This window comes from Coptis chinensis, chromosome 2, assembly GCF_015680905.1.
Source record: "Coptis chinensis isolate HL-2020 chromosome 2, ASM1568090v1, whole genome shotgun sequence".
Classification (NCBI taxonomy): Eukaryota; Viridiplantae; Streptophyta; class Magnoliopsida; order Ranunculales; family Ranunculaceae; genus Coptis; species Coptis chinensis.
In genome coordinates, this window is record NC_141457.1 from 84,199,721 (window position 1) to 84,271,809 (window position 72,089).

At 36.4% G+C, this 72,089-nt stretch overlaps 3 protein-coding genes, 2 long non-coding RNA genes and 1 pseudogene across 13 annotated transcripts; 4 read left to right on the top strand and 2 right to left on the bottom strand.

Moving 5' to 3' along the window:
* Nucleotides 1–656: 656 nt before the first annotated feature.
* On the top strand, nucleotides 657–5,265 carry LOC147518411 (uncharacterized). Its single transcript, XM_086593910.1, has 3 exons — nucleotides 657–761; nucleotides 888–1,127; nucleotides 5,158–5,265. The coding sequence occupies exons 1-3, from the start codon at nucleotides 672–674 to the stop codon at nucleotides 5,263–5,265; spliced, it is 438 nt and encodes a 145-aa protein (XP_086450036.1). The 5' UTR covers nucleotides 657–671.
* LOC147518412 (uncharacterized) lies at nucleotides 1,180–4,067 on the top strand. The gene is made up of 2 exons (XR_015211784.1): nucleotides 1,180–2,015; nucleotides 3,094–4,067. It is a non-coding gene; the product is annotated as an uncharacterized LOC147518412 (long non-coding RNA).
* Nucleotides 5,266–6,843: 1,578 nt separating the features above from the next.
* On the bottom strand, nucleotides 6,844–15,815 carry LOC147518413 (uncharacterized). The gene is made up of 2 exons (XR_015211790.1): nucleotides 15,528–15,815; nucleotides 6,844–7,231 (listed from the first exon to the last, which is right to left on the bottom strand). It is a non-coding gene; the product is annotated as an uncharacterized LOC147518413 (long non-coding RNA).
* LOC147518414 (uncharacterized) lies at nucleotides 8,820–13,775 on the top strand. 8 transcript variants are annotated; one of them, XM_086590265.1, is made up of 8 exons: nucleotides 8,837–9,861; nucleotides 10,193–10,261; nucleotides 10,356–10,463; nucleotides 10,599–10,755; nucleotides 10,895–11,069; nucleotides 12,243–12,391; nucleotides 12,603–12,670; nucleotides 13,332–13,775. In XM_086590265.1, the coding sequence occupies exons 3-8, from the start codon at nucleotides 10,405–10,407 to the stop codon at nucleotides 13,411–13,413; spliced, it is 690 nt and encodes a 229-aa protein (XP_086446391.1). In that variant the 5' UTR covers nucleotides 8,837–9,861; nucleotides 10,193–10,261; nucleotides 10,356–10,404; the 3' UTR covers nucleotides 13,414–13,775. The 8 variants fall into 8 exon arrangements, 3 of the variants coding, with proteins under 3 accessions (XP_086446391.1, XP_086446392.1, XP_086446394.1); XR_015211788.1 differs by having other exon boundaries at nucleotides 8,820–9,861; nucleotides 10,356–10,755; nucleotides 10,840–11,069; nucleotides 12,284–12,391; XR_015211786.1 differs by lacking the exon at nucleotides 12,603–12,670 and having other exon boundaries at nucleotides 8,820–9,861; nucleotides 10,840–11,069; nucleotides 12,284–12,391.
* A 4,690-nt stretch (nucleotides 15,816–20,505) lies between the features above and the next one.
* LOC147518415 (endoribonuclease Dicer homolog 1 pseudogene) lies at nucleotides 20,506–23,259 on the bottom strand (annotated as a pseudogene).
* Nucleotides 23,260–45,276: 22,017 nt separating this feature from the next.
* Nucleotides 45,277–49,424, top strand: LOC147518416 (protein LONGIFOLIA 1-like). 2 transcript variants are annotated; one of them, XM_086590270.1, is made up of 4 exons: nucleotides 45,277–45,579; nucleotides 45,655–46,986; nucleotides 47,081–47,273; nucleotides 48,737–49,424. In XM_086590270.1, the coding sequence occupies exons 1-4, from the start codon at nucleotides 45,442–45,444 to the stop codon at nucleotides 49,315–49,317; spliced, it is 2,244 nt and encodes a 747-aa protein (XP_086446396.1). In that variant the 5' UTR covers nucleotides 45,277–45,441; the 3' UTR covers nucleotides 49,318–49,424. The 2 variants fall into 2 exon arrangements, with proteins under 2 accessions (XP_086446396.1, XP_086446395.1); XM_086590269.1 differs by having other exon boundaries at nucleotides 45,284–45,579; nucleotides 45,652–46,986.
* The last annotated feature ends 22,665 nt before the right edge of the window (nucleotides 49,425–72,089 follow it).

Sequence of the window (72,089 nt, forward strand, 5' to 3'; positions counted from 1 at the left end):
GATTAATTGTCATTCAGCAAGAAACTTCAAACATATATACTCCTTTAAATTAGTACGTATACAACATATTATCAAAAATATAATCAACAAAGAATTCAGACAATTACACTAGGTGAAAACATGATTTTTTTGACTCCTGGTCCTGATAGGAATTGACTGGTACTAATAGTCAACAATATATTTGACGGGCTTTTTATTAAATTGATGGTCCATAACCGTCAAACAAAAATTGATGGTTCACTTTCAGAAAAAAAAATTCCCGAAATCGGTCGGCCTTGAATACCTTCCCCAAAATTTTCGCACTTTTCCAATTTTATTTCTCTCTTTCGGTTTCTATTTGTTAAAACTCAAAACCAAAACTCTCCTTCGATACCTCACAAGTCGCAGCTACTTCACGACTCTATTTGCAAGCCGCTTTTCCAATTTTATTTCTCTCTTTCGGTTTTGTTTGTTAAAACTCAAAACCAAAACTCTCCTTCGATACCTCACAAGCCGCAGCTACTTACTTCGACTCTATTTGCAAGCCGGCGGGTAATTTCATTACCTTGTTCATCTCTACAACAACTTCAAACAACTTCCGCCAAAGGTAACAAATTCAGCAAGCTTCAATTTCGCCGGTTTGTTTCTTTTATTTAGAAAAGATGTTACTTTTTTTTAATTAGTATATTGGGATGATGCATCTTTCTCATGAAGTCAGTTTTCAAGTTTGTGTTCTACTCTTTGAAAGTCATAATCTAGTATATAATGATCCTGTGGCAAAGGTATATATATTTAGATAATGGTCATGTTAGAGCAGGCATCTATCTAGTATACTCTAAAACTTTTCAGTTGATGTATGTGTTAAATGTCGTCCTTTGTTGAATGTAATCATTTTGTCTTATGGTTAGGTCATTGGTCGTGATGGCAAGGGTCGCGTTCGAGGACTAGGAACTGGTGTTACAAAGACTGTTGTACATGCCTCCGCTCCTTACATCAAAATTGTTGAAGAAGAAAAGAGAAAACATGAAATTACAGATGAAAATGTCAAACTAGTGATGCAACGTCTTGATGAAGAGACGAGGGCACGTAAAATTCTTGAGGAAAAGTTAGAGGGTTATGCACCAGAGTTCGAAAATACTTCTCCACAGGTAATGAAAGATGACTTAGTGCAACATTTCTTTATACATGTAGTAATATATATCTTGCTATATAGCCTACACGATTTTAGTATAGAGTAGTTCTTGTTGAATTAGTTATACTCAGTCATGTTTTGACATCCTTCAAGTTCCTTTAACTTGTTCAGTCTATTATATCTGCTCCAAATTTAGTTAGTACTAGTTGTTTTGTGTGGAGGTATTAGTCACACATCATTAGTGATATGGCTGTGATCCGATTATTTGGAATAAACTTATCAATGGCCTATCTTGAATCCAAATTTATCAATGTTTATCTCTGGCCTGCAACTAGGCATTTTCCCAAGCCTGACATCCATCCTCCATTCTTCTGCGACCCATTTATCATGTAAGGTATTGAGTGCAGTACCTTGGGAACTGTAGGCACATACAGTGAACACACATACATTTTGAATGTCCATCTTTGAAACTTATAATATATCGTGAAAGTTTGGGGGATTTGCTCAGTCTTCGAAATTTTGTTCGCAAGGAAGTCCATTTGGCTTGAAAAGCCAAAGTGACCTGTCTGTAAATGCATTATTGTTTAGTTAAGAAAAAGTGTATGCTCCTGCCACCTCAAATGTAGAAGGTGTGAAAACCTAGAAAGCTGCATTGCCCCGTCAAAGGGAACATTTTGTGGGCCAAAATGGAATGTAGTACGTCAGACGTTACATCCATGCATAGGTGTCAATGTCCTGAGTGAATTGAAATGCGTATTATTTCCATTATCCATAGACGAAGACATACATAGACCAGGAGCTGCAGCTTCAATCCCTGATTCCACTTGTATAGAGACGGTAGAACCCAAAGCATCCTTCCTGTCTTTGTAGTCCACAAACTGATCTGAATCGTCCACATTCGAAGGCGCTGCTTCTTGTTTGATTTCTTTCTTCTGAGTGTCATGGATATCCCCGAGCCATTGAGGTTTTCTGCAGTGTAAGCAGGACCTTTGCGTTCAGTTGAATCAGTAACATTGTTTTCAACTTCAGCAACTGTAACAGCTTGGGTGGTACCCTCATGAGTACCTTCTTGACGGGTGGAGTCATCTGTGAGCTTTCCTGAACCAGATTTTTTGTTTCGTTCTCTTGGAAAGAGTTTAGTGATGCCAGAAGTGGCTACCTCAACTTCATTTAACACAGATGTTTTTATGTTCAAGTATCTTTTTTTAGCAGCTTCCCCTGTTGGGTCTGCAATCTTTAGCAAGTAAAGAATCCTGTCCAACTCAGACTGGAGAGAGGACATGTCCTGCTAAAGTTGCATTGTTGAATCAAGTACTGAAAAAATAACAAAACAACACAGAAAAGCATTAGCATGTCGAAGAACAGGCAGATGAAGTAGTACTAGAGGTGCTACTCGACTGCCTGGAGGTGCTTTTGAGAGAATCTAGCGGAGACTTTTTGGAGGGAAGGGTCTGTGCTTAATGGCTGGCTCTCCTCAGTACCAAATGCTGAAGGTGGATAGTCTTTGCGAGCAAGGTCTGAGGTAGTCAGTGGCCTTATCTTTCCTTCCAAGAGTCATCGTCTTTTGCCATAACATCCCAAAATAAGGAAATGTCGTCGGTGGGCCAAAACTTAGAAGTGTTGCACCCCTGAAATGGGCGTTACGCTTCAATAGAATGAATTCGGTAAGGGTAGAATACGCCCCATGGTCGATCGAAGGTCCTGCGCCACTTGAACTCAAATCTTACCCATTCAGCTAGCTCATAACAAAATGTTAGACCAAGTAAGGCTGACAGTTACGAATTGGTTGAGGAAAAGGAAACCCCCCAGCAGCTTTGCCCAGCATCTTCTGCCGATTGTCAGCCTGTTCAGCTGACCTCAGAGGATTCCAGTCACCCGGCACAGCATGTTTATTCTCGGCGGCGATTACATTATGTTTCCCAGACTAAGACTACTCCAGAAGATCAGCAGTCTAGCCTCAGTAGATTCGTCTACATTCGAAGGCGCTGCTTCTTGTTTGATTTCTTTCTTCTGAGTGTCATGGATATCCCGATACTGTTAGTTATTGTTCTTTCTCCTTATTATTGTTTTTCTTGTTTGCTTCTTAGTACTTTTGTTGAGAACAAGAGATTTATTGAGGCGTTATCGATTTTTACTGAAATGAAAGAAGTTCAGTGTCCCATTTTTACTGAAAAGAAGTTCTTAGGAAGTGCAGGATTAGATGCTTGGACTGTGTCCTCTGCCATGCTATCCTCCATATTCATCTGATTAGTACTTTGAAGGTTTGAACCAAACGGGACAGCTGGGTTTTGGGGTACCAAACACTGGCTGAGACGGAAGAGACGCAGACGAAGTAGTACTGCCAGCTTGGGAGAATGAAAACACTGGCACTGATGAACCCTTAGATGACAGACCTGCTCTGTGTGTCCAGCAGCTTCTACTTCAGCACTGCCTTTATCTTCCTTGAGTACCTGTGGTGTCGCCACTTGAGTTTGCTCCCTGGTTAGTCAGGTTCGAAACCTTATTGAGTTCTTGCGTTACTCCTGGAAGGTTCACCTCATTCCCGATAGTTATCGGAATCATTCCCTTGGCGGCAGCAGCGCAACCTTGCTTGACCGCTATAACTTCCTTGACTTTTGATGAACCTGATGCTTTCTTCTCACCCGATGAACCTGATGTTGCTAGTTTCAGGTTCTGCTCGTCCCCGAAATAAAATTAAAAGGGAACATATGCTAGACAACAGTTAGGCACGCTAAGATTTATGAGCAGAGTGTTGGAAAACCAAGAAAGGTATATCGTATGTTTGGAGTAGCTATGACGCTGATCTTAAAATGGATCAGAAGTAGGTATATCATATGTTTGGAGCAGCTATGACGCTGATCTTAAAATGGATTAGCAGTACCCTAGGATTAGGAAGGATAGGAGTTGCTCAGATAAGTTATAAATTAAGTGTAGCAAATTGAGATCATCTGCCAATAGAAAAAAAAACAGATAGAGATGCCCATACTTACAAATATATTATGATGTTTTTACTTCGTTTGGTGGAATGTTGACTTCGGTGTCTTTTACAGATCATTGACATTCGTCAGCATTGTCTTTACAAAGCATTAAGATCAGGACACACAAGTGTATCCTTTCTGACAAGTAAAGGTTGATATATTTATAGAGAGTGTAACCCTCAGTCTGACCTACTCTATTAAACCCATTACTTCTACTAAACAGATTAAATCGAAATCCCTCCCTTAATAAGAACACTATGCGATTTGAAGTTAAATTCTTTTACAACAAGAGTCCCCTAGATTAATATTTATGTTTATCTGAATTCACATAGATTAATAAGGTTCACTGTTTATTTCTTGGTAAATTGATAGATCATAATGTCAGCCCATATCAAGCATTGAGATTGTCTGCAGCAGTGTAGGGATAGGTAGTTTCTGAGGCAATGCCTTTGTTGAGTTAGACAAATAGAAATGCATCATCCATTTCACCGCCCTCACACCTTGGTCCACGCCTTTAGTGTCGCAATCCACCAATTCCTGTTTGGATAAGGAGATCAACTTCCCTGTTTTTAGCTGAGTAGCTCCTTCCATAGGCGCCACTGCTGAGAATGCCCAGCAGGATCCTGAAATTTCACAAGTTAGTAATGTATAGTGTACTTAATTTTTCCTGAGCAAGGGGCAACTAGAACATGTTTAGTAGAAAAACTTGGGTTTATCAGTAGGATAAAAGTCGGAGAACTAAAGACATGTATGGTTAGCAGTACAGAGGATAAAGCTAGCTAGTTATGTTTTCTACATTATGAAAGTTAGTCAAGATCTCCAAGTAAATAAGATTACCACATTGGCCTTGATCCTTGACAGGGGTTACTACGCCTTTCTTCCTCCAGTCCATGCTTAAGGGAACTGATTCTAAGCATCCGTTCGGTAGAGAGAGAATGGATGTTGCTCTAGCCAACTGAGCTAATAGGCCAATTTAAATTGAGTATTTAAATTTAAATATTGTTGTGCTTTCATTGAGAGTTGAACTTGTATATTTGTATTCATTTTACCTGTGATGTTGTACTGTAGGTAAGAAGACAATCACGTGTTCTTGATGAAGTGTCACATGTTCCACCATCCACACGATGCCTTTTAAAGAACTTCAGGAAAAGAACCGTTGCACTTGGGCGTGTCTAATGGCATTACCATCTGCCCGACTCGTATAACATAACAATTGATGATATCTTTGATTACACAACTGAGTTATATGTTGGTGAAGGAACATTTGGCGACATTTCAATTGGAGATACAATCACATGGCCCATGCCTTTTGTGGAGCCAATTTGATGTGAGTTGGTGAACTTTTTTGTATGCATTTTAGTAGTTTCGTCTTTTTTGTGCAACCTAGTTGGCTTTGCATACACATGAAGATGTATGGGGCATATGGAGTATACTAAAACTCATGTAATGTATTTTGCTACAATATTTTGGTGTTTTGATGAAAGAATCTATTGTATTTTGGTAGAATGTTGATTTGAGTTGGATAGTTTAATTTTTGTAGGAAAAATGGATATGAAATTTAGATTATAAGAATTTCTTTTTAAAAAACATTAATGCTAAAAAAAACGACGGATATAGACCGTCAAGAAAATTTATGTATACAGAAAATTGACGTAGCAAACCGTCAATAATTTTCAAATTTGCATCCCAAATTCTATTAAAATCAGAAAAATTTGACTAGTGAAATAGCAAACTTTGACGGTTATAAACCGTCAACAATTCTATTTATTATTGACGTTGACCACCCGTCAAATAAATTTAAAATTATTGACGGTAACTAACCGTCAAGAAAAAAAACGACTACGGATTTTTTGACGGGCCTTGAGACAGGCGATGTCAGTCAAAAACAGTGTTTTTTGACAGGGTTTACCTGTCAAAAAAGTCTTATTTTCACCTAGTGTTAGGCGACTATTAGGGACATGCATGAACATTCCCAGTGAGCGTTTGATCCATACTTGATGTCTACAGTGGTATACCACACCTTACTTGTATTGTAAAAAATTGAGACTAAGCAGCAAAATGAAATGTCACAATATTTTTTTTGATATATGTCGAAGTGATGGAAAACAAAGAATATTTTTTACATACCCACCTAGTTTTTCAATATTTTTTGAAATGATACAACAGAAGATGTTTTTCTGTCGTGATGTTATTAAGGAAATGAACATTCCCAGTGAAGTAAACCAAGATGACCCTAAGCTCATACACAACTTCGCAATAACTTAAGGTGAGCAATATGCCTAGCGCCGTCCCACACTCCCCGCTTTATGATACCTAAAAGCAACAAATCAACCTATCAGGAAAAAAAAATAACAATAATAAATAAAAGTAGAGCGATCTAATAATAACTCAACAATATACAATACTACGATAAGAAGTCAAAGAAATCCAATAATAAGTGCAATGTATTAGTAATCTAAGTAAGAAAATGTTGGCTAAAAAAAATCTTATGTGCTACTTCTTACCAAAGGATTGTTTGTGGGGAGCATTTTTTTTTAACAATCAACCTAGTACACACCAAGTTAGGAAAAATTGAAGAGAGACCTCAACTAATCAAGTTTCTCAATCAAATTAATATTTGAGATTTTTTTTTCTCAAGTTAATAATATGAATATCTTGACTATTCATATTTGTGCTATTTTTAATATCTCAAAACACTATTGAAGAGAATACACGTGAATAACTTAAATGTTCAATGACAACAAAATTATGTGTATCAAACAGAGGCTCCTTATCATTCTCAATAGCAGCATGGTATCATCTTTTTTGAGAATTAATAAAGAATCATATAAATATTTTCAGATTGACATACTAATAAAAGAATAGCGCTATATCATCTTTTACAACTATGAGCAAGCTTTCACACATTAGGAGCAAGTGTTGGATGCGGGAATTTAAGACACCTCTATCTCTAACCAAATTGAGTGTTGATCAAGTGCCTCCTCAAGTCTGAAAGCAATATCAGACAATCCCCTATTCCACTTGGTTATGGCGTATCGTTCTAGTAAAGCCCATCTACCATCAATAGTTCAATCATGCATTATCCCCATCCCATATTCAACTCCAAGAATCCCTTGCTCCCCTTTCTCGAACCCAATCATCTCTGCACCACAATCAAGACACCAAAAAAAAAACATTCACAAACAAACACAAACAAAACCTAAATAGAGACTAATAAGATAGGCCCTTCATTGTTTTTTTGGCATGGTAAAATTCATATTAGGAAAAATATAAACATTCAAATTTGTTTGTGTACCCAAATTATCACCAATTGACCGAGCTCATTTAAAGGAATGGGCCAAAATAAAATAAAATAAACAAATTTTGGATGAAATCAAAAACAAAATGCAAAAGACAACATATTATAAAACAAATTATATAGGCATTTATTTTCACATTAACACAAAAGAGAAATCAAAACTAAACAAAATGCAAAAGACTAAAAAATTAAATTAAATCACAAATACCTTCAAGACAGATTATCCAAACAACTCGACAATTGTAATCAGAAACAATGTTCTGCGGAGCTAGAAAAAATTTGATAACTCGGAAGCACACAACCATAACTACACTATCTAGCTTCTTGAGCAACAACAGAGAAATTCCAATTACATATTCAAGAAAATAATCATAAGAACAAAGACATGACATATCCTCAAACGAAAAGACATTGTTCGAATTTCCCATCAACAATAAAATGAAGCAACAGTGCAAATATAATGTGCCTTGGATCCTACGATAGTGGACAAACAACTCCATGGCGATGTTCATCACATCCAAGAGGTCTCTTCAACTGCACAGCAGGAAACTCATCTGTTGAACTATACATAGCAATGCACCATGTCTTGCTAGCACATGCATCTATTGTTTTCATGCACTGGGAGAAGTACCAAGTAAGTTGTTTTGTCATTGCTTATATATAAAATCTTAGGCAAACAATTGATAAATGTAAATTGTAATGGAAGGGGTGGTTAAGATGCATAAGGTTTGTTGAAATTATGAATAAACCAACTTACCTCCTACTTATATGACTCTTAATCAAACACGGAATTTTAATATTGTGATCATATATCAATTGCTAATGCGAGTCGTGATGCAGGCAAAATAGAAAGGTTTGATAGGCTTGAGTGTGTATGCTTTCTGGTGTACACCTATGACAAACTCAAATGCAGATATGGAAGCAACCCAAAGAGCTACGGATTTCTATACCATTTGGTAAGAATAATATAAACACATCTAGCCATCTTAGGTATATACATATATATCAGGCCAACATTCAAACATAAAGATCTTTATTTCTACATGTCATGTGATTGTTCACTACAATAGATGCCGAAAGCATAAGCTTGTATGTATAACATGAATATATTACGTATAGAAAACTGAAACAACAATCAATTTATATCTTTGAAATCATATTATATAAGTTGATTACAGGGCTCTCAATCCTCTGGTGTTTGGAGATTATTCCAGAATCATGAAGAAGAATGTTAGGTCAAGAATTCCATCATTTACGAAAGGTGTACATTTCAATACAATGCATATTATAAGTTTTATGAGACAACTTAAAAATTCCAGTAAATGATATCAATATTGTCATTATCTTGGTCGTGCATTAGAGGAAGAAAGCAATGAACACACTAACCACATATATGCGTAAAATAAGTCTAATGGTACTGCTATCATGTTATGCACTACACCAGAATTATCAAAAAAGGACGGGGCATAAGACAGGCATGGTCGTCTTTAATTTAGGACGGGCTTCCTAGTCCCAATTGAGAAAAAACCCATCGTGTCGTTTATCTTGAATAATTGTGTACGTTTTTTTTATTGTAATTAATATAAGACGGATACTTAAGTCTTAAATGGGGTTAGATATTGTCGCTATGAAAAGGACCCCTCTTCAGCCATCGCACACTACTTTCCAAAACTATTCTTATATCGTGTGTGCTTCCCTTCTTCCACCCCTTCCCAAACCCTAGTCTACTGAAACCTTGTTCAACACAACTGCGACCGACCCTCAGTACAACGAATGTATGGGTTTCTCATTTTTCCCTTTACAACTCTTGTTTGGTTTTTCAGTAATCATTTTGATATGTTGGACTTGTGGGTTAGGTCTGAGAGACATGCTGAGAAAATGAATTTTTTGTTGGGTTTAGTTCTATTTTTTTAAGTGATTTGGATTGAAGCCCTTGAATCATTGTGTTTTAATTGTTTAATGTTTTGATTTAATTGAGAGTTTCTAGTAATTTGATGGGTTCAAAGGTATTAACTTTACTATTTTTATGGATTGGGGTTAATGAATATTGGGTTAATTGTATGTAATTTGGATTCAATTGAGGATTTGTATTATTTTTATGTTGTGGGCTTGTTCACATGTAAATTGTCAATAAATTTGAGTCAACAGAAAGTTTTTGTGATTTTTCTTGTCTAAAGTTATTAGTTTTATTATTTTTGTATTGATTGTGTGGTTTATAATGGCTTTGGTATCAACGTTGGTGGAATTTGATGAAAACCAAACAATTTGGGAAGTATTGGAACTGTTGGTATTGTATGCAGGTTCTTTGTGGATTGCATTGTTAATTGGGATTGTTATTGGATGGGTTAGGAAGCCTAAATAGGTGTGTTTAGAGAGAGATCAATTGGGTTTTTTTCCAGTTTCAAAAGATTCTTCGCTGTCGTTTGGTTCTTTCATTGAGTTCTAGCTCTAAACCAAGCTTGAATTCATTGAAGGTAGTTGACTTACTCTCATATCTCAATTTCACTTTGGTTGTAATTGAATTCGGTAGAAATGTTTAATAGTTTATACTACTAAGTGGTGTCTAGAGTAAATTTACGTGAAATCGTATTGATTTGATTATAGTTATGTGAGGATTTCCTTGCCAGCAGCAAGAAAATCAACACTACACCATTTGGGTGATTTTGCAACATTTGGGTTTTTTTATTAGTAACACTTATTCGTCCGTTAGCAAATTATTCACATTTATAATCCGTTAGAAATACTATCAACCGTTGCTGAAATACTTGAATTATTTTCTAACATTTCCATCTCTTTGTTCATTAGGTACTTTCTTCCTCTAACTTGAAGTTGATAGAACTAACAATTTCATCTCAAGCATTAGCTGTTGAAAATGTATGGAGTTACAAAAGTATTAGTATCAAGATGTAGGTTTACATAGTGGTGTATGATTATTTGGGCTGGTAATATAATAAGGTTTTATTTGCAGTTTCTTGTAACTGTTGTTAAGGAATAAGAAGAGGTTATCCAGGATATCCATGGTTCTATTGACGAGCAGAAGCAACTACTATCTCTTTCTGCTCAGCAACAAGAGAAGGTATATACAGTTTGCAATACTTTACAGGAGTTTCAATTGTTCAAGTTTATCTTGCCTCAGTTGACCTTCGATTCCATAATCTGTACATCTTCAACAATCTGTAACTATATCAGTTTATTTCTGCATAACTGCAAGGACTTCAAAGGAGTCTGGTTTCAGTGCAAGTTATATTAAAAGCAGCAATGGGTTTTTTTATGACCTCCAATGTCGCTTCTCAAAACTCTCGAAATCTATTGAAGAAGATCAGGCAGAAAAGTCTGGACAGATAGAGACCTTTGGAAAGACATTTCAGGTCAAAGTTGCTTGTCATTATTGTTTGTACTTAATTACTTCCATATATAGATAGAACAGTTCGTAATTTTTTTTACTAGTGCAGGAGGAGTCTTCCTTTTAAGAGATATTAAGATCTCGCATGTGGTGTTCTTGAGTAGGTTTCAAAGGCCTTGAGAAATATGGATGAAGAAAATATTGAAGTGAAGAAAAGGTTAGAACAAGAAATGTCTAGTTTACAAGAAGTTTCGGCAAATGCAAAAGCGGAGTGGCATGATTATTTTGGGGAGGTACAAGATCATTTCTTAGAAGACTCGTTTTCAGCTATTGGACAAGGTATTGATTGGAATACTCATTTTCATATGCTCACAGTTTATTTGATGAAAGTTCCTTAAGGGCTTTAGTTTTTATGCTTTTACTGTTTTTGAAAATTAATAATTACAAACAATGGTTTACGATCATGCGATGCATCACATGTTTAGTTTTTATCACTTAACTTTAGATCATGCTAGCACCTTTTATTTCCACTTAATTTTATACAAGTTGTTAGCTCATTCATGATGTAGTTACATATTTTAGGAACATGTACTGCGACTTGATCTTCTAATTGATATTCTAGCATGGGGTGACCTGCAACAGCCCAACAGATGGCCTATAGCAGCCTAGGACTTGAAATTGTATGAAGTATGAAGCTTGGGTATTTTGTTTTGGAGGCCAGCAATGTCTGATTGTCTTGCTTGTTTTGGAGATTGGCAGACATGTGCGCTTCTTTAGTAGATAGAGATTGCCATAAAGAGCAATATGTTTAGGTTGATCTCTTTGTTCTTTACAGTTGTCTACATAAACTAATTGTTTACAGTAACTATCAAAAACTAATTGTTTATAGTATGTACATCTATTTATCATCATAATATGTCAAGGCATTTTATCATTTAATTGTCTGTCTTAGAATGTTTGCAATAAGTCATGCACATGTAACCACCCATTTAGTGCTAACTACTCGGGTCATAGGGAGTTATGTCCTTGAAGGAGATAACATTAATATTCTTTTAGTGGTAAGTGGTGGATTGAGGACACTACACCTAGGAGAAGGTGCCCAGCTGGATGATACACAAGGCAAGGACACGTCCTAAAATTTCTTCCTGCACATTCTAGTATTCTACCATGGAAGTTAGTATAATTTTTATTTTGACTAGTTCTGACTAAACAATATCTGAAGTAAGATTTGCAATCAATCCTCTATAGAGCTTTTAGTGAAGTACTTCAACACCGTAAGGTTTGATCTTAAAAGAATATTCTTTTATAATGCTTCCTTCTATCCTGTTGTATATAAATTTTCTTATATTATTATATATGTTTTGTTTGAATTTAGCTGAAATACTTATATTTCAGAGCATGTATACAAATGTTTTGGCATTTTCCAGTTTCTTTTAACTCTGAATATCAGGTTATTATATATCAGACACTAAGAAGTCGTTTTCGCCTTGTTACATATATTGCATGCCTAAGTGCCTGTAAGAAGAGTTGAAGTATTTCACTTCTTTCGTCAGGTCAGTAATCAAGAGTTGACGTATAAGAAGATGGGCCTAATTGGAACTCTAAAGATTGTTTCTTGTCTTGGGCATATAGATTACGCCACCCATCTCTCGTCATCTCAGGTACGGACCAGGAGTATTTACATATTACACCCTTTTAACCTATTTGTCTGTTGTGGTTGAAATCATTGTTGTGCTATTGCTGATTGCTTGCCTTGTTATGTATTTTCAAGGAGTTACTACTATTAGCAGTTATTTATGGACATATATATTCATTGTTGTTCTTGTTAGTAAGGCTTGTATACTAATATTTGACAGACTGAGTATTACCTAGGTTACATTGACACGCCGTATCGGACATGGATACGAATTGTTGGACACGGCAAAATATCAAAATTTGAGGTAAATTACATGCAATATGTGTCCGACACAGAACTCTAATTTGTCGTATTGCAAATGAAAACTTGGAATTGAGTTTTTTAGTTATTGATTTTTAGCTAGTATATATTATTTACAATTGTAAGGAACTCTCTCTTGTTGAGAGAGTGAATATGCCCGTCATTAATTTGTCGACACAGTTATGGGTGTGCTCTACTACCGTAAGATACATGATTTGCGTAATTTGCTAGACAATTGTCATTGTGTTTTATTTGCAATTGCTCTGGGGTTTCTCAGTCTTGCATTGATAGTCTTCCCACACACTACACTTAAACACCTACTGATCTGCTTATAGCTGCTTGGAAAGTTGTTTTGTTGACTTTGTTGGTGTTTATTTACATTCTATTTTCTCCCTACAGGGCCTCTTTATACTTTGTTGTATACAGAGGGCTGGGATTGTTTGTGTTTAATAATTAATTGTTTCATTTAGACCTTTTATTTTTGTGGTGACGTGGTTGCTAAGTGGACATGAATTTAGACTATGCATATCTATTAAGAAGCTTTGCACATGGTTATGATATGAGAATTTGGTACAAATTTCATAGTTGTTGCATGTGGTACTTGACTTAGAAAAGACACCTATAAGAGTATGGTTATCTTATGTAAAGGTAAGATATACCTACAGGATCCGCTCATGTTGGGCTAGCTTTACCAAGAGAAGTTGGATCTTGGCAGACCAAAGGCAAGTTGGATCTTACCATAAGTAGTCTTGTACAATAACTTCCAGTTTCATTCGGAAAGACGAACCGAATTGAATGAAGTCAACTCTTGTGAACTCACTTCTTTGTGTGGAGTGGTGTCGGATTGATAATGCTCCTGCCGTGTTGTTTGTCTCTACGTGGGTTAGCTCCTATAAAACTCTCAAAGCTGTTTACCGTCATGAAAGGCTATGTGATTCACACGAAAGAACAAAATGTGCATGCAAAGGTGATGAAGATAGGAATTTCAAATTGTTTTTTCATTATATTTTTATTCTTCTTTGTATACTTTGAAAGCCTAGTTGTTGGCAATCATAAGCTGGAAAATATTGTAAATTGGAAATTATCAATGTATATATCAATTTTTGAAATGTGTTGTTTTAGTATGTTGTTTGACTAATTGATTTTATCATCTGAGAAACCTTAAATCAGGTAGGGGTATGGAAAAATAGATTTTACAAAAAATATATATATATTAAAAAAATTACCTTAAATTTGTACGACGGAAATGCATGTCCTAGACGGGGGGTTGGTAAGGACACAAATTTACGACGGTTGGTAGAGTTCTAGTTTTGAAAATACACAGTTGCATTGGAAAACAAATATACGATGGTTTTGAGTGTCTTATATTTAACGACGGCATAAACTGTCTCAAGTCCGTCGTAGTTCTAATTCAGCTTACCACGCTCATTCCCGTCGTTAATATTAACGATAGGGCTATTCGCGACGGAGTCTGGGACACCATTTCCCGTCCTAAATCTCGATTTAGGACGGATTTAACCGTCGTTTTTGGCCATTTCTGGTGTAGTGATGGTCCATATGACTGACCATCACATATAATAGTTTACTACTGGCATTGGAGTCAAATTGAATAAGTCATGATCATTATTTGTAAGCCAACAGAGACCATAATACCAGCGAAAGAGAAAATATACAATGTATATATAACCTAAAAGACATCTAGAAAAAAGAACAACACGTGTTAGTACATTGACAACAGTAATATATGCATGCCTGAGAATATCATGTTGAAAGACATCTTAATTGAACAAATAAACCTGGCAGACCTAGAAAGTAACTACAACTTGGTATTTAGTAATGCCATATCAACTTAGGGTTTCAAACAATGCAATTAATAGTCTTAGATTGTTAAGTTACAAAAAAATATATATGCATCTAAACTACAATTTAGCTACGTTTATCGTTTGAACTATAATAAAATTAGACTTTGCCACGTCAATTTATCTGTTTGTGACCATCTAACTTTATTAAACTCTAATGATCTTAAGTTTATGCCTGAAATAGCTCTGAAGAGACAGGCCTAAGCTTCCACGTTTGTCTAAGACTGTTGTGATGATAGTCCGTGGGTTTCTCATTCCAATAGCCATTTAAGCTACTTTAATGTTTTCAAAAACAACTTCTCCGTATCTAGTTCTCCTACACCTCCAACAGCTACATCATAATAATGGTCTCGACAACCCATGTTTGACAAACTGTTGGCTATGATGTTTGGTTGATTAGCCCAACCCAGTCAAAAAGGAAAACAAAAATCATAGGCAAGAAGCACAAAAGAAGGTTCAAGCAAATCAATGAGAAAACAATACATTTCAAAGAACAATACAATAAGAGCAATGTCGATATTGAGTAACCTAAATGGATTGCATAAAACCATCATATAGTCTTGATTATCCCAAAAAAAAAAAAAAGGATTTTACATGATCAATTTACGGTCATATAAAGATTTTTTTTTAATATAATTTCAAGTTTTCAAATAACATTCACTAAATCCGTATTAATACAATAAATAATCCAATCTACAGTTCACGATAAGTTTTCATTAAAGGATATACTCGCCATCAAATTGATAAATAAAATTACTTGCGAATTTTAAACTATAGTGGCCATCTTGGGCTTTTATTAGCATACTTATCACATTGTGTAAGACCTTGAAAGATTGAAACACTCTAGGCATTGCTATTTCATGACTCATGTACATTTTTTATTTATGCTCATAAAGCTGAATCAATGAACCAACAGCCTAAAAGTCAAACATGAAAATCAATACTGAATAAATATGCAAAGAACAAAAATAATGAACTTATACTATACCCAAACAGGTCTACCTTAGAAGAAGGCAAACATCTTTTTCTTTGGATGTTCGCTTTCACTTGAAGCACGGAATCTAAATAATCAAACGAAAACAAAGATTAGAAAACACCAAAATATACTATGATAGAAGACACAAAAATTAGAAAGAGAGATGTACATAGAGAGACACAAACTTGAGAATCTATGCGACGAATAAAACCCCATGAAAATGGGCATTACGAACAAAACCCCGGTAGGACTCGAACCCACAATCACCTAATTAGAAGTCTTTATCCAGAGATTAGCATCTCTCTAGTCCCAACCTTTTTTTTTTTTTTTTTCCGTATATGTAGTTTACATTTGAAAGACATGCATGGCTGATATTTTTATATAATTACCAGAGAAGTGAAAGGAAGTGGAAGTTGAGAACAAATTAAAGTACATATATCAACATAGATTTAAATTATATAACTTGATCCTTTGTATAGGTTATTTTGTGACCAAGAACCTGGAATGTATCGAAAACATCCTAACTATATATAAATCAAATTTCCTTATACAAAGAATAGATATATGGAAGAAAGAAAGATAGTGTAACTTACATATCAATGTTATGAGCTTTGAGAGAGGCGTAGTATGTGGTCGATCTGGTTAATAGTAGATAAGAGTCTTTCTATCTCAAAGCACTCTAAATGCCCTGTTTAACAATGTGGAAACCCCACAACAAAATCACACACAAAAAGATCTTTAAAAACAGGTTTTCAAGCCCACTAGCTATATCAAATTGTTGCTACTTGGTAAGAAATAGTAGAAACCACACAATCACATATGCTACAAAAGATTCATTCTGGCTCAATAAGTTGTGAGTCTGTGTGTGGACGTACTGATTTATACCATGGTTTAAAATTGTCATACCAACCAACCGATACCTCTCATCCAAACACGAATTCGTACTATTGACTTTATATCGAAAAAATACATTAATAAACAAAGAATATATATAGAAACAATTAAAAGAATATGTACTTGAATGCAAGCATGGTTGTTGCTTAAATTACAGATAATAAAGAGCGATGGAGTGTGTTGGATTCATTGTTTGAGTCTAAGAATTAATTTCTCGAAGCACTGAACTTCCTCTGATCAAAAGGAACTTAAAGATATATAAATATGGGAAAATATAAACATCTTAGCTGTAGTGTGTTAAAAGTACTACAACATTTGAGTTGGTATGAGCTCGGTCCATATAAGAGCAAAAATTGTAAAAGGCTATGCATTCAAAAGTAGTTGATTCCATTATAGTTTAAATGGCCGATTATAAGAACAATGCAGTGATTAAGATCAACATACCACAAAATGATTTTGTTTTTGTCACATTTTGTCTAAAAAAACTACATCTTCTATTGAAAAAAGTTCAAAAGTTATTGAGCTTACTTGCTCAAAAATCCCAAACTATTTGTTTCCCTCTAACTGCATTACCGTAAACATAGATTACAAACATTATTTACCACGCTAGTAAATTGTGTGCTAATAAAATAGTTGTGCTAGTAAAATAATGCAATTATTTTTCCTTAGCAATCGTGTGCTAGAGTACTACTTTTTGTTACGCAACAGATTCCTAGATTACGTAAACTTTTTTCAGAGAAATATTCAGGGAATTGAAAAGATATCATAGAGATAATAACTAAACCCTGTTAAGTTTAGATAATAGAGACCATATTTAAGTCTACAAAAATTGTGGAAATTCTACTCGTATTGTACCACAATAAATCATATTATATCAAAAGTTCTGAAAAACATAAGTTTGTAAAATATATTATACCAAAAATAAATATTCAATGATCTTAATGTTAATATCTTTGATAAGGATTGTGTCAAGTTAACTGAAATTGTTTCATTACTCAAAAAAAAAAAAAAAATAAATAAATAAATATATATATATATATATATATATATATATATATATATATATATATATATATATATATATATATATATATATATATATAGAATAAGCAAGAAAATAAAAATAAACGCAATGAAAAACACGATCAACAAAATGATATCGACAAGGCAGACCATGCAAAATTAAACAACAAATTTTCAGTAGAAGTTGTAAATTTTTTGGTACCTAGTGGTGCTTCCATTGATACTTACTCCATTGAGTTTTTGAAAGGCATAACCAAGACGCTGTAATAATGACCTAATCAAGATACTACTCAAATCACATACATAAAATCAATATTAATTTCTAATGAACGAAATGAGATTATACCTGCAAACAGCGAGGCCACCGAGAAGCTCATTTTGAAGAGACTCAGCTTGAGCAAGCGCAAAGACCCTTATTGTTAACCTTCTCAGCATAAAGCTCAACACTATTTTTAGGAAACTTGAACCTTTTTTGAACAACAGATGTCAGTTCCCTAATCCTCCTCCCCTTCTCACCTTTAACAAACCAAATAACCCAATAAGCAAAATATAAATATCGGGAAAAAATGAGAATTTGATTTTGATTTAATTTACCGAGAACTTTTGGGTACGGGTGGCACAAATGATGATTTCAGTTTTATCGCTTTTATATAATTGATAAATACTTACACTTACACTAACTAAACCGCTCTTTAACTACCCCATTTCAATCATTCTACTTTATCTACCTTCAGATCCAAAACAATCCAAATTCAGCAATAGCATTATAAACTCATAGAGTTTCTTACACCAAAAGAAAAGTGGATTGTCAAGTATCTTCCAAACGCAATAGTGTGGGTTCTTTGGTTAAAGCAAAATCGGAAAATTTTAAAAGCAAGGAGAAATAATTGTGAAAGATCTTAATTGAAGTTAAAGAGACTTTGTATAATTGGTCGAGGAGCGATGCTCACTTTAGGGAGTTGAGATTTCAAGATTTTATTGTGAATTGGGATAATAGAGTCTTGAAATCTTTGCATTTTTCGTTTGTTGGGTTATATGGAGCGTAACTGTTAATTAACATCATGCTAACAATGTGGTGATTCTGTGTGATTGTAAAAAGGAATTAGGGAATGAAATATAACTTTTCCCAATCAAATAAAAATGCTCATAGTAAACCAACATTCCAAAAATAACTACATATTCCATATGCATTAAGATTGGACATAAAAACGCAGTCAACTCAATCAATCTAATTTAACACTACCTTATTGTTTCGACCCCCACCTATGTGGCAAACGTCCATTAATATGGGTCTCTATTTTATTCATTTAATCAATAGGGCTAAAGCCCAATTCGCAATATCATGGATCAATGTACAAGCCCATTAACTCATGTGTCTAAGGCTGAACCTTAGCCACATGGCTTGCCACTAATGTACATTGATTTATGTCCAGACTCATTTCTTATCAAAGAGATAATTATCAGTTGACAGTTATATTCTATCACAATTACTCAAGCAACAAGATTACTTGAGCTACAAGGACTCTCTACTCTACCTCTATAAATACCACATTATTTTTCATAAGGAACTACGTTGAAACTTGATCCCTAGAGAATAGATCTTGGGTACGTAGGCAGCCATTATTTGGTTCAGTTTCATTTCCCCCAACATCAAATTCCTCTGTTTCTTAGAGCGTTCTTTACCATTGCTCTCGTTGTGTTGAAGCAGTTTACTGCCGAAACATAATTGGCGCCGATCTTTCTACGAAAAATTGTGCCGAAACATTATTTTTTCTATGGCACTGTGCCGATCTTTCTACGAAAAATTTTCCGAGCGAAAATTTTCGTCAATGTCTTTATTTTTTTTTTCTATGGCATTGTGCCGATCTTTCTCCTAAAAATTTTCCGAACGAAAATTTTCGTCATTATCATTATTTTTTCTAAGGCATTCTGCCGATCTTTCTACGAGAAATTTACCGACTGAAATTTTTTGACAGCTTCATTATTTTTTCTAAGGCATTAAGCCGAACTTTACGTTTAAACTTTCCGAGGCTCGCATTAAACTGTTGTTTTCGGTCGCGGCAAAAATTCGCGATTACGTTAACTTTCTAAAGTTTAAAACTTTATTCACCTTCTTTTTATTATTATTTTTTCTACGGCATTGTGATCTTTCCGTTCAAACTTTTCGTCAATATCTTTTGCTCGTAATTCCGCCCGTTTCAACTCAAGGACCTTAAATACAAATTTTTTCGTAAGTCTTTCAGACTTAACCAAAATTTGAAGCTAACTGGAAAAAAATAAAATACTGACATACCTGTTTCATGCTGTCGAATTTTTTTGCCACCGCTTTGTCATATTCTCCGAACTTTTCTCCGTCTTCTTCGGCAGCTCAAAATAACTCAATAATTGCTCAATTTCTTTGATTAAATTGCACTCCCGCAACTTAATTGTGAGTAAGCCGTTACTACTTCATCTTCTTCGACTTTCGTTTCAAATTCGTACACTTCCTCCATTTCAAATTTCTCAAATCCTAGTTTTTTTTTTTTTTTTTTTAATTTCCTTAAGCGACCATCGACGCGGTTTCAGGTAGTCGCTGTATCTGTCACCTTCTTTCCACCTCACCAAGACTGCGATCGTCATCGAATTTTCTTCTCGAGTATTTTTCGCCCGTATAGTACGGTAGTTACTACCTGAAAAAACAAGAAAAACGGGTTAGATTGGTCAAAAACCGGGTCAGCAAGCTCAAAAATCGGGTTCACCAGGCCAAATCGGTTCAACACAGGTACAGTGCCCTTCCTTTACGGGCGCTGCACCATATCATGTATGTTCTTGTAAGTTCCGGATGCCCAGCCGTATTAAAACAAAGAAGGTACGGTGCTCTTCCTTTGTGGGAGTTGCACCGTATCATGTTTTAGTTCAAAACTTAAAACTAGTTTTGATACTGGCGCCACCAGCTCGTACAACATCGTCAGATGTTATAGCGGCTTCCATGTTCACTTAGCTTGAGGCTCGTTTCCTTCATTAGATGGTGCTATACCGTATAATGTTGGTGGAGACCGAAGGGAGTATGGATTTTGTTGGGTAAAGATAGTTGCCGCAGATTCGAAGTCAATTACTTTTGTGGGTTTTGAGCACACCCAATCGAAGACCATCAATGTAAACCTCCACGCGGGCAAGATTGCCATTTCGAGTGGCTTTGTATTCCAAACCTTCTGCTGTTGGCATCGTTCTTGAAGCTCCCTCTTTGGATGCATCGGAAGTGTTTGGGAGTAACCATTGGTTGTAAAAGCGGTTGAAATACCCGCCGGACAACAAGCAGATATACGACCCGCCAAGAAAAATTGCGCCAAAGAATGGATTCAAAATGTCTCCAAGTACTTTAGGTGCTTTGCAATCTCCCAAACCAAAGGAATTAAACCCTGGTTTCAATAATTCATCTCGAACTTCCTTTACAAACTCTCAAATCTGTGCTTCAAGGGCACTTGATCCATGCCTTAGGTGGACATGAAGCTTGTGCTTAACTGCGACACGAGCAAAGTTTTCATTATTTACAGCGGCAGCCAGCTCTCAAGTCGGTCAAGCGACCGGAGGTAGATCTGGTAATGCGTAAAGAACGGTACCTTGTAATTAGATGATCCAAGACAGCCACCGACAAACTCCGGTCGTTGGTAACAGGAAACTCTAGATGAAGGCCGTGAAGCATGAGTAATAGCTTCCACCAACAAACCCCTATCTCGAACTTTATATTCAAGGCACTTTCCGAGCATCAAAGTTAACACTCCTCAATATGCTCTCTCGGGACATTGCATGGCTTGTTTTATGCGTTCTATCTCTTTAGGATCAAACTCCACCTGAATTCCAATCCAATTCATGAGGTGGTGTGCGGCGATTCTTCCCCTTCAACATAATAAACACCGATTAAAGGCTTCAACATCTGCAAGTGTCTTGCTAGATAGAACCCTATAGCAACTCAAATCACTCTCAACCTCCCCATCTTCCATAGAGATTCGCTCCATCATCACGAAGACCCTTTTCTCGATTCTCGTCTTAGCAGAGCGCCTCCCTCACCAAATATGAATGTGTCTACGCCCTTAGTATCTTCATCAAAAAACAGGAAGTACTCGGGGCAGCCCATCTAGATGGAGCAAATCGACGGGCTTGGATAAATGATTGAAGTCTTTTGTTCAGAGCAAACCGATCACAGGACCATGTTACTCACCATTTGTTGCCTCATTCTTGTAAGTTGACCCTCGTGTTTTGGGGGTATTTAAGAAAAAGAAATCTACTAACAACCCACTTCAGGTAAGCATCCCCAAGTAACTCTGCTCTTTCATAGCAGAACGTCTCTTGACACGATGCAGCAGTCAAGGCTTCTAAAATCTTGAAAGCAGGTAGAGGATAATTAATCATGTCCTTGAGCTGAACGTTAAGAAGCATACTTTCAACCCTCCTCATGATTGAAGGCAATCTCGAAAGCACCTCGAACAAGTGAACCCGGAAGAGGATGAATAAAACATAACTTCGGGGAGGGAGGAAAACATAGTATGTTTTGTCAAGAGCGTCTTCGGATTCAGCTTCTTGATCTTCTGGATTCTCAAACCGAGGGGAGAGGAGGTTCTTGCAGTATGATACACCACGACCTCTTATAAGAGGCTGTTTCTTGTAGATCAGTTTCTAGTTTTTCATGGATTGGGAAAACCGGCAGCATAGCCACTATTTATATAGGGTTTCCGCGCTGGCTTTCCATTGCTACTGGAATTCTTCTCCAACTCCAACTTCATCTCTACTCTCAATTCTTATCTACTCAACATTCTTATCTAATCTGAAAACTTTGAATCCAATTCGTAGTTAAATTCCTTTTATTACTATTATTACTATATTGCCCCTATGTTTAATTTCAACATTCACATCGTCGTATCGATATTCCGCTGGCACACGTCGTCGACATCACTTTCGCGTTGTTACGTAATGTGTTCGGTACAGTGTTCGGCACTCAATTTCTTTTGAAATTTTATTTATGTGCTCTTTTATTTTATCTGTGCATTTTCGGCCATTTTTTATTTAACTACGTCCTTGCGTATCGTGATAATGCTAATTTGAATTTTTTCATTTCCGCTTAATTCACTTAATTTTTCCGATTGTCCATTTTCTTATCGTTTACGTTCACACGATACTTTATTATACACTCCGCTTACTCTTTTATTATTTCACGTTTTCCGTGATTTATCTTATCTTCTTTGCCATGTGAACTTTGTTCGCCTGACAAAGAGGGGGCGGTGTTTCGACCCCCACCTACGTGGCAAACGTCCATTAGTAGGGGTCTCTATTTTATTCATTTAATCAATAGGGCTAAAGCCCAATTTGCAATATCATGGATCAATGTACAAGCCCATTAACTCATGTGTCTAAGGCTGAACCTTAGCCACATGGCTTGCCACTAATGTACATTGATTTATGTCCAGACTCATTTCTTATCAAAGAGATAATTATCAGTTGACAGTTATATTCTATCACAATTACTCAAGCAACAAGATTACTTGAGCTACAAGGACTCTCTACTCTACCTCTATAAATACCACATTATTTTTCATAAGGAACTACGTTGAAACTTGATCCCTAGAGAATAGATCTTGGGTACGTAGGCAGCCATTATTTGGTTCAGTTTCATTTCCCCCAACATCAAATTCCTCTATTTCTTAGAGCGTTCTTTACCATTGCTCTCGTTGTGTTGAAGCAGTTTACTGCCGAAACACTTATTAATGAGCGGCGTGTTCTTTAACATGCTAAAGAACGAATAATCAAGCATTGTATCAAAACTCTCTTGATGACTACGTCCACTAAACCCCTCTTTAAAATACTCATTTTATATTCATTATTCAACATACTTCCTCTATATTCAGATCCAAAAACTAACCACATTCAACTAACAAACAACAATACCCAAAATGCCCAATTTTTATTAACAAATCAATTCAATTAATATAATTACCATACTAATAATTAAAGCAAATCAATGAATCTAATTAAAATTAAAATGATGATATGACATACCTGACAATTAATGAGCAGCATGTTCTTGGGCATGAGCAAGATGACGACGTTCTTCAAGAAGAGCAACCAAGTAAGAGAAAATCATCCCACCGAAACAAACATGGAAAATAGGATCAGGTGAACCGGTCAGAATATATTTCTTATGATAATTATACTCCGTCAGCCACAAACTGTTAACCCAAAATAAACACATTAGAAAAAATAATAATAAATAATATTAGATATAGTAAGAGAATGGGAAAAGAGGGAATATACCTTTCTTTTTTTTTTTTGCTCATTTGGGTTGTCATGATTGGAGGATGAGATTTAGTGGTGGTGAAAGAGAAGAGGTTTGTTAGCAGCCATCACCTCCAATTGGTCTGGCAACAGAAGCCTGCACTTGAGTTTTTTGATCTGTCAGGTTAGGGTTCATTGCAGACCCATTCCCAGCCATGTACATTATAGCCCGAGCACGGATTTCACCGACCATAGAAGAAAAAAACAAAAAAACATCATGGAATATCAAAATAAAATACCCGCATTTAATCAATATAAAAGTAGTATGAGATGTTATAAGCTAGTGTGATACCTTCTCAGGGGAGACATTGTCAAAGACATTCACTGAACCCACGTAAAAAATGATCAACTGAGGAGATGCTCCTGTACGTGGGCTTGGAAACAATTCTACAGAAGACATCCCTGTTTCAATTTACCATTTAAAAGAAAAATACAACTCTGCAAGTCTGGATTGGTCCTTTTACCTCTGATCGACAACCGCGGCCATGGGCCCAGAATTTAGTATATAAGGAACATGAGTTGTAACTGGAGTTCCTCCAAGTGCTTGTTGCTTCATAAGAGTAAAGTTGTGTCTGCTTGTTGCAACATGGGTCTTGAAGAAAGGATTCTTCACATACATCTTGAACCGGGTACGCTGTCGTTGTATAATGAGTGCCTCCTTGTCTATCGATGTTAAAGTTTTTCTGCTGGAAATGAAAAGCTTATATAAGGTGCACACGAAAAAGAAGAAAAAGGAAAAAATCACAAATTCAAAAAAAGGTTCTAACAAACCTGAACTAAGCCAGTAAATGTTTTGTGGTTGGTGTCGAAAGCATCTACAGTTGAAATAGGCATAAACGCAGAGGAAGTAAGAGGATCAAATACAATCTTTTTGGATCTCTCTTCTTGAACGACCTTTATAGGGCATGGGCGAGGGGGCCAAAACCTTGTTAGAGAACGGCCACTGCATCCCAAAACCTCTCATGAATGTTGCAAAGATCAAAACACATAGTAGTCATTAAAAAGTATATCACCCTCAAGATTCTAAACAACCACACAGTCGGTCAAACAACATGTACAAAAAACAACAATATTGAGATAAACATAAACAATCAGCAGAGCGCGTAATCACCTTCAAAGTTTGGACAAAGTACAAAATACAGAGTGGTTGAACTTCATTAACATACCATAAACAAAAACCAATATAGAACTTCAGGAGAAAGTTCAAGCCTTCACGACACCCTACTTGATTAAGATAAGGATGTTCTACTTCATTGGAGATTATAATTCAAACGTTTTGTCCCATGCACCGATTTATTTACACAAAACTAATTTTATATAAACTTTTCTTACTCGTGGGGGGTTTTTTTTTTTCTTTTTACTCGTGGGTTTTTTTTTGGTTACATTCGATTTCCATTTTAAGTTTAAGTTGGAGACGCCCCCAAATATAAAATTTGAGGAGGTCAGAGTAATACGAAAAAAAATGAAGGAGATTTAAACAAATTTGGGGAGGTATTACTAATTATTATTCCATCTGATTTTTTAGGAACCAATCATATTGCTTGAGGTGCAAAATAGAGCGATATGGTGAGGAGAGAGAATGTGCGCGAGCTTTTATATATATATATATATATATATATATATATATATATATATATATATAGATATCATAATATTGTGGTGCCGGTTGGCTAAAAAAAATTATATATTTCACAATTTATCGTGGCATTTTGTATTATGGCTAGATATATGGCAAAGATTCTAAAACAACACACAATTTGAACCGAACTGGGTATATAGATTTTGCTGAGCTCGATCTCCGAGTCCTTTTAATCTTTTAGGCTTCAGTTCCACAGGCCTGTTTCGTTGTAAATAATAGTGAATGTATTACAGCGGAAAGCAGAAATTATGGTTCATAGAAAAATTACGCTTCAACTTAACGATCAATATATATTCCAGCAAAAAGAAAAACTTAAATCGTGGGTTATCCCATTTTAGCCCGATGGATAAATGGCCAGTTCAGACTAAATATAAGATAAAACCGAACTCAATTTGGCAAATAGTTCAATTTCAAAGAGTAAACTAGTCTTAGGACTAGCTACACACCAGACCAAGCTTTAAGCAAACTTCTTAGGTCTTAAAACATATATTTCTTCTTAACTTTAGGAGCATCGAATTGCCCCCTATTCCTTTCCTAGTTCTTAGGGCAAGTCCAATGGAGAGCTGCTAAATTGGGCTGCTAAAAGGTACCACATAGGGCTTTTAGCTTGCCCAGCCAAATTTAGAACCCCAAAATAAAAAAACCAATCCAATCGTGTTTTATGTTTTGAAGTGCTAAATGATACGAACGACATAGTTTCTGCCGTCCATCCATTATTTGGTAACTTCAGTTGAATTTTTTTTGGACGGACATCACAATTTCTGTTGTCCATCAAAATTTAACACATGGACAGCAGAAACTATGTCATCCGTCTCCTGAACTTATTATAGCAGCCATTAGCGAAGGTCTTAACTTTGACTGGATTTTTGACTCCTTCCAAATTTAAGACCCTTTTAGCAGCCCCATTGGAATGACATTTTTGTGGTTGAGGTGCTATATTTGTCTTTAACAGCCCATATAGTTCCCCCATTGGACTTGCTCTTAGGTCAAAAGCTATCACGCTAAAAAGTTCATTTTTCACTTAATGCAAAGCATAAGCACGTTTGATAAATTACAATTTTTAAAACCAAAAAGTTAAAACTAAAGAGCCAAGAAGTTAGAAATTTGTTTGGTAAAACACTCAAAATAAGTACTTCCTAACTAGCAAATAATAAAACCAACCATTAAAATGAAATAAATTTCAAATAGTATTCTATATAAATTGCAGTACCATATACTAACAGGTGAGTTGCTAGAGCATAGTGGGATGGAGCTCTTACCTCTCCATAGGGAACCTGGTTTCGAGTCTCTTGACGCCATACATGTTTTTTTGTTTTTATTGAAAAATAAAAGGAAAATTGTGTCAAATCTCAAATACCACTTAAGCTTCTAGAAAATATTTATTACCAAGTGACATAAAAAGGCCAAGGAAAAAAAAAAAAAAAAACTAAAATAGGCTACATAAAAAGCTTTTTTTTGGTCTTCTTAAAAAGTTTTTTTTTTTTGGTCTCTCTAGCTTCATTATTTTCTTACTTCAGGAGAATGCCACACAAACTTTTGGCTTCTATTCTCTTGGAAAGCCACAAAGTGGCATTTAGAGGTGTTGCCAAACACCGTCTAAGTTGGCCCAACCAGATCTAAAATAGAAATCTAAAAACTGAGGAAAAGAACATTTGTTTTAAGGTTCCCAGCCCACTCAGTTTTCACTTCACCACTACAGCACTACTAAACAATCAAAGCAGTCTTAGACAATTAGACCACCAGTCTATCAGTACTAAAATGGACTATTAGATCTATATGTGTAATATATTTCAATAATGGTCCTCTTTCCACGTTCATGGTACAATAGTCAGTTTGGGGTTTAGTAGTTGGTACAACCAAATCCTTTATTTGAAAGAACTTTAGGCCTACACTCATTTACATTTGATATAAAGTCTCTAAAGTTTCTCTCCCCCTAAAAGTAGACTTAGAAGATGAATTGAGGGTTGATTTTTGGTGGAGGTACATATTTTATGAAGAACACTCCACAAAAATTTAGCTCAATTGAATTTGTTTAACCTTGTCAAACGTTATATCGAAATTAGAATAATCTGAACCGTTGGATAATTCCACAACATTCCAATCAATTTTTGATAAGATTGTATATCTTCAAATGAGTGGATTTTTTGTGAGGATGATTTCTATTATGTGGAGAACATCTCCAACAAAAATCAGCTTCCAATTCATTATTTTTAGTGGAATTCGTTTAATTAGTGGAATTCATATAACCATCCATCCCCCCAGTCGCATGTACTTTCGTATCTATCTTATTGATGCAGACATGTATGTACCAGTCAGTTGGGGCCTCTATCTGGATTACAACTCATTAAATCTTAAACTGTTTCACACAAACTCGGATAACTCACGGCATTCATCAAAATCTTGGAGTGTTGTCACACATATAGTACGGTTGCTCAAAAAATGCATATATCATATGCATTCGACTTTTTTGCAGTAGCTTGCATAATGCCCCTGTAAGTCTATTAGAGGTGCATCAGTCTATATATTTTTTTTAGGGGTTCGAACCAAACAAACACAATCTATATGTTTTTTTTAGGGGTTCAAACCCCAGACCTTTGATATCATCACCTAAAAATTTTAACTGTTAGTTGGTATCATCACCCAAAACTAACCACCTGCCACAAGCTATATGTCATTATCTTAAGAATGAATTTCATATTTATTTGATTTTAGATGGCATGTCAGTGATATAACATAAGAATAAAACTCGTGTAGTTTGTTTATGCCATGCGAGCTGGTTATAACACGTTCAATTACCCTTGAGTTCTAGCTGCTGATCTACGTTAGCCTTAAGCTTTGGAATACAATGACGTGCAGATGGGCCAAATGAATTGAAACTGTGAAACCTAGACTTCTTTTCGCAAATGTACATATATATGTTCTTTATGTCTTTACGTAGAGTGAAAATCCTATAGCCTTTTTATCCAGTTTTTCTACAACAATAATATGAGATATGGAATTTTAGATTGGAAGAAGAAACCACGTGAAGGCCACGAGATATGGGAAAGCATCAATGTAAAGCCCACAACTATGTTCAGATATGATATATCTACACTTCCCAAGCAAATAAGACTGAAAACAACCCACAATTCAAAATTCAAAGCCTGCAACCAAAGACCGTTGGGAGAATCATCACTCTGAGAATCACCTATTATTGTCTTCATTGATTAATACAAACGAATCCTAACTTGTTTTATGGGAGGCAAAGAAGCCTGAGTGAGGTACATATCCTGAGACGACCCTGATCCCTTTCACTCAACAGGTTATCTATCCTGTTCATCATCCAATACATATATGCTACATGTTTTATTTCTTCAAACAAAATAGTCCTTTTCATTCTGCAACAAATTGTAAAATGACTTCATATAGAAATAGGAAAGAAAAGCAAATAATACTTGTACACTTCTTGCAGTTCAGGCCATTTGACTGTGGCCGTCACACATTTTTATTAACTGCATTCACCAGATTTTAGAATTAAAGCAACTTTGTTACTAATTAACTCATTAATTATCATGTTAATGCATGACAAAATGATAGACATAGTTCCCGAATTTCTATCAAATTATGCAAAAATATAGGTTTCTTATGTTCCGATAACATGTGCTACATTTTTTTTTGCTAAAGTTGTTCCGAAAACATATGCTACATCTTAAATAATTTTAAGCATCCAACATCATTCCAACTCAAAACCCTAACACGACCACACCTAGTCTTGATTATTTCTTCTATAATCAAGAAATGAATAGATATATGCATGCATGTCTATGTTCTTTAGTTCAGTTGCTCTTGTTAGGTTAGTTAAGTAGTTGTCAAGCAATTATGTCTGGAATTGATGTGTATATATTGCTTCTTGATGAAGTTATATCATCGTAACAAGAAGCAAATCTGGCAAACAGAGCAAGGCAGACCGGATGCATGGAGCTCCATTAACAGTAATGGATATAACAATTTGGTCAGTGCAATATCACGAAAAGAATGTCGTCATTAACACGATAATAAACCATCTTTCTGATTAAGATTTCGAAGGACTCTAGACTCCTGTTTAGAGCTAACATGCATTCCACTTTAGCCTTATTATCCAGAATGAAATTTGATTAGAGTATTACATTAAGTATTGCGATGACTGAAACAGATCATTTACATTGGCATTCCTCGACAAGCAGATCAGCTTTTCACATGCTATTACTTCTAAATGCACATTAGTCTCATCGTCAATCGGATAACACTCTAAAATAATGGAATACTAGCTTCTAATCGACGATTGTTTTGAATAAAGAAAATAATCAACATTTAACAATACAGTTGCGGAAGAACAAGTTTGAATCTGTTTCAATAATACTTTCCCACATGTACCGCAACGCGCGAAACACCAAATTTAGAATCTAAACTAAAATTGAAGTGTTTCGTAATTAATTCTCTGTTTTAGGTGTAGTAGTTTCTTATTAATTTGTCAAAATTTGCTCGTCACAATGAGAAGTGGTTAAACTAATGTTAGATAGAACTTTGTGATGTCTACCTTAATTAGAGTGTGCTAAAGTAGTTATCCAATTAGTACAAGACTACAAGGTCACTGTACTTCGAGTTTATATTAGACCAAAGTAGTATTTTTATCACCCTTAAGTCCTTGACTCTCTAAAATAAAAATGACGCATGTTTGCAAGTAGTGAGTGGGCACAGTATCCAGGGTGGTCCAACTACAAACCCCCACAAAGGAATCGGAATCCCATCTCTTCATCATGATTGATTCAGCATTCCCAAAATCTAATAACCCAATGAACAATAAGACTAAATATATAGTATAAGGAGAGTTACTAGTTTATAGAACATATATAATGGCACATTTTTCTTCAGATACTTGAATAGTGGCATACATTTTTATATGGTTCTTATTTTTGTATATCTTAGGATGTAAGGGAATGTGAATGCTGGCAATATATGTTAGAATAACTGCAGAATGTGGGAGACTGGGTGAAAGAACATGGGGGAGTTGAGGTGGGAAGCTGTGCATAACTCTGTATTCAGTTAACCTGGGCATGGGGAAATCGAAGATGAAATGGGTCCATGTTTTTTTGAACTCAGGTTAGTGTTTTTAGGATGGTAATTAAACCGTAATTAAATCTGCACTTGTGATGAAAGCAGAAAAAAAAATAGAAGAAAGCCTGCAAAGCCCTTTCTGTTGGTTCTTTAACATCCAAGACAATACACACATGAGAGGGGAGAAGATATATACATGGTGATCTATCTGCATTTGTGTGGAGAATACTAATAATATCCACATGGGACATCAGAAAAACGGATAGGGTCTTCTATCTCTAGTCTCTTTAAACGAGTCCACATGTGCAAAGGCTGCACATCCATCACTGAGAGGTGCATTTCGAACTCCCTTCACCATGTGCCTCTAAGATAATGGGGCCAACGTACCTTTTGTTTTTTCGATAACGGACCAATTTACCTTGTGAAATCGTCTAATGGTCTGGGTTATATGAACCTTTTGTTTTTTTCCTTCTTCTAAAGGGTAATTTTAATTAAAAATTGAAAAATTACATAGAAGTAAAAAAACAAAAAAAGAAGAAAAAAATACATAAAGCCCAGATCATTGGAGTATAACTCCAAAAGCTGAATAAGAAGTAAATCTATAATATGTGGCAGCAGGGTCCTTAAGCTTTGTCAGAGACTTCCAGTCTACTGTTCCACTATTGTTTAGTTCCTAAAGCTAATGCACAACCTTGTCGAGCACATGTGTTTGCAGAGAAGTTTACCTCTCCATGATAAGGTGATGTTCATGTTGGAATATTTGTTACCTTAGTTAGAATTAGCAAGTATCTTGTAATCTTAGTAAGAGTATTATCTTTTTCTAGATATGTGGATCTAGGAGATTTTCTGTATTCTTGTATATATATATACCTACTGTTTTATATCAATAAAATTATCAGAAATATTCAGTAAAACATCTTTGACATGATATCAAAGTTGTTTCATTTCAAATTCAGAAGCCAGATACTGTTGTAAGCTAGAAATCTCCTCATGATCATCACCTGTCACCACCATATCATCAACATAGATAATCAAAGCAGTGATTTTACCTCTTCTGTGTTTTAAAAACAAAGTGTGATCCGAATTGCTTTGTTTGTAGCCGAACTTCTTCATAGACTTGGTGAACTTGCCAAACCAAGCTCTTGGGGACTGTTTTAACCCATACAATACCTTCTTTAGTTTACAGACCATTGTTGTATCTGAGTATTCTGGTATACCTGGGGGAGGATCCATATATACTTCTTCAGTAAGATCTCCATGCAAGAAAGTATTTTTAACATCAAACTGAAGAAGAGGCCAATCTTTATTAGTTGTTAATGACAAAAGTACTCTCACAGTATTGAGTTTAGCAACCGATGCAAAAGTTTCTTGATAATCAACACCATAAGATTGTGTATACCCTTTCGCAACCAGCCGAGCTTTGTATCTCTCAATAGCCTCATCTGCTTTGAGCTTTACTGTAAATACCCATCTGCACCCCACTGTCTTCTTTCCTTTTGGTAAGATTACAAGTTCCCAAGTGGCATTCTTTTTCAATGTTGCCATTTCTTCGGCCATAGCTTTGGTCCATCTAGAATCTGCTAAAGTTTCTTGCATTTTACTAGGAATAGAGACAGATGATAACTGGAATACATAAGATGCATATGACTTGGAAAACTTGTGAGATGATACATGGTTGCTTATGGGATATTTCACTTTAGCTTTAGGATCAGGTTCATATTGAATTGGTGGTTGGCCACGGTTAGATCGAGGTGAAAGATGATATTGAACTAGTTCAGAATTAAGACTAGGTAGATTACCATCATGAATATTAAAATCACCAACATTATGAGTATTGGAATCAACAATAATAGAGTCGGGCGATACCTCTATTGGGTTTTCTGGAAAAGATTGTTCTGGAGAAGATTGGATTAGTGGATCCGTTGTAGGAGGTAATGTACTATCATGGACTTGATCTTCACATCCTTCACTTGAGCACTCAGTGGAGGTTCCATCGACTTCTTCTATTGAGTTTTTATCACTAGGTGTAGTTCCCCAATTTTCTAGACGATTGAATGTTCAGATAATAGAGCTCATTCCAAATATTCAACCATCTAATAAACCAAGACGTGAGCGGTTTTGACTCACATGAGTCCAACTAGAATTAAAATATAAAACACCCTTTGAACATCACGTTCAAAGAAATTTCGACAGAGTTTCCTCTGTATTTCCAACATTTCATAAATCTACAACCTGTCCTAACCTGAAAATCATATAATATACTTCCATTTAATATATTACAATCTCAATCGTAAACCCGACTACTAAAAGATATATTAATTCATGGCACCGGCTACTTAACCATCTCGACAATTGCCAGTTAAATCAAATAGCTGCAGCGCCCCGAAACCGATCTTTTACCTAATTATCTTCATAACTTCTAATTAATTAATTCATAACTAAAGACAATTAACATTATACTAAATTATTACAAAATCACTTAAAGGGAATAAATTTAGAACAAGAAAGAGTTAAAAGAACTGCCTTAGCCAATCAGAGTATGATTCACGTAAAATTTTCTTCGTGAGCACCCGTCTTCTGGGAGCCAGTTTTCCCTGTCATTTAACACTTTCTAACACGCAACGTTAAATGGTTAGTCAATGTAAGATAATCAAGGTGAATTACACTTATTAACAGCTAACAAGATTACTTAATGGCTTACCTTTTAGCTACATCACAATGCTTGGCGTATTGTTTTTCTTATAAAATCCCCCAGCATACTTAATTAATTGAACAAATATTTAAGAAAACACTTAAACAATCAACCTTAATAACTATTGTTAGATATTACGTACTCCGAGATTAAGATCATGCTTAACACGAAGAATCATATGTTAAAACTAAATTAAACAGTAATAACATATACAGAATAACCGATTAAGGGGTTGGGGTTTTCCTATGGAAGCGGCTGAGCCGGGTGGCTGCCTACGTACCCATTTCGGGATCAAGCCAATCGTAGTTCTCCTATTGGGGTGCAAGGTTTTATAGGAATGGATTTAGCCGTTCCGATGAGGAAGGCGACATCGGTTCCTCACTCATGTTCCAATCATGTAACATCCACTAACTGATTCCCAACCTTGAATCGGTATTCTACATGTACGTCACTTCACTTCTAATCTTTCGAGGTTTCCTCGAATACTCAATCAAACAAACAACTCTCAATACCAATAAAGAATATTAACTTATTTATATTTGAACTAGCCAAAATATAATCTCGCGAGAAAAATAAACAAGAAATTTCGTGTGGCCTAGTGTTGTCCCTATCAAATGGCATATGAGTGACTTGGATGTGGCCTGGCAATGGCCTGCCAGAGGCCAAATGGTGGCATGTAGCTACCTGGCTAGCATGTGCTTAAAATAATAGGTTCGGTTACACATATGAACTATTTTTCAGCCAAACCAACTCCTCCATAAAATTTCTCAGTAATAATAATAAAAAATCTCCAAAGTACCAACCAAAACAAAACTTGCGGTATAATATGAACCCATGAATAACACCCAAACAAGCATACTGAAACAATTAGAAAAGGACAAGAAAAATCATAATCAAAGCAATACAAACATGATATTTGAAAGTGGAGGGAAAACACACAATACAATAGCTATCCATTGAATCATTGATGGCTGCTTCTCGCTGATTTCCCCGAGTCCATCTTATATCAAGCCTAGAGATGATCGATATTAGGTGAGATTCCCCCTCTTTTCTTCTAGCCGTCCCTTCTATTTTTTTTTCATATCGAATCAAAATGGTCAGTGAGGTGGTGGCAATATTCTAGATTTCTTTGGTAAGTGTCAAAACTAAAACCCCCCAGCTCCCCTCACCAAGCGTGTTTTTTTTTTTTTTTTTTTCCCAAACCCCCAGATTTTTGTTTTCGCAGGAGGTCTCTCTCTCACACTTTCCCCCTCCGATCCTTATCCTCTCTCCCTCAGCCCATGAGTCCACCAACTATTAATATAAATGGGCCCATTTATTATTATAGCATAAGCCCAATTAATTGAATAGAATAGGCCCAACTAATATATAGTAATATAGGCCCATACCAAATATGATAAAGCCTACCTCAAAACAATTACAGTTAACACGAAATCCTATAATAGCACTGAACCAACACGTAAAATGACATGATCACCCTTAGGTAAAATTCCAGGTCATTACACTAGGTGATTGTGGTCTCGATAAATCAAAGACCATTATATCATCATGATTCTGTATTTTATTTCTATTCTCCCCTTGAAGTGAAGAATCAATGATCTCCGTATAAAAAAGGTCGTGTTCATGGAAAATGACATCCATTGAGACAAATTTTTTTTAGAAGATGGATTGTCACAGCCCGATTTTCTAAACAATTAAAATAATGAATATTTGAAATATAAATATCTCAAGCATCACTATATTCAATTGTCTAAAAACCCAGGCTATGACGGGGTGGATACAACACGTGTCAAAACCTAAAACCCACATCACAAAGAATCTTAACAACAAAAATCTCCAAAATTCCTCAACCATCACTTTATTAAAAGACTTTCTTCCATCCCAATAAAATATCAAACCACTCTAAGAATAACAATTTCCAACATCGTATTCTCATGTCATATAAAAATGTAACCAACGTTATTACATCCTCCCAAAAGATCAGACCTAATAAACTAAACTCCCAGACTGCTCCAGGCGAGAATCCCAATCACACGCCGCGGTTCCACTGCCTTCCACCTATGTTCCCAAGAACACACCCACGTTGCCAAAACAAAGCAAACATGGGTCAGCAAAAATGGAATTTGCTGGTATGAGTAGACTAACCATATATAAACATTATCATACTTTGATTATTCAAACAATCACTTTATATTATCCCATAACTTAATCATTCATTCACTTGGAAGGCGGTAGTTCGTCATTTTACTTAGGCATAATTTCTTCCCAAGCAAAACTTCCATTTTATTAACTTCCATCTTATTAACTCATTCTAATAACTCCTTTTAATATCTAAATAATTGAATTACACTTACCGATATCCCCATTTGTATAAGGGTAGGACCGGCGTCCTCAAGACAAAATATTATTAAGTCCTACCCTCCCGAAAAGAAAGTTAGAACTTGTATATATAACATATGTAGATATTCTATATGTATTCAAAGGTAAACCCAAGCACACTCGTATAAACAAATCCATTTCTCTTATCAATTAATCAATTACTTTTCTTATACACCCACCCTTTAGTACCTACTCCACGATTTGCACTCCACACATTTGCCAAATCACACATTCCTGTGTGCCTCTCTCCCACCTAATACCACAATATCATAGCCATCTCTGGGCTTTCATACACATATTTCACAGCCTCTTTGGGCACAAAAACTCAGGTCATTCATGGCACATTCAATGAATACCTTAGGTCATTCCCGCCACATTCAAGGAATACCTATCATATCACTAACAGGCCATTCATGGCACATTCAATGAATGCCCTGGGTCATTCCTGCCACATTCAAGGAATACCCAATCCTACATTCCATTACACTCAAGGAATTCAACTAACCCAAAGGCTTAATACCTTAGTTCCTCTTTAGGGCAGTCCAAACTATCTGGTCATTCATGGCACATTCAATGAATACTTGGGTCATTCATGGCACATTCAATGAATACCCTTATATAACGCTAACGGGCCATTTATGGCACATTCAATAAATGCCCACCTAACATATGACTTCATCAGTCATAAACTCAATTCCAAAACTTGAGGCGTGGAGAGTTTTAAAAGGGTGCGGTAAATTTTGTTTATGCATTATTGAACTTTATTTTATGTATCATTTCAGAGAACGAATGAGTATCTTGATTCCTGTATTTTTTTGATTTACGCGTTATTAATTTCAGGGATGTCTTAGTGTCATAACGTTGCATATTATAAAATACTGCAAAATCACATAGTAGTTAATACACATACACCCGTATATATAGAGGTCTTAGCCTAAAGTCAAGTATACTAATAACCCTAGACCTATCTTAATAACCCAAATCATAATCCGAGTTAAAAGGTCAAATTGGGTCAACTGGTCAAAGTCAACCCTGGTCAAAGTCAAAGTCAACCATCATGGTCGAAGTCAAACTGTCGTTTCCATGTTCAACAGGTTCGAGGTCATAGCCATGGTTCATGGCTAAGGTCAATGTGCATGGCTCATAGGCTCATGACTAAAGTAATGGTTCGGACCCAACTGGCCAAGCCCAAACCTTAGAACCCGAAAGTCTAAAACCAACTTATTTATTCCACCTGACCCAATTGGATCTATTTTGAGTCCTATGGACTGGCCCGAACAATATTAGAACTGGCCCAAAAACTGTTAAGTGGTTCGGTCCAAGAATCTTAAATTGAACTGGTCCACAAATCAAAGGAAACGGGCCCATAGACTAATTGGAAAAAGGCCCTAAACAAAACCAACTAAAATCGGGGCCAAAACCAACTAATAGAGTTTTGGCCCAACCCAAAACTTAACCCTTTCGGCCCAAGCCCCAGGCCCAAATTCGGTCATCTTCCTCACAGCTCTAGCAGCTCCACCAGCCACTAAAATCTGGCCACCACTCCTCCACACACCACCCATTTTTAACTAGGCGGTTTTACTCCCTGCAAAAACCCCTACCTCTTTAACAAACACACATTCCTCAAATAATTTAAATCCGACATCAGCAAACCTAGATCTAAAACCTTACCGCCGCTATTAATGGCTTCCACCACCATTCAATAGCCCCATATACATCCCCACACTCACACTTTAACAAAACAATCAACACAACAATCAACCAAACAGTTCACACGAAAATAAAAACAAAAATCAATCCTTCAGTAGCCCAGTAACGGCAGTAATGCCATTAACGCCTCTTCCCCGAGCTCCCAAACCATACCCGACCACCGTATTCCATCAAAAGTCAAACAAAAGTCACAACATCAAGACAAAAAATCGATGTTACCCCTAGCCTGGGCGATCTCGCCGCCATTAATGGACCTTCAAAGCTTCAGCCTAACTAGAACAGCCCCACTCCTAATCCCGACGTCCATCATATACCAACAACCAATTAATATTAACATCACAGTATGGTTTTAAAACCAAAACCAGGAGAGTTCAAATACAAAACGATTTCTGTGGGCTGACGCCATTGATGCTCTGTTGAGGCTTCGTCAGTTTACCCAATTAACAAAGTTTCGATAGTTTATATCAAATCCGAATTATAACAAGGTTTAATAAAACAAAAAAAAACACGAAGTCCAACACAATCAGTATAATGAACAGTATTAATAGGCCGAAACTTTAGTCGGTATACTCCGATACACGGAAAACCATAAATCTGGTGAAATAGCAAAATAGCTACTCACCTTAGCTAACAGCTTGACGAATTTTCCTAGCCCGAATCGTCGTGCTCCACCTCTCCAGCAAACCAGTTTCTTTCTCTGCCTCCATTTTTATATTTTATTCTCTTCCAAAAACCCTATTCTCTAGAACAATGTGTTTATATACTTGGGTCCGAAACCCAAGCCTAACACCGACTCGGGCCCAAAACCAAGCCCACGTATCCCGAGTCCAATCCGACGAATTTTTAAAATAAACAATTAAATTAATTAATTAAATAGAAAAATACGTATAAAAAAAACACGGGGTGTTATATGGATGATAACACTTATAACCCTTCTGAGTTGAGCCATACCCAACAAAGACACATTTCAACGCACGTGGATCAAATTTGGTGCGTTGTTGTGTATGTAAGTGAACATACACTACACACCCAGAAGATATAGGGTGCTAAATGAACAATGGGCAGAAGCGTACAGTGATCAGAAAGCACATCTAAGGGTCTCCGAAATTGGACAACACTAGAAGGTGTATGATTCATCAAGTAAACAACAGAGGTCAAAGCTTCGCCCTATAAGTGAGATGGTACATGACCACCAATTAATAAAGATCGAGTGACTACTAAAAGATGTTTTTTTTCCGTTCTGCAACCCCATTTTGATGAGGGGAATAAGAGCAAGAGATTTGATGTAGAATACCAGCCGAATGCATAAAGTCATTTAATTCTTTTTTGTAATACTCACCCCTATTATCAGAGCGAACAACCTTTACAGATATTCCAAACTGTGTGAGCACCATCTGATGGAAAAGGGGAAAAACTACATCACTTTTATGTTTCAAAAAATATACCCAGGTCATTCGAGTGCATATGAGGTATGTGAGTTGCTGTGGTTGAGAAACTTGTTGACGGACTTGAGTGTTGAACCAAAAGTGGAAATGAATCTATATTGTGACAATACGTCAGCTATAGAGATAGCTCATAATCCTGTTCAACATGATCGGACGAAGTATGTGGAGATTGATAGACATTTTATCAAAGAGAAACTTGAAGTTGGAATTATTACTTTTCCATTTGTAAAGTCTGAAGACCAACTAGCAGATGTCCTTACTAAAGCAGTGGCTAGCAAAGCGTTTATTGACTCTCTTGTCAAGTTGGGCATGTGTGATATCCACGCACCAACTTGAGAGAGGGTGTTGGAATATGTGTTATCTTAGTTAGGATTAGCAAGTATCTTGTAATCTTAGTAAGAGTATTATCTTCTCCTAGATATGTGGATCTAGGATATCTTCTGTATTCTTGTATATAAACCTATTGTTTTATATCAATAAAATTATCATAAATATTCAGTAAAATATCTTTGACAGTTCAGCCATGAGACTTTACCATTCAGCTTGTTCCAATGGCTTCCAAACCTCCAATGAACATTGCTTGATTGAAATGCATGAACTATGGCTTGAGAGTCAGACTCCACCCAGATCGATGTTCTTCCAACCCATTTGAATTGCCATCTCCACTCCTTCAAGTATGGCTTGGCATTCCGCTACATAACATGTTTCAATGCCCATTTCACCAATCCCAGCACCACATGTACACAAGTCCATTATGATCCCTAAGTACTACCCCCCAACTGGCAAGTAATGGGTTACCTCTTGAGGACCCATCTATGTTTGCCTTTATAACACCAGGCGGAGGCAGTAACCAATAACATTCTAGGGCTTTAGGCGCGTGTCTGAGTTTGGGCTGCAAGTTGTGTTGCTGAAGCATATATATGGTGATCAGTTGAACTTAAGTGCTTTTTAGACCTTTTGTGCGCAAATGTGAGTGAGCTTCCGATCCCCTTGCGAACAAGAGCATAGTTCGCTCGTTTATGATCATAAAACATCTTATTTCGATTTTTCCATATGGCAACCATACAAGAGATGGAAGCTGCTACCCATAACTCTTTTGCCAATGGGCTATGATTCTTGCAGGCTTTGATGACTTCAAGATGAGTAGCTGGGGATTGCTGCAACTGAAAAGTAGTAGTGACGTAGTTTCAACACTTCTTAGCGAACTCACACTCATATAACAAGTGTTGTTGGGTCTTGTACTGTTGTTTACAAGTGATGCATCTTGAGGCCAGCTTGAATTTCATGGACTGCAATTTATCATCAGTGTGTATGGTTCCTCTGAAGATTTTCCATCCAATTGCAACAGTTTTGGGATGTAGTATTGTATTCCCAAGAAAACTAGCCCAGAAAGGTTTATTCCCCTTGGCTCGGGTTAGGGGTGGGCAATGGGCCGGGTCGGGCTAGCCCGGCCCTAAACATTTAAAGCCCTTAAGATATTAGGGCCGGGTCGGCCCGGTCCTAAAGTCAGTATAGGGCCGGGTCACAAGTCGAAACCTCAAGCCCTGACCCTGACCCTAGCCCTCTTTAAAGGCTTTAGGGTCGGGCTTTAGGTAGGGCCTATATATTTTCTTTTTTTTACTACATCGGGTTTAAAACTCATTTATATTACAAAATGTACAATAATCTACAAACTCAAAGTCCAACCAATCTAGTAATAATCTGTAGATAAGTCCAAAAATTTAAAATGCACATCCACAATCTAATGAACTGAAGTACATCGAGAGTTCGGAATTTGTTTTTCCTTGTACTCAAACCTCACTAAAATTACATTTAACATTGAAATACATAGACAAAAAATTATATTATCATTTTAAAGGAAGAAGTAATATATATAAAGAAGAAACATAATAGTTTTGGTTAAGGGTCATGGAAGTTGTTAAACTATTTGTAATATCATAAATTATTTTTATAATAGATTCAAACAAATATAATATTACCTTTCTTCTAATTTAAAAGTGATTCAAGCTTTGTATATGGAAATGAAAATATTGGTTTTTGAACAAGTGATGGAGAAAGGTTTGAGATTACAAATGTCATTTTTCTGACAAAGGTTGTTTTTTGGTTTCTATGTTACAAATGTCCGCTCGTATTTTGCTTTTAATGGTGTGGAAGGAAATCTTTAGTTTTAGACTTGGCTTGGATGTGAATAAAAATATAATTTATAAGAAATAAGTGAGAAAAGAAATTGAGAATAATAAGTTATGGACTTTGACTTGATGATCAAAGGAATAAAGTCTTATTTTTATTAGGCTAGTGCTCATTGTTCTTCTTGGGCTGCGCTAAGTTGACAAGTTTTTGTTATATAAAACAAGTTATTGGAAGTACCCTTGGGTGTAAGTGATAAATTACAAAGGACAATGTTATTTTAATTGAAAATATTTAACAAAGAGTTGGACAATTATGGTATGTGTATTTATAGTGAAAGTATAAAACAGGGCCGGTTAGGGCTTGGTTAGGGTCGCCTATGTTTTAGAATCTTAGCCTAGCCAGCGCCTCCCTAGAAGGCATTAGGGCCGACCCGGCCCGGCCCTAAACTCTGTGAGGGCTTTAGTTGTGAGGGCTTTATAGGGCTTAGGGTCGGGTCGGCCAGGGCCGAGTTAGGGTCGTTAGGGCCAAATTCCCACCCCTAGCTCGGGTTATATGAACTCTACTTATATAATCTCTAAAAAAAATCCCACCATGAAAAACAATAAATTAGAAACTGATTTTTTTTGTAGAGATGTTCTCCCTACAATAAAAATCTATCACTCTTTAAAAAAATCAATTCATTTGAAAATGTCTAACCATACCAAAATTTGTTTTGAATGTTGTAATAAGGTTATCCAACCGTCTATATTGTTTTAATTGTGAAACAAATGTTGACATTGTAGCTTCTCCATTATGAGATGAAGCCAAAAATCAAGCCCTCAATAATTCATCTCATAATAAGTACACTTTTGGTGGTGGAGTTCATATAACCATCCCATGTCTAATACATCTGATATACGTAGTGAGAAATTTTTTATATACATAATTAATAGAGTAGAATGGAAAAAAAATTATATGTACAGTTTTTGTAGAGTAGAATGGAAAAAAAATTATATGTACAGTTTTTGTGGTTTGTTACTAATGAAAACTATAGATGTAACCTATGGCTACCAAGTCTTTTTTATCTCCGATTCTTTTTCCTTTTTATTTTTATTTTTATAACTAGCCATGCAGCCCGACCTGTGGCCGGGCCTGTTATTCTTAAACCCATCATGTCTGGGCCTATATTTAAGGGAAGCACTTGGAAGTTTAACATATCCATATCCAATAAGTAATCCATATCCATATATATTAACTAATACATATCTATATATATTAACTAATACATATCCATATCCATATCCAATAACTAATACATATCAATTAACTAATCCATTGTTTTTTTTTATCCCATGCGTACATTTGAAAATAATGAAATAATGCGTAGCTTTGTTTTTTGTTTTAGCATAACACATGAAAGGACAATTTTAATTTATATTAAATTAGAGAGCATGCCAAATTCAGGGTTAGTTTGGTAAGAAGGCAAGTAATTATTTTTCAAATAGGGACTGTTTTTAAAACTTTGCTGATGTGGCTCACTATGAGCATCTTGGGAGAAACGGATATTAATATAGGTAGGATAACAAGTACGTACAAATCGGGTAAAAGATTATCAACATCTACACAGTAACACACGTATGGCACGGAGTCGTGATGGATTTTTCATAATTGTTCTGCTGCATCACGAGTGCTATTTAGTATTCACTCTAGCACGCAGTTTCCTAGAGTTGGCGATGATGCTCATGAAATAGATTCCCGCCAAAAATTTATAAGTCTTGAATCGCTGTAGTCCCCCCCCCCCTTTTTTTCCTAGTTGGCCGACTGGCCGTCCAAGTTCCAACCATACAATAGTTTAAGTCTCATTTACAGTACTGGGCGTCTATATTGCGCACACAACTTGACTAAAGAAAGCGACAATCTGCAAATCTGTGGGGGGAAAGGAAACCTTGATAATCGTATGTTGCATACACAATTGAGTCAGGCTCTCCATTAAAAAGCTCAGCCGAAAGGCAATACAAAGAGTTGGCTTTAATGCAGTAATTTAACATATTTTTTGTAGCAGTTATGCTAATTTCATGTTTGGCAATTAGCCAAATACCTAATTCCGATCCCTAGCAGTTATTAGGGTAGAAATCAAAAGTAGGGGTGTCAATATGTGTTTAAGATAATCGGAAGTATTAACTGTCATACCATTTCCCAATTTCTATCCCTAGAGGTTTAGGCTATCAAATTGGTGGACTTGTTACCAAATTCCTAGCTGAAAATTGAATGATGAACCAACAAATTTCAACACTTCGATATCTATTATAACAAAACCAACAGAAAAGAAGCTCAAATTGAGGTAGTGATTTAATGTGAAAAATGTAGAAACATCAAATTGATGTCAACTGATTGCTTTGGTCTCCAATCGAGAAACAAATTACTATATCAACAAATTCCTTCCAAATTAGTTCATTTTTGTTCTCATTTCGATTTGGTACTTGTAAAATGTGTAATTGACACCCTAGGCATTATCATAGTATTGAAATAGAACAAAATATTGATTCCATTTGGATATGGTATAAATCCAAAATCCATTGTGTGAGCTTCATGCATACAAGTTTGGGCCACTAGAATCAAATGGCTTTCATTCAATGATTCGATCGGATTTCCCTTAACCACCAACACGGTAACACTGAAATGAACTCATACTAAAATAATTTGCTGACGCGACCATGTTTGACTCTCCGCTGTGAACTTTGGCTTGATTTTATATGAGGTCGTCAACATGTCGGCACGTACTCGCTTAAGCTGTACTCCATTTGCATGTCAATATCTCCTGTGATCATATCCCATTGACTCTTGTTTTTTCCAGCCAAACACAATTTCTATGTCTTTTAAATTTCAGTTTTCAGCTTGTTGGAATTCCGTGTATGTTTGTATGCTACCTGGCATTAGAGTACGACACGTGTCGAACAAAATCATTTTGAGTCCACGCAACTACATGTTGATCTACTTGGATGACTAACAATCCACATGGCAGTTGACATGAAAGAAAAGTCTCGTCAAAATCAGTGTTTAGAAAACCGGACTGGACTGGTGGTTGAACCGGAGTCCGACCGAAACCGGTAAATTTTCCGTTCAAATCTGATATAATTTGAGATTTTGATTGGACCATCGGTTTAAATTTAAACTGTGGTTGAACCGGCAAACCGGTTTAGCTCTAAACCAGATCACCTTTATTATTATTTTTTTTATTTGAAAAATTGATAATGTGGGAAATTGAACCTAGCACCTAAATTAGATAGTCCAAACTCCAAACTAACATACTACTATGTGTTTTTTGTATAAAAAATTCGTTTTAATATATAATACTAATTAATATTGAATTAAAACATATATTTATTTATTTTATTATTGTAATTATTAAAAAATTTGCTAAATAAACATCAATCAGTCCGATCGAGTCGAATTATAGTTGAACCTAATTGAACCATTTTAATAAAAAATCAGTTTAATTACCGGTTCGGTTTTCAAAATATTGGTCAAAATACAGAAACTAAAATTTGATGAACATTATCACCAGAGGTGCAGGTTATAGAGGTGTGGAGAAAGTGCAAGTAGTAAATGTAACTATGATGGAAATAGTGCACACTGTACAGTGAATCGTGTAAATAATTAAGGAGTGGGTTCGCGCGCTTTAAGGTTGGAAAACGATGTGGTGTTTACGTCATTTTCCAAAGCTCACGGGATATCGATATCACGCAGCTCATCCTATTAATCTTTCACTCCCTTGCCTTCTTCTCCCATCAACTCCCTTGTGATCCGTTTTATATATCCTCTTTTCTCCTGTGACGGGGGTTGCGGTTTATTCTTTGGACTGAAATTTTGGCTTTAAATACGCACATCCTCCCTGATACTAGGGTTAAGTTAAGTCAGGTAAACCTGACCTAATAACATTTGAGCTAGTACCTTGATTTGCGAGATGACTACCTGAACACAAATTTCTTGTTCCAGTACTACTCTACAATGGACCCTAAATTAGGATTTTAAAATGTTTATGTACAAAAACCAGGTGATCCAATCTCAGCATATCATGTACATGGTACCTCTTTTCTCATTAAGACTGCTCAAAGCTAAAGCCAACCTACCAAAGCTGGGTTTAATGGCTTAAATGATCAAATTGGATAAAAAATCAAGTCCAATCCTTTTGGTCCCCTACTCCAGTACTCCACTCACTGTCACAGCAATTAAACTTGGCAAAATCAACTTCACACGTAGGTCAACCTGATGATCTCTTTTCGGTATCAAAGGGCTGGCACCTCAAGTCCATACTAACCTTCCACGTGGATCATCATAAACTCAGTATATATTAATTAACCACAAACGGCAGGGCCAATTTGGTAAACTTGGAAAATTAGTCCAGTCAAACTTTGGAAACTCAAGGAAGTGGGATCTCTGACACGTTTTTACAATATCTACGGAAGTTCACCAACAAACCACATTTATGTTCGGATCTCTACGTCATTTATTAGAGGTCCCGACTCTCTGTCTGTTTATCTTTCCGTCCTTCTTTTAAAGGCTCAAAAGCGGGAATCTGGCAGAGCAGTGTGTGAGAGAAAACAAAAACAGTGAGCGAGAGAAATGAACAAGTGTTAGACACAGGAGGGAGAGAGAGAAGTGTGTAAAAAATGATGACGGGGATACATCATGATAAGAGTATGGAGAAACAAATGGGATGCATGACTGGTTTCTTTCATATATTTGATCGAAACCAAATCATCAACGGAAAGCGTATCTACACAGCGAAACGCCTTCCCCCATACACGGTAATTATCATTCATATATTTCAATTGAGTAGTGCAAAAAAAGAATATTAATTTTGTTTGTGCAACATGCAGCAGGAAATGGATTATAGTTCTCAATCAGAATCATCGATTAGTTCTCCAGCATTTTCCGGAGAAATAAAGTTACAGCAGAATCAAAAGATGAGACAGTACCAATCTCAGCCAAGATCATCACTTGATTTTATTCGAGATTTACGTTCACCGGCTCCAGAAATTTCAAAGAAAATGGCGGTACCACTACCGGTTTTCGAGTTTAAAGAAGGTTTGAAATCTTCCTGGAAATTTAGAGAAGCTCCAAGACTGTCACTAGATAGTAGAGCAACTGTTGATGGGAAAGGAAGTTTTTATCCTAAAGAAATTCGAACAAATTCATCCATTTATTGTACAAGTCATCAATCGGAGGAGGAGAACGATAAGCAAAGGCGTTCGCCGAGTGTGATTGCGAGACTGATGGGGCTTGACGCGTTACCGGATTCGGGTCGTGAGCCTATTAAGAAAGCAGAGTTAAGAAGATCAGCTTCAGAGTCTAGAGTTTCTAGAGATCTGAGGTCAATTGATGGAAACAATTTTCCAGTCATTTTGAAGAAAGAAAACAATGTAGCTTCTGCTGCAGATCAGAGAATGAGACCACCACGAGCTAGAACATCAAATCTTGAATCATCACAAAAAGTTTCTAATGGATACTCTGATGCTTGGCAAAGAAAGAGCTACTTCGATTCTCAAGATTTCTTTCCGGAGCCAAAGCAGTCGGGATCATTGTACGGAGAGATTGAAAAGAGGTTGAGAATGCGCGGAATCGATGAACCAGCTAAAGATTTGGAGACATTGAAGCAGATTCTTGAAGCTTTACAACTCAAAGGACTTCTACATTCGAAGAAATCAGCAGATAACATTATATCAAGTCGTAATATTGTGTATGATGGAAAATTTGCATATGAAGAAGCTCCAATTGTACTTATGAAGCCTTCGAGACCGAGGGTTTCAGTTAATCGAATTGATTCTCTTTCTTCCAAGGTTAAACCGAAACAAGGAATAAACCGGAATACCAATTTCTCAGGGCGACTTAATATTGATAGGAATGCGAGAAGTGCAAGGCTGGTTGAGCAAAATCAGAGCTCTGAGAAGAGTCCCAGTTCTTTAGCAAGAAGAAGAGGTTCTCCAAATGTTGAAGTTCAAAGAAGAGGAAATGAATCGAAAAGTTCTCCAATTCATTCACCAAAGGTTAATTCTAAGAAAATTGGACCAGATCAAATGACAATCAAATCTCCAAGGAACAGAAAACCAGTGGGTGATCATTTGTCCAAAGAGCGACTATCTAGTCCGGTGGACAACGAACCATCTACTATTTCTGAGAGTAGTAGAAGCTCTTCTTCTCAAATCGATTTGGAGGTAACATATATTTAGCAATGTAATGTAGGTAATATTAGCTTCATTGAATTTTGAATTTTTATTAATTTGAGTTTAATTTGAATTTTATTTTCAGAGAACGAAAGTGGAGGATTATAAGGAAGGGAGGAGTTTGTTGGAGAGATGTGATAAATTGCTACACAGTATATCAGAAATAACAGCACCAACAAATGAGTTACAACCCAGTCCAGTTTCTGTTCTTGACTCGTCGTTTTACAAGGATGAGTCACCTTCACCTATTATGAAGCGCTGCATTGATTTTAATAAAGGTAGATTTTCTCTTCTTAAAGTTTCTGGCTTATTATTTCTATGTTAGGTAATTTGTTTGATGGTTAGAATAATGAACTTAGTTTTATTATTAGCTAGAAATAGGAGAAACAATTTAAGGTGTAGTGGGAGTTCAGTAGAAGAGATTCTCAGTTCAATAATGATTGATTTGAGTGACGTTGTTGCAAGTTTTAGTCAAACATATTGAAGAACTGTAGTATGTAGATTTATTACTAGTTGGTGAATCAATTTAACATATAATAATGATGTGAGAACCTCGCTTTCATCTTGCAGCATTAGGTCCCATACTAGATTCACAGGAATTGTTGTACTGTCTTGGTTTTAGCTTTAACTGGTTTTTTTTTTTATGTTTTTGCATTTTGCCTAACTAAGAAAAAAGCAGCTTCACACTCACATAGTCACATATACAAGGAATACACAGCATGCATACCATGCAATTTAAAAATCAGTCACACACTCACACATACCACCACACTGAAACATAGCTTTAACTCCTTAAGAGTACACATTTTGGATCCCCACGGCAACAATATGCTATTTAGTAAGTTTGTACTGTGATATGCATTAATGCATGGATGCAACTTGTGAGCTTATTAGCATTTCTCTTACAATCCCTCAAGTAGTTAAGTTTAATGTTTGAAAGAGGGATCCAGTTAGTTCTTGACTTCTATTTTGGTTCTGTTACTCACTTACTCTTGCCCATAGTTCGTGATTCCGAACGAAACTCTGGAATTCTGCCCGGAATTTTGGTTTTAAAAAAAAATGGAATTCCGAATATAGAGTCGAAATATCTGAAATTCCAAAAATATCCGAAATTCCGAATGTAACAAGGGTTAAAATTTAATGAATTTCGGTTTTTAAATTTGTCGGAATTCCAAAAATTCTGAAATTCCGAACTATGCTCTTGCCTAACATAAGAGTATAATAAAACTGAGCAAAACCCAAACTCATAATTGATGGTACAATGCCGTGTGTTTTTTTTTTTCGATAGAGCAAGGCTGTGTGGTAGCTTTAAATGTGTGGTATTAGAAATTTCTATTTTCTGATCTCTGTACCGTACGTTTCTGATCCGTGAGGCATCTAGTCAGATCTAGTAAGAAACAAGAAAGTGGAAAGAAGGAAAATTTTAGCTAGTTAGCATTAATCAAACTGATCTGTGATTGTACATGACTGTTTTATTTTTTTCACGAAATTGGTAGCTCAAGTACTTTGGGCTTAGAAATTTCTATTTCTGATCCCTGAACCTTCTGTTCTGATTCCTATGCCATCTAGTTACATCAATTTCTCTTATCAAATCACTTGAAAGCATGTAGTAGATATTTATGACAAGTCTAAATGACCACATCTCATAATTACACATTTACACCTTCTCATTATTCCTTGTGACATAGTAGTGTATGTGCTGGTTTTCCCTGATTATTAATTTATTTGTTGGTTTAATTAGATCAAGCAGTGGAGCTTGAAGATGAGAATTGGAGTCCTGCTATGTCACCAATTCAATTAAAATTGAAATATAATTCCAATGACTTGGATTTTGTCTACGTCTCTGAAATTCTAAAAGCTTCCACCTGCGTATCAGAAGATACAAACGTATTTTGGTTACTAGAAAAACAGCAATACAGAACCAACTCATCTGACAACTCCAGGCTCCATAGAAAGCTCGTTTTCGACATTATTACCGAAATTCTCAATAGAAAAACACTATTACCCCCATGGAAGACCTTCTCTAGTACAAAATGCATCTCAGGTACATCACATTTACAACAAATATGGTCAGAATTTCGAAGGATCCGGGAAAAGGATCCAGCTGAAGACTTGTTTGAAATCATATGTGGAGTACTTAAAAAGGATATGGCAGGAGACTCAACAAATGGATGGGGGGATACACCAATGGAGACATCAGAAGCTGTATTGGATATTGAAAGGTTGATATTCAAGGATCTTGTGGTGGAAGCAATTCAAGATCTTGCTACATTTTCTGGAATATATAGAGCCCCATTGCTAAGAAGGAAGCTTGTATTTTGAATGAAGGAAAGATGATGGCTTAGGTTATCTAACTTTTAGGTGCCTTTTTGTTGTTTTAATTTAGGGTTGTATGATTCTATTAATCGTATTTGGCAGTTTTGTTTTTAGAGTGATTTGTGATGAATCATGAATGAGACCTGGTGCTCAATTTCTTGTGATCAACTTTTCAGTTAGTGGTGCTCAAACAGTAAAACTCATGGTGAGTAAACTGAGTACTATGTTGCGGAAATGCTTGACCAGATTGACCAGTGACATGTGATTACTCATTGTACATTTTCGATACTGGTCTGTACTCTGTAGTCTGTACTGAGGAAGTGGAATTGTTCTTTTCCAATGCAATGGAAAAGACATCACAAGTATCTTATACAGCAAATCCTATTATCTGGGGTTGTTCTATATTTTAATTTGTTTTTATCAAAAAAAACAAGGAAAAAGAAAATAACTTTTACTAAACTGTTTAGCTTGGGTTTTGTACTTCTATGCTACTAATCTTCTATGTCCAAATCGTGTGCACCGGCCAAACACTTGTTTTGCAATTTGACTAACTGCAGGATAGTGATTTCTGAAATGTGATTATTGGTGGCTTGGTGGTAACCATTCGACAGCAATCTGCCTTGCTACACTTAATCAACCTCTCTTAACCCATTCATTTCAGCGCGTCGGCAAAAGTGGAACAAACCCATCTGCGTGATTGGTTATGATTCGTGTAGTTGTAGTTATTTTGGGGAATGATTGGAAAATATAAGCTCGACCGGTTGCTGGTTTTGCTCACTATTGAGTGACTGGTGTTGGAGAGCAAATTTCTGACACCGGTATCAACTATAAAGTGATACACTGATACCTTTAAAGACACGTCTATAACACATTGGAAGTTTGGAACTCCTACTCCTGTTATTAGCCTAGTGGCTAGTGCAACCAAATTATAGACTCAACAACTGATCATAAAACTTTCATCAGTTTTAGTCTTTTAGTAAATAACCCAATTAATGAATGCTATAATGGTTGGTACGGAGTACACTTGGCAAAGTAAATGAAAATCTCGAATATTCAAGTTACCACATTAATGAACAAACTGTGATCTACGAATCTAGTACATATTGCCTGAGCAGATCACAGCTTTAGCTCACTCCATAGTGTTCCTTCGCTTGTTTGTATTCTACTTCTTCAATTGGATGTTTAAGATTCTTTGATGATTGATCACACAGCTAAGAAGTTAGAACAAAAAGAAGTTAGCTCCCACCCTTCGCATGTGCATCATGTGCCATCTTCTGGCTATTCTTTGCCATGATGTGAGCCCTTGTAGATTCACTTACACCTTTTATTTGTTAAGCTTTTCATAAAGTAAATTGATCACATGTACGTGGAACCAAAAAAAAAAGGTTTTTTTGTTAGGAAATGCCAAAACAAACTTGCTTTGCAGTTTATCATATGGTTTTTAGGCTTCTAGTAAAAGCATTTCAGAATCAATGACACCATTCATGTGCCAGTGGCTGGAATTGGATAAAGACATCTGCAGACAGGATCTCTACTAGCTGGATTCAATATTGTCATCCATAACCATGAAGTCATGAACCATACAAAGCGATTTATTGATTGTTGGCAGTGCATATTAGTTATTAGCATATTTGCCTCAGGACAACTATCAAAACGGTAAATTGCAAAATTGAAGGTAATCATCTAGAATTTCGTTAATTTAATACGCGATAAATTAATTATCACACTTAATTAATGAAATTTGCTGATCTCGACTAAGGCCAATAGACTAAATTATTTCAAAATATCCCCTCCACAGTTTAGTAGAGCCAATTTATCACATAAATTAGGAAAAAAAAATACAAATGAGACTAAATATTATGCCTTCTTAAAATATGAGTCCGTGTTGCTTGTCATTTGGAGAATTTAAGTTTAGTTGGATCGTCTCCCCTCTAATCTTTTGTAACACGCTGAGAAATTATGGTGTGGTGTTTTCATATTGCAAGAGAAATTATTTAATGTCATTGTCGCCTCCGGTGCTTCTTTACATGAAATTGGCTCCATAGTCATAAATAATTATTTCTAGAATAAATTTATTTCCATAAATATTTGGATAAAATAATAGTTATTAATTTACTGATTAATTAAAATTCTGCTTAATTAATGGATTTTGCCGAGTGGTATTACCTTATCGAGGTTCTACTGTACTTTCATTCTTGGAAACTTGTTTATATGGACGATCAGGTGACAGATATTTTTTTTGTAATGGTGATATTAGCAGTACATCTGTGCGATTAGATGATTTTTTTTTTGGGTAATGTAATGGGATTAGCTGCTTACTCTTAATGTAATGGTCGTTAAGATATCCCACCTACTTTTTATTTTTAATATTTTCTTTGCCAATCAAGCTAAAAATGAACTCTTGTTCTCGTGAAAGCAAGGCCTTTGGAGCGCCGAGTGCGACTACTTTTCACTGTTCCGCAAATAGAGGTATAATTTGCGAGTAATACTATAAGCCACCGACAGTTTTACCAACAAAGTCTCACTAACTGACGTGGTTCTCCAATTTGACTAAATTTCTGCTAACCAGGATTTCTTTTTATCTAATAAAATAGGAAAATGTGGGGCAAAAAAACCCCATCCAATGGTAGATAATCATTCTCATCAAAATATGACTTGGCATATTTAAGTGTTTGAAGGGTTTGTACAATTTGTTAAGGACTTATAAACTGTTAGGCCTTCAAATTTGATATAGTACTGCACAATTGGTTGGCCCAATTGATGTTATTGGGCTTATAGATACTGAACAATTGGGCTGGTCTTGCGCTGAAGGCGCGACGAGTTGTCTGGTACCGCCGTAAGTCTCGCGGGTCGTAAGCACGGGCATACTCTAGTCACTAACAAAACAAATGCAAATAACTTTCCCCCTCGCTCGGCTACTATTTCATTCCCAATTCTATTTTCCCTCCACCTATCGTGATTTTGACTAATACAAAGGTAAAAAAGAGGAAATAGTTAATGAGGTTATTAGAGAGAAGAGAGAGATACAAATTCATCAAAATAACACCAAAATTAACTCAACTATTTACACCACAGTAGCTAACAGCCTAACACAAAATAGACATACACCAGTTTGCCATCAACCTACAAGTAAAAAAAATAAGTATAATCCTTTTACAATCCACTAGTTCAAAACTTCAAAGACATGTCCTTCTAAATAACACCAACAGCGGTTCAAACTATTGCACCAGTAGCTAACGCAGCTATCTTGGTTCCCTTAATGAGTCTTTATTGAGAAAAAACGTTTAGCTTTTCATATTGGATTTCATTACTTGCTAGTATGAAACATAGTGTTGGGGAAAACGATACCAATTGATCCCCACTAAAATAGCTTGTACTTGGACAATCTACTACTCCAATAAAAAAATATAATATTTCACTACAACCAACAACTACAATCCTAAACTATGGATATAACTATCACAAACAAGCAATAAAAATATAAAATAATTAAAACATACCACAACACAAAAATGTACCATGGTTCGACTAATGATGTCTACTTTCACAAGAGCTAATCCTTTTATAAGTATGGGTAAGAAAGATTACAATCACTCCTCTCGAGTCTTTTCACCTTACTAGATCTCTCTTCTCTCCTTACAAGTTTTTCTCTTTGCAAGGGCTTTCTCTCAATTTTGATTGCTCTCAAAATTGGGTTTCTATTCAAGACTTGGTTTTCCAAAACCTAACTTTTGTTTTTATAGTAATCTAAAATTTCGGTGCGTCTGTGAAATTTCGTGTTTACTGTAGAAAAATCAGAACTTGAGATGTTAAGGCATGAGCACGGGCGCACTCTCTTATTTTTCAATCTCAAAACTCCAGTATACATGTTTTGTGAGAGGGTTGAAAAAAACTATTTTCTTTTTCACGGCAAAGGCGCGGGCGCGCCTTGGTCACGACCAATTTGAGCGCGTGCGCACTCAGACCTTTTCACACGAACATTACCAGTTTCTCTCCTCTTCCTCATATGAGGGATAACTCCAACAATCTCCCCCTCCCGAACAGTGAGGGTTAATACCTCCATGCATTCCCAAATCAATAGGAGGAGTGTGCTACCATTCCGGAGGCAGCATAACAAACATCAAACTTACCTTTCAGTAAGACTTTGGTCATCATATTCGACCCGTTTTTATCGGTATAGATCTTCTCAATACACAAATGCTTGTCTTTGAGAACTTCTTTAATCCAATGATAACGCACATGTATGCACTTGGATCTAGAATGAAAACTCAGATTCTTGCTCAAATGAATGGTGCTCTGACTGTCACATAAAACTACAAACTGTTTCTGCTTTAGCCCTAGTTCATCGAAGAACTTCTTCATCCATATCATCTCTTTGCAACACTCAGTGGCAGCAATATACTCGGCTTCTGTAGTGGAGAGGGCAACACACTTTTACAACTTAGATTGCCAAAAAATTGCTCCCCCTGTAAAAGTAAACAAATAACCGGAGGTGGACTTCATAAAATCAATATCACCTGCCATGTATGCATCTGTGTAGCCTTCAAACAAGGTCTTACTTATACTAAAACACACACACGCCTTGGAAGTGCCCCTGAGATATCTCAATATCTACTTAACACCTTTCCAATACTCTTTACTCAGATTTGACAGAAATTGGCTTACAACACCAACGATGAAAGCAATATTTGGTCTTGTACACACCATTGCATACATCAAGCTGCTCACGGAGGATGCATAAGGAATCTTTTCCATTTCATTTTGCTCATGCTCACCCTTTGGATACATTTCTTTAGTCATGCAGAATTGGCCACCATGGGGACAACTGACTGGCTTCGCTTGATCCATATTGAATCTCTTCAACATCTTCTCAATGTAGCTTTCTTGAGAAAGCCACAACTTCCCACTCTTTCTGTCACGAGTAATTCGTATCTCAAGTATCTACTTTGCTTGACCCAAATCCTTCATCTCAAAGGACTTACTCAAGTTTTTCTTCAGCTTGGATATCTTGTTGATGTTTTGGCCAACTATCAACATATCATCCACATACAACAAGAGCACTATGAAATCCCTATCTGGAAATTTCTGAACAAACACACAATGATCAAAAGCGGACTTTATGTAGCCATGCTCCACCATAAATGAATCAAACTTTATCTACCACTGTCTTGGTGCTTGCTTCAACCCATACAAACTTTTTCTTAGCTTGCATACAAGGTGCTCCTTGCCTTTGACCTCAGACCTCTTTGGCTGGTCCATGTAGACATCTTCTTTAAGGTCTCCATGAAGAAAAGATGTCTTAAATATCTAGTTGCTCAATCTCTAGGTTAATACTTGCGGTCAGAACTAATACCACCTTGATAGAAGTCATCTTAACTACAGGAGAGAAAATTTCATCAAAGTCAATACCTTTCCTTTGATCGAATCCCTTCACAACAAGGCGAGCTTTGTGCCTTGGGTGTGGATTATTTTCCTCATGCTTGACTTTGAAGATCCACTTATTCTTGAGAACTTTCCTTCCTTTCAGTTTCTCAACTAAGTCATAAGTGTGATTCTTATGCAAAGAATCCATCTTATCATGCATGGCCTTCAACCACTTCTCTTTGTTTGTACCTTCAAGAGCCTCTTGATAGTACATAGGTTCTTTACCATCAGATAGTAAAATATACATATGTGGTGGATACCTGGTTGAAGCTTGCCTCTCTCTGTCAGACCTACTTGTGGCTCAGGAGGATGCACTTCATCTTGCTCAGGTGGTGGTTCATGCACTTCATCTGCATCTTCTATATCAATAGGTTATATCATATCATGAGCTATATGATCATCATCATGAGCTTCAAACTCATGGTTATCTGCATTCTCAATGCCTTATGCATGTTCCATAGTAGGAATTTCTGGTTCTAAGTCAACAAGATCATCAATGAAAGCTTCTAGCTTCTCACCATTCTCAAAGTCTGCTATGGTTTGGTCTTCCAAGAACACAACATCTCGACTTTGGATTACCTTCTTGTTGATCAAATCATAAAGTTTGTAGCCAAACTTCTCATCCCCATAACTGATAAAGGTAAAAAGTTGTGTTTACTCCTACTTAACTAATTAAACTTAAACAGAAGTAAACATTCGAATTTACTCTAAACTATCTAAGTTATCTACTCTCTTGAATCATGCAATAAATGGAGTAGAGAATTCGTTCCACTACTAGTCCTTTAAATGTAAGTTTTCGCTAGTGTAATCGATACTAACAAAACGAATGAGAGTAATGAATTGAATTAAACTGATATGGCAATTTAACTTAAATAAGATGTATTAACTTATACTATGATAATAGAATATTGAAATGTGAATATGGAGAAGGGATTAGGGAGATTTGAATCCACTTGATGTACTCCTAATATGCTAGTGTAGGTTATTATAATCCTAATCAACTAAGATTAGGTGTTTGATCCATAATTATTCATGGCAATCTCTGCCAACTAATAATTAGCATGTGAGGAAGTCCAACCCATTTTCATGGCGAATCAACTATCCTACTAGAGTGAACTCTTAAAAGCAATAATCCTAACTAACACATCAAGTCTTCATCAAGCTTCATCAAACCACTCTAATGGAGGTTTAGCTAGAAGTCATTAGACTATCATGAACATATAAATAAGAATGAAATATAATGAAGAACAAACTTTCTTTTATTAATCAAATGAATACTGAAGAATAATAACTTAACTTAAATTTAATCTAATAACTAAGTCTAAATCCTAACTATCTATCTCTAATTAATTATATCTATCTAAGTCTAAGTATATGGAGAGTTATGCTTTAGTCCTCTTTATATAAGAGAGGCTAGGTTTACAATTTCATGCATGGGTTTTAGAGCCATGTTTTGGGCCCTTATATCAAGTCCAAAACCTAATTACATAAGTCCAAAAAGGGTTTCTCTACTAGAAGTTACTGTAATAGACTTTTTATCCATTTTTGCTCCTCTGATTGGGTCAAGGTCTGGACCATTAGAAATCTCTTTCCGAGCCGGTCGTTTTGACATATAATAGGCTCAATTCCGAGATCTGAGTCCAAAAATACGACCTGCAGAAGTTCTGTTGACTTTTCTACTCTATTTCTACCCGCGTTGACTTTGACTTTTCAGCTTTGACTGGGCTTTAAAAATGTTTTTTCTCCTTGAATCTTGGCTTTTAATCATAGAACTTCTTAGCAACCAACCTTTGCTCCTTTATCTCGCAAAAGTAACATGTTTTTTCACATATTTAACTCCAATGCCTGAAATACACAAACGCACGTAAACAGTACTAACTCATATTTATTATACACATAATTGGTGTAAATGTAATAATATTATGGGGTTAAAAATACAGTTTTGGGCTCTTATCAAATCACCCCCAAACAGCATTTTGCTTGTCCTCAAGCAAATATGAGAAATTAATATAAGTGACCAAAAATGGAGTTCTAACTAATCTCTTTTCGCCGAGTGTGATTGCATTGACCATATGCAACAAGGCCTTAAACCACTAGGAATTCCCTAGTGGACGATTTATAGCCTCGTGAGAGTTTTCCAGCAAAGGTACTCACAAACTTCATCTATACTACAACGACTAAGAAATAAAATTATTGTTTCCTACTTTATTCTCAGATATCTATACATTTCACTAGCAATGACTACAAAATAATCAAGTTGAAATCTAAGTTAATACGTGCATAATAATCAATCATCTACAAATAAACATGTATATATAATGAACTATGCTATGAAATGCAATAACAGGTCCGTTTTTGAAACTTTGGAATAGCGTTCTTAAGTAGGTCCTCACATATATGTCTAGACAAAAACCACTATGATTTTTTCACTCAAGTTTCGCTCACTCCAGTGCGCAATGGGCACACTTTACCTTACAATCTCAATGACACACAAGGAAGCTGAAGTTGATCAAACACATTTGCCACTTACTTTCACACTAACCTATTCTTAATTGAGCTAGAGGTCTTTATTAGGTGATGCAGGGATTATGTGATGGTTTAAGAATGAAGAAAATGGATATTCAAAAAGAACCAGTCTGAGATAATAGAGTCTTCATTATATGTAACTAGAGAAAACCTTAATCTTACTTTGCTTCTATACTTTGTTTCCATTCTTAGCTATTTTATTCTTTTTCTTTTGGCTTTGACTCCTTTGATTCTATTTTTGGAGTTCTAACTTTTTATTTTATTTATTTTGTTTTTTTTTTTCCTTTTCTTTGGATGGAAACTTTCTTTTCTTATTTGAAGCAATTAACAAATTCTTGGTTTCAAAGGTCTTTCTCTTTTCTATTCTTCATTTCATCTCTATTCTCAGACTCATTCAAAAATGGGTAGGCTGATTTTTATTTTTATTTTGTTATGTAAAAGGATAAAGGATTTGGGGTTTATGAAAGGCTAAAGAAAAGCTCAGAGGGGCGACTAGCGGAAAATTATTTCATATAGGTTTGAATTTCTGGCTATATTGATCTAAAGAGGGCCTAAATTCTCGCTTAGGATATGGTATAGTGATCAAGCAAGTGGACGTGTGATTTCTCTATTCGGAATTTACTTCTCCTTTGTGTCATTTCTCATTATTTCACTCATATAAGACTTTATGCTATATTCTCACTAGATTTGCAGAATAAGTACTCTAGCCTAGATTTCAGAAACTTACTCCCAAACAATCATAGATACTCATGCAATATATTTATAGCAAGATGCAATGATTATTACCTACATATTAACCTAAATTTCTAAAAACTATTATAATATAAGAGCTAATGTGAAATATCTAAACTATTATCATCATAGAGAAAGAAACAATAGCAATATTCCTAAGTGTATAACCTAAACTTTTTATTTATATTTTTGAATTTTTTTACTATAAAACAAGTGCATATTATACATGTATTGTCCTAATAGGTGCCTTAATTTATGCGTGTTTCTATGCCACCCCCAAACAAGAACATGTTTTGTCCTCAAAGTATTAAAATAAGAAGGTAGGAAATACCATGGAAACGTATGAAAATTTCAGAGCACCTGCAAAACAAATTTATAACATACTAATATATGTAAAGAAAAACAGACGCAATGATATATGAGTTCCACCCGTTATGGGGTTAACAAGAAGTAAATTGCTTGGGACATAAGCAGACACAAACAAAAATAAAAACTTACCTCATATTCCGCATTTACTCGTCGTCCTCCTCCTCAATAAAGAATTGAGGTTCCTTGGCATCCTGCCATGCCATGATAATTTGCCAGGCATCACGCCATTTATCATCTACAATTGCTAATCGGTCAAGTGCCACTTGGTCGGATAGGGTGTAAGGGGCAACCCAATTAGGTTGTAACCTCCACCCTGGCCAAGTCATTGCACGGAATGAGCGTATAATGCAGTTGGTGGGTCACACAGTGTCAACTCCAACCCAATCCGTGAAACGGGCACAAAAATCCGGAAAGAAACATAGCATTATTCAACAAACTAAGACAGGCATAAGAATATACTTATGCCTCATACTGTGAGCTCGAGCTAAACTAGAAACTAAGGTTCGGGGAAGGTCATAAAGCATACGTCCCGTGGCTAAAGCAAGGAAGACGTTGCAAGTGGCGTTATTCACAGAGGAAAAAAGTCATTCCCCTAATATGTTTAGCATGATAAAAAACATCACCGTGCTCACATTAAGGGACAAGCTACCAAGGGCTACGTTATATTGCCCTTGGTTCTCGATACGGAAAATTCCTACCCTATAAGCCTCATGCAAAAACTCATAGGTATAGACATACATATTATCTACCCAATAGCCCCATGGGTTTTGAATTTCAGCAGGCATAGATAGTCTAAGGGCAAACGCCAATAAGAACTTGGTTATATCCATTTTCTCATCCTCAATGGTGACGGAGAACACATGCTCTCCATCCGGTCTTTCAAAGAACGTACAATGCCCATAAAAATAAGTTGTAAGTGTAGGAGAATATAGTTCATCAGGGCTTACCATTAGAGGCTGCCATCCTACCTATATAATCACATTGTGGAACCAAGATCCATACTTGTCACTTGCAAACAATTCTTCGAATGACATATCTCCGGTATGATCTGAGGAGACTTCATATCACACAACATACTCTAGAACTGCTGGAAGCAACCTAGGAAGAACCTACAAAAAATCAGAACTGGAAGTGGCTGTGGAGGTGAAAGGCGCGGGCACGCTCAACTTTTTCTGTGGGAGGGCGCGGGCGCGCTCTTGCCTTGCTCGAAGTCCAATGATTTTGGGGCGCATGCGCTCTGAGTATAGGCAAAACAAAAGGCGTGCGCGCTCCGAGTATCATGAATGCTATGAAGTGAAAATTCAAAGGCAAAGTGAGAGATGCAAAGTGAGAGGTGTGATGTGAAGTTGAGAGTGCACCAAGGATTTATAAAGAAGTAGTTTCTAAGTTCCACAAGCTTCCCAACTAGTTAAGGCAACATGATGGAAAAAGATATTTCTAAAACCAAAATAGAACTAGACAAGAGGCATGCTCCAAAACCAAACAAATAGCTTTTTGGCTGAAATTAAAATAGCAATCATCTAGTTATGACTCCTTGAGTTTGCAACAAACAATACTTGCTAATTCTAGCGACACCAATTTAGCAACATTCTCACATAATTCAATTATTGTCAAGCAGACGATAATAATTCGACAAAAAAAAAAAGTGGATATGATTATAGGCATTTCTAAATAAATAATTCCACCCCCAAACAAGTTGAAAGGGTGGGATTCACGATACAACACATAACATATGCCGAAAACTAAAATAACTTCAAATTAAATTAAAAGAAAATAACAATTGCAGAATCCAAATATTAACTACTTAACTAACAATTAGTAACCAAAATCTTCGAAAAACAAGAAAACAAGTCTTAACTTAACAAAAATACAAACAAAAACTACTAGCCACGCGACGATGATGGGCCAGAGTCATCCGTCCTGCGTCGAAGACGTTCATGCCTCACAGAGGTATCAGAAGAAGAACCCCCATCAGGTGGCAAGCGTCATAGAACTTCTATTTGGAATCGGCGTTGTTGGTCCATAAAAGCATTCATGGTTCCCCAATGCTCATCCTCACGCTGGACGAGAGTCTCCATGTTAGCCCGGATATCTTGCTGACTATCGCTGATCTTCTCAAAGTTCTCATGCATTGTAACTTGCCTAGTTTGAAGTTCCTCACAGATGGTATTCAGAGAATGCATGCCACGATGCAATAGGGAGGCACGAGCTTCATCTGTAGTAGCCTTTTCCCAAACTCCGGTATCAAAACATGACATCTCATCCTCATCTTCCTCACTCGACTCCGTCTCAACACCCCTATCTTCAGGCAATTTCCACTTCCTCTGAATATAGTCTTTATAAATCCGTGGATTTGCATGCAACTTCAACATAATCCTATCAGTCTTCGGAACACAGCCCCAATACATCATAATCTTTGTAATTAAAGTAGGGAAGGGTGCATTATTAACACCAACACATTGAATCTCAGCTAACAAAAAGTTGAGGATGCAAAAATCATACCTCTTCTCCTGTATAACCCAGAGAACGTGCAGACAGTTTGAATTTATGTCACTGACTTTTGTAGTGCAAATGACATTTCGACCAATCCACTGAGCTACAGCCAGATGGTTGGTTTTTAGAGACGATCGTCGAACACACTGCGACTTCGTATTGTACTGCCCTTCCAATACCATCTTTCTCATCAAAGCCTCGATTCCTCCGAGCTTGGATTCTCGCACTGTCAATGTGAGGCGTCTTGTATCAATGCCAAGAATATTAGCCAACACACCTATACACAATTCCCTCCTCTTCCCATTCACTCTCACAAAAATCTTCCTACCCTCAATCTCCCTCTTCTTATTAAAACTCAACACCAAATACTACAACCCTTGCCACCTCCTACCAAAGTACCAATCATCTCAGTATCATAAAAGGGTGAAATTTTTTTAGAAAAAAAAGCTTGTTCCAGAAGAATTTTTCGGTTTTGGGTCATCATTGGGGTTTGGAATTTGAATTTGGGTGCAATGCAAGGTGAGGAGAAGTTCTAATTAAACTCTATTTGAAACAAATTGGAGTGGGTCGCGTGGTGTTTTTTTTTTAATGGTTCGAACGGTTTTTGGAGGCGTGGAGAAGATTAAGAACACGAAGGGGTTTAAACTGTTGGGCCCAAGCCCAGAACAAATTTCAAAATACCCATTTCGTCCTATGTCGCGTAAAATTAAAACTAAGATTCCCGATTCGTTAACGGTCCGATTTTTGCGAATAAACTATGAAAACGATCATCAAAGAGAGTACAATCCAATGATCTATAAAGAAACTCAAATCTAACCGTGGTTGATATATAAGAAAATAGAAAATGTCTCGAAGTACGTGTATGACATAAGTTATGTGAGTAAAAGAAACTAAATTCATAGATAATGTCAACCCGAATCAAAATATGACTATACGACATAAATAACAAGAATAGGAAGTTAAGAGAACAAGAATGGAAAGACCAACACCTCACCCCCAATTTTTTTTTGAAAACAAGGTTTAGAAAATTTGTTTAAACACGTGGGTCTTTTAAAGTTAGATTTTCGAGACTTGCTAGATTACAATTTTTATGGTTTTCTTTATTTTTTTTACTTTTTATGAATAAAGATTATTATAAGGGAAAACAATAAAGCAATAAAGACATAATTCACACCATATAGAACATGACTAAAAAACCGAGAAAATATGCAAGAGTAGAAAATGTGAATTATGTTAAACGTGGACTAAGGATTCGGTACTTACAACCACACACTCCAAAGGGCCCGGTTACCTAAATGGTGCACTCACCAATATATGAAAATGAAATGAAGTACATCAACAACAAAGACCAGTCCTCATAGACAGGGTCCTGTAAAAGGACATCCTCCACAACTTGGGACATTAACTCATGAAAATGTTTTAATCGTTAGCCATTAACTTTAAAGGTATTGTTGTCATTTGGATTTAACAAGGTGATTGCCTTGTAAGGGGTGACTTCAGTAACCATAAAAGGACCAGACCAACGGGTTTTAATTTTCCAGGGAAAATTAAAAACGGGAGTTGTAAAGCAAGACCTTTTAACCAACCACAAACTCCTTACGCAAAATTTGTTTATCATGAACACGTTTCATGTTAGCTTTATAATCCTTCGCTAGATCATAAGAATCACTACGGATTTCTTCAAGTTCATTTAATTGCAATTTGCGTCTGACATTTGCTTCATCATAATTGAAGTTAAGGCTTTTTATAGGCCACATAGCACGGTGCTCTAATTCAACGGGCAAGTGACAAAGTTTTCCAAACACAAGTCTAAAGGGAGACATACCTATTGGAGTTTTAAAAGCAGTCTGATATGCCCATAAGGCATCAGTAAGATGCTTAGACCAATCTTTCTTATCAAGATTTACTGTTGTTCATAATATTTTATTTATTTCCCTATTAGAGACTTCTACCTGGCCACTAGTTTGTGGATGATAAGGAGTTGTCACCTTATGGGTAACACCGTACTTTTTAACTAAAGAATCAACAACTCTGTTGCAAAAATGCGTTCCCCCATCACTGATGATGGCTTTAGGAATGTCAAACCAACAGAAAATGTATTCCTTAACAAAATACACAACTGCCTTATGGTCATTGCTACGGCAAGCCATGGTCTCTATCCATTTGGAAACATAGTCCACGACAACAAGAATATAAACAAAACCATGGAAAACAGGAAAAGGACCCATGAAATCAATGCCCGAGACATCAAAAATTTCTACCACCAAAATGGGATTTAATGGCATCATATTACGTTTAGTAATACGCCCAAGTTGTTGGCAACGAACACACGTCTTTCAATGAACTTGGGAATCTTTAAACATAGTAGGCCAATAAAAACCACATTGAAGAACTTTAGCTGCCATTTTCATACCACTAAAATGGCCACCACACTCTTTGTCATGGCAGAAGGATAAAACCTCATAATATTCCCACTGGGAAATACAATGACGAATAATCTGATCCGCACAATACTTAAAAATGTAGGGCGTGCTCATCCCAGTAGTATAGCTTAACTCTGGCCAAAAATTTCTTACGTTCATTTATTGACCAAATATCATGAATAATACTGGAAGCTAAATAGTTCACAATGTCGGCATACCATGGTGCAGAAAAAATAGTATACAGATGCTCATCAAGAAAAGAATCAGGTATGGACTCTTAATCACTATCACTGTCATTGGTAAGTCTAGATAAGTGATCTGCAACCACATTTTCTACCCCTCGTTTATCCTTAATTTCTAGGGTAAACTCTTGCAGGAGAAGAATTCATCGAATCAATCTATGTTTAGCATCCTTCTTGGCAAGAAGGTACCTAAGAGCTGCATGGTCGGTGTAAACTAAGGTCTTAGAACCAACCAAATAAGGGTGGAATTTATCTAAAGCATAAACCACGGCTAAAAATTCCTTTGTAGTAGTAGTGTAATTTCGTTGAGCATCATTTAAAGTTTTACTAGCATAATAAATTACAGTCGACTTATCATCTAGTTTTTGTCCTAACACAGCACCAACATCATAATTGCTAGCGTCGCACATAAGCTCGAAAGGTTTAGACCAATCGGGAAGTTGTATAATCGATGCAGATGTTAAAGTGACTTTTAAAGTTGCAAAAGCCTGCTTACAGTCAAAATTGAAATCAAATATGGGATCCTTTAAAAACAGATTAGTTAAAGGCCTAGCTATTTTCAAAAAATCCATTATAAAACACCTATAGAAACATGCATGGCCTAAAAAGGCTCTAATGTCACGAACAGTCCGTGGTATAGGTAAAGACGTTATCTTATCTAATTTAGCCTTATCTACTTCTATTCCGTCACTAGATACAATATGACCTAGCACTATCCCTTTCTTTACTATAAAATGACACTTTTCCCAATTTAAAACCAGATTTTTCTTCTTACATCGTGTCAACACCTGAGAAAGGTTAGACATGCACTCACTAAAAGAGTCTCCATAGATAGAAAAATCATCCATGAAAACTTCCATAAAGCACTCCACCATGTCACTAAAAATATGAAGCATACATCATTGGAAGGTACCAGGAGCATTACAGAGACCAAAAGGCATCCGTTTATACGCATATGTTCCAAAAGGACATGTGAAGGTAGTCTTGTCTTGGTCATCAGGATCAATAATGATATAAAAATAGCCAGAATAGCCATCTAAAAAACAATAATAAGCATGACCAGCTAGACGTTCGAGCATCTGATCTATAAAAAGTAAAGGAAAGTGATCCTTTCGTGTCATGGTGTTTAAGCATCTGTAATCAATATAGATCCTCCATTTCAATTCATAGGAACACGCGTGGAAACATATTCTCCCTCAGCATTATGAATAACAGTAACCCCCGATTTCTTAGGGACTATGTGAATATGACTAACCCATTCACTATAAAAAATGGGATATAGGATCCTCGCATCGACTAACCGTAAGACTTCCTCCCTGACCACCTCTTTCATGGCAGGGTTCAAGCGACGCTGCCATCATGCTTTAATGTCATCCAGGGACCAACCGATCGCGGAACAATGTTCCCTAATCACCCTAATCAAACATGCTTCTTCATCAGCAGATAACTGAGAAGATATGATCACCAGATGACTACCATCCGGATCAAGCTGGATATATTTCAACTCAGCAAGAAGAGGTTTGAGCACAGGGGTGGGAGGAATTGGCAAAAAGGATTCTGGAGGATCCTCGTCTTGAGTAGTGAAGACCTGTTTAGGTAAGAGGTCCTCAAACTTGGAAGGTAGAGCATCAGAAGGATCTAAAACAGGGTAGACTCAAAAAGGGCGCTAACTTCCTCTAAGTAGGAGTTATCGTCGAAGTTGGAGCTACCGAAGGAAAGAAACTGGTGCATCTAATTTTTCGGAAATATATTATTGAAATAATCTTGAGCTAAGCTCTCGATCATGCTAACTTCCCCATCTATAGACGAATCGGATAACTATTTCATCATTTTGAAAACATTTACCTCAACAGAAAGATGACCAAAGGACATGGACATCGAACCATCGCAGCAGTTTATGAGCGCGTTAGCAGTTTCCAAGAAAGGATGTCCTAAAATGATAGAAACAGAGTTGTTAGCGACTTCTGTGTCTAGGATAACGATGTCTGCTAGGTAGTAAAAATCTTGAACCTTAACCAACACGTTTTCAACAACACCCTTAAGATACTTAATAGACCGATCAACCAATTGCAATGTCATTTTAGTAGGTTGCATCTGTTGTAGACCTATTTGTTTATATAAATAATAAGGGAGTAAGTTAACACTCGCCTCCAGGTCTAATAACACAGTCGTCGTATGGGTATCTTCCAAGGTGCATTGTATAGTAGGACGACCAGGGTCCTTGTACTTAATGATTCCATTATGTTCAGATATAGTTGGGAATTGTTCAGTTAAAAAGGCGTCTTTTGGTATATTGGTCTTCCGCCTAGTAGTGCACAACTTTTTTAGAAACTTAGCATGTTGTAGTAATTTTTTAATAGCGTCAAGAAAATGTAGGTTAATCGTTAGATTTTTAAAAACTTCCCTAATTTCATCAAAGTTAGTATCATTGTGTAACATGGCTAGTATCTGGAGAAACGGTGGTTCTCTCTATATTTAGCATATGGATCAACAGGAGTTTTAACCTTGGCCGTTTTCCTCTTGGGTTGAGATTTAACTGGTACCTCTACAGGAGTAGGATCATCAGTTACTACTTTGGTATCTAGTAAAATATCAGGTGTAGGGACCACTGGTGGGGTAACAACAGACATCGTTACGGCGTTATCAACCACTCTGCTAGAACGGAGAGTGGTGATGGCATGTAGCTCACCTACAATGATATTTTCATTACTAGGATTACCGGTTACTTCAAAGGCTGTGTTTGGCATTTTAGGATTAGGTACAACTTGACCTGGAAACACACCTTTTGGTAGGGCTTTCTCTTGGATTAACTGTTGGATGGAATGATTAATGGATTGTAAAACCTGTTGGTTAGATTGATTCATGGATTGTAAAAGCTGTTGCCTAACCTGTATAAAGGCGTCGAGACGATCTGGTTGTGAAGGTGTAGTGGGCACAGGTGGTGTGACTGGAACTATCTCACATTGATTAGTAACGGGTGGGTTGCGATAGTTATTAATAACTGGAACGATACCTTTATTAGCATTATCATTATTATTATAATTATTATAATTACCTTGTCCTTGTCTCGGTGGAGCTTAATTGTAATTTGGTGCTTGCCTAACATTTTGATTATTAAACCCTGGAGGTGTAACGTGATGATTATTTTTCCAACCGAAGTTGGGATGTTGTCTTCAAGGCGCGTTATGTTCGCTATTAATGGAATAAACACTGTCCGGTTGAGCGGATGGTTGTTCATAGACTAGAGGACAATAGGAGTCGGGATGCTCAAGACTGTAACACAAATTACATGGAAGAGTGTTGACGTTCATGACAGGAGTAGGTTGTTGGTGAACAAAAATGGCTTCTACCTTTTTAGTGAGAGATTCGATTAAAGTTTTAAACTCAGGATCAAATTTAATCTCAAACATACTGACAGCCTTAACTGTGGAAGAAGAATTACTAGAGCGAGGGATGTCATTACCCCCCCAGTTATTTTGACGTTTAGATTGATCTTCCAAAAACCTATAAGCCTTAGAGGTACCTTTACTAATTAAGGAAACTACCCCCAGTCATTATGTCAAGAACCTCTTTATGGTGATGTAAAAGCCTTTTGAAAAAGGCACGAACAAGCGTGTCTTTCGCAAGGTTATGATGTGGACACTCAATGAGAAGATCATCGAACCAATTCCAAGCCTCTGAAAAGGATTCATAAGGATTCTGACGGAAAAAAAGAATCTTTTAAAGCATTTCATCTGTCTTGAGCGGTGGGTAAAATTGTTCCATGAATAATTGAACAAGTTTGGCCCATGAGTCCACAGAATTAGGCGCTTGGGCAGTTAACCAAAATGTCGCCTTATCGGCGAGGGTGAAAGGAAATACCCTCAATTTAATTTGCTCCGAACCAACAGTAGGATGATGAAATGTGGTAAGAACTTGTTCTATCCTACGCATATGCTGATAAGGCTTCTCATGGTTTAACCCATGAAAAACTGGTAACAAATTAAATATATTCGGGGGGATTCAAAAATCCCCCATTGGGTCTGCAAGAACGATGCATGACTTAGGGCTATCGTTAAGGGCCTTGTAAAAATTAGATAGAGGAGTCTCTGTTTCGTTAGCCATTGGTGCAGGTGTACTGTGTGGTATTCTAGATAGGTGTGTGCGTTGACGTTTGCGATAAATAAGAGAAGATGGTTTACTAGTACCGGACCTTAATCTCATACAGGGCTAAAGCCAATAAAAAACAAACCACTAACAACAGTCAAACAACCCTGATATGCTAGAATTTATCCTCTAATAGAAGAGGCGAGGAGTGGAAGCAGGAGTACCTGAATGCCTCCTTGCTACGTGTTTGAATAGCGTGTTGTATACACGATCACAATGTATTCATGAAGATAGAAACACTGAATAACTTAAATGAAATGTGTTGAAAACTAACCTGTGAAAATCGGGCCAATTCAGAAGTGGGTGCGGGCACGCTAGGAACTAGGCCTAGAAGGGCGCGGGCGCGCTCTGTGTAGATTTCCGAAAAAAAAAAATTCTGAACCAAAAACCAAACAAACACAGTCAAAACCAAACAAGGGTGGGTGGGTTTAATGAGATTTTGGTAGGGACGAAAATACTAAAGGAAACGAATTTAAACAGAACTAAGATGGCAGCGGCACCATTTGATAAATGTAAAAAGTAGTGTTTACTCCTACTTAACTAATTAAACTTAAATAGAAGTAAACATTCGAATTTACTCTAAACTATCAAAATTATCTACTCTCTTGAATCATGCAATAAATGGAGTAGAAAATTCGTTCCACTTCTAGTCCTTTAAACGTAAGTTTCCGCTAGTGTAATCGATACTAACAAAACGAATGAGAGTAATGAATTGAATTAAACTAATATGACAATTTAACTTAAATAAGATGTATTAACTTATACTATGATAATAGAATATTGAAATGTGAATATGGAGAAGGGATTAGGGAGATTTGAATCCACTTGATGTACTCCTAATATGTTAGTGTAGGTTATTGCAATCCTAATCAACTAAGATTAAGTGTTTGATCCCTAATTATTCATGGTAATCTCTGCCAACTATTAATTAGCATGTGAGGAAGTCCAACCCATTCTCATGGCGAATCAACTATCCTACTAGAGCAAAACTCTTAAAAGTAATAATCCTAACTAACACATCAAGTCTTCATCAAGCTTCATCAAACCCTTTTAATGGAGGTTTAGCTAGAAATCATTAGACTATCATGAACATATAAATAAGAATGAAATATAATGAAGAACAAACTTTCTTTTATTAATTAAATGAATACTGAAGAACAATAACTTAACTTAAATTTAATCTAACAACTAAGTCTAAATCCTAACTATCTATCTATAATTAATTATATCTATCTAAGTCTAAGTATATGGATAGTTATGCCTTAGTCCTCTTTATATAAGAGGCTAGGTTTACAATTTCGTGCATGGGCTTTGGAGCCATGTTTTGGGCTCTTATATCAAGCCCAAAACCTAATTACATAAGTCTAGAAAGGGTTTATCTACTAGAAATTACTGTAATAGCCTTTTTGTCTACTTTTGCTCCTTTGATTAGGTCAAGGCATAGACCGTTAGAAAGCTCTTTTCGAGCTAGTCGTTTTGACATATAATAGGCCTAATTCCGAGGTCTGAGTCCAAAGATACGGCATGCAGAAGTTATATTGACTTTTCTGCTCTATTTCTACCCGCGTTGACTTTGACTTTTCAGCTTTGACCGGGCTTTAAAAAGGCTTTTTCTCCTTCAATCTTAGCCTTTGATCATAGAACTTCTTAGCAATCAACCTTTGCTCCTTTATCTCGCAAAAGTTACATGTTTTTTCACATATTTAACTCACATGCCTGAAATACATAAACACACGTAAACAGTACTAACTCATATTTATTATACACATAATTGGTCTAAATGTAATGTTATTAAGGGGTTAAAACTATAGTTTTGGGCTCTTATCAATAACCCAGAAAAATACACTGCTTGGTTTTGTCATCAAGCTTGGATCTCTCATCTTTAGGAATATGAACAAATGTCCTGCACCCAAATACCCTCAAGTATCCATAATCAACATTTCTACCTGACCATACTCTCTCTAGATAATCACTATTCAAAGGCTTCGAAGGCGATAGGTTGATCACATGTACGACTGTGCGCATTGTTTCTACCCGGTAACTTCTAGATAACTTAGAGTGAGACAACATTCATCTTATCCTCTCTACAATGGTACGATTCATCCTCTCGGCTATACCATTGTGTTGTGGTATCTTAGGAACAGTCTGCTCATGACGAATCTCATGACTCTTGCAATACTCTTCAAACAACCCAATGTACTCTCCCCCATTATCTGAGCGAATACACTTAAAAGGCTTCTTTCCGTCATGCTATGGAATGTCTTGAACACGCCAAGTACTTCATCCTTGGTCTTTAGACTATATGACCATATCTTTCTTGACGCATCATCAATGAAAGTTAAGAAGTACAAAGCTCTCCCGTGGGACTTTACTTTCATAGGACCACATAAGTCTGTGTGTACTAGCTCAAGGACATTGTTCTTTCTGTGAGAAGGGAATCTTTAGAAAGACACCCTGTGTTGCTTTCCAACTAAACAATGAATACATCTATTTAAAAGTGTACCTCTTATGTTTGGCAATGCCTTTTGCTTGGCAAGAACTTCCATTCCTTTTTCTCCCATATGACATAGTCTCTTATGCCATAGTTCGGAGGAAACTTCTTCTTATGCCACATTTAACTCTGCTTTACACAAACTAGCCTGTGTCTTGTAAAGCGAGCGAGTTTTCTTCCCTTTAGCTACTACAATGGAACCTCTATTCAGTTTCCATACCCCGTTACCAAACGAGTTTAGAAAGCCATCATCATCTAACTTCCTAGTGGAAATTAAGCTTAGCCAAATGTTAAGGACATGTCTTATATCCTTGAGTGTCAAGGTGGGCCAACATTGGTTTCTACATGAACATCCCTAATGCCTACAATCTTCGAGATGTCACTATTACCCATATTTACTTCACCAAATTTACCACAGCTGGAAGTAGTGAAAAAACTCATGTGCGGTGTGACGTGATAGGATGCTCCTATATCTATCACCCACTCTGTGTCCTAACATGAGGTACTAACACATCACTCACCACAATCTAACACAATTCCCACTAGATCATCGTCTACTAGTACGGTAGTATCTCGACATGTGCTTCCATTCCTCTTTACCATGTCTTCATATACACAGTTATTCTTTTCATTTCTCTTCAGTGTTCTACACTCATACCTAAAGTGACCCTTGGTGGCACAATAGTAATCTCTCAGCCTTAGGAGTTCTGGCTTCACCCCTAGATTTGCTTCTGTCATCACCTCTAGAATGAGATGGTTTTCTGCTCTTACCTCTCCCCCGTTTCTCTGTGATAAGGATCTCTGAGTGAGAGGAGCTGCTTCGTGAACCCCTTCTTGACTCCTTATTCAACAATGCCCGATAGCCATCTCCATGGAAATGATTCCATCCTTAGCGGCTCCGTTAAGAGAAACTGCTAACGTCTCCTAATTTTCGGGTAGAGAGTTTAATAGGAACAAAGCCTCAACTTCATCACCCTTATCAATCTTCATCAAATGCAACTGATTGATGGTATTCTGTACTTCATTAAAATACTCAAACATCGAAGAACCTTCTTTGTACCTCGTGTTAGCAAACTTTTTAATGAGTAGTACCTTATTTCTGACCGACTTCCTCTCATAAAGGTCTTCAAGTTTCTTCCACAAGGCAAAAGTGGTAATCTCTTGGTATACATGGTGGAAGACACTATCATCAATCTACTGTCGAATGTACCCAATTGCTTTTCTATCAAGCTTGCTCCACTCAGCTGCCGCTATTGCGTCTAGTTTTACTCCTTCATTCTCAATGGGTTGTACCAAGTCCTTGCAATAGAGAAAGTCTTCCATCTTGGCTTTCCAAATAATGTAGTTAGCTCTATTCAGACTAGTCATATGAGTGGTTATAGAATGTTCCATCTTAACAAGCTATTTCAACTTAAACCTCCTCTCAAGAATTTTATGAAACACCTTCTGGGGAAAATTTGGATAACAAACTTGTTGGGCTTAATACAACCTGGCTCTGATTCCACTTGTTAGAGAAAACGATACCAATCGATCCCTATAAAGATAGCTTGCACTTGGAAAATCTACTATTCCAATAAAAAAATCTAATCTTTCACTACAACCAACAACCACAATCCTGAACTATGGATATAACTATTACAAACAAGCAATAGAAATATAAAGCAAGTAAAACATGCCACAACACAAAGATGTGCTGTGGTTTGGGCAATAATGTCTACTTCCACAAGAGCTAATCCTTTTATAAGTATGGGAAGGAAGATTACAAGCACTCCTCTCAAGTCTCTCCACCTTACTAGATCTCCCTTCTTTCCTTACAAGTTTTTCTCTTTGCAAAGGTTTTCTCTCAATTTTGATTGCTCTCAAAATTGGTTTTCTATTCAAGACTTGGCTTTCCAAAAACTAACTTTTCTTTTTATAGTAATCTGAAATTTT

Coding starts and splice junctions, on each gene's coding strand:
- LOC147518416 (XM_086590269.1), top strand. CDS start 45,442: ATGATGACGGGGATACATCATGATAAGAGTATGGAGAAACAAATGGGA. Junction 45,580..45,651: donor AACGCCTTCCCCCATACACG/GTAATTATCATT, acceptor TGCAACATGCAG/CAGGAAATGGATTATAGTTC. Junction 46,987..47,080: donor CTTCTCAAATCGATTTGGAG/GTAACATATATT, acceptor TTTTATTTTCAG/AGAACGAAAGTGGAGGATTA.
- LOC147518411 (XM_086593910.1), top strand. CDS start 672: ATGATGCATCTTTCTCATGAAGTCAGTTTTCAAGTTTGTGTTCTACTC. Junction 762..887: donor ATAATGATCCTGTGGCAAAG/GTATATATATTT, acceptor TCTTATGGTTAG/GTCATTGGTCGTGATGGCAA. Junction 1,128..5,157: donor TCGAAAATACTTCTCCACAG/GTAATGAAAGAT, acceptor GTTGTACTGTAG/GTAAGAAGACAATCACGTGT.
- LOC147518414 (XM_086590265.1), top strand. CDS start 10,405: ATGGTTCTATTGACGAGCAGAAGCAACTACTATCTCTTTCTGCTCAGC. Junction 10,464..10,598: donor CTGCTCAGCAACAAGAGAAG/GTATATACAGTT, acceptor CATAACTGCAAG/GACTTCAAAGGAGTCTGGTT. Junction 11,070..12,242: donor GTTTTCAGCTATTGGACAAG/GTATTGATTGGA, acceptor TGCATGCCTAAG/TGCCTGTAAGAAGAGTTGAA.